General features: G+C 43.2%; 3 protein-coding genes across 5 annotated transcripts in view; 2 read left to right on the forward strand and 1 right to left on the reverse strand.

Moving 5' to 3' along the window:
• The window catches only part of LOC143433268 (protein gooseberry), a 17,566-nt gene extending 15,886 nt beyond the window's left edge, over nucleotides 1-1,680 (forward strand). The window contains exon 6 of the mRNA XM_076910553.1: nucleotides 1,382-1,680. Coding sequence (XP_076766668.1) covers nucleotides 1,382-1,643 — 262 coding nt within the window. The 3' untranslated portion in view covers nucleotides 1,644-1,680. The remainder of the gene's footprint in view (nucleotides 1-1,381) is intronic.
• Nucleotides 1,681-22,250: 20,570 nt separating this feature from the next.
• LOC143432923 (protein gooseberry-neuro) lies at nucleotides 22,251-41,576 on the forward strand. Its single transcript, XM_076909919.1, has 7 exons — nucleotides 22,251-22,328; nucleotides 25,014-25,327; nucleotides 25,756-25,758; nucleotides 29,888-29,999; nucleotides 39,997-40,193; nucleotides 40,562-40,979; nucleotides 41,344-41,576. Exons 1-7 carry the CDS (start codon nucleotides 22,277-22,279, stop codon nucleotides 41,574-41,576), a joined length of 1,329 nt encoding a protein of 442 aa, XP_076766034.1. The 5' UTR covers nucleotides 22,251-22,276.
• Nucleotides 41,577-43,762: 2,186 nt separating this feature from the next.
• On the reverse strand, nucleotides 43,763-57,458 carry Nplp1 (Neuropeptide-like precursor 1). 3 transcript variants are annotated; one of them, XM_076909788.1, is made up of 5 exons: nucleotides 57,254-57,458; nucleotides 47,453-47,913; nucleotides 46,505-47,211; nucleotides 45,634-45,790; nucleotides 43,763-44,195 (listed from the first exon to the last, which is right to left on the reverse strand). In XM_076909788.1, exons 1-5 carry the CDS (start codon nucleotides 57,326-57,328, stop codon nucleotides 43,988-43,990), a joined length of 1,608 nt encoding a protein of 535 aa, XP_076765903.1. In that variant the 5' UTR covers nucleotides 57,329-57,458; the 3' UTR covers nucleotides 43,763-43,987. The 3 variants fall into 3 exon arrangements, with proteins under 3 accessions (XP_076765903.1, XP_076765902.1, XP_076765904.1); XM_076909787.1 differs by having other exon boundaries at nucleotides 45,634-45,796; XM_076909789.1 differs by lacking the exon at nucleotides 45,634-45,790 and having other exon boundaries at nucleotides 44,003-44,195; nucleotides 57,254-57,452.
• Nucleotides 57,459-61,020: the final 3,562 nt, after the last annotated feature.

Genomic DNA, 61,020 nt, shown 5'->3' on the forward strand with positions numbered 1-61,020 from the left:
AAGATTTTATTCAGAGTGGTTGTAAAGAAATTTTGAATAAATTAGATGAACTGATTATTGTAATTTATTTCAGTAGGTGTCTTAAAATTTCTTGAACGACAGTGTGTGTGCATCTAGGTGCAAGACTTCGAAGTAAGAATATTCTTTGGCACGTTGGAGTTTGTGATCCCTGTGGCGAGCAAACTAAATGGCACTTTAAAAATGAAAGCTATAACACCAAAGAAATACGTACTATTATACTACATTATGAACGTCTAGCATTTCAGAGGGAATGCGTTACAGTTTCTATCGACGATCGAAAGCGTACCTCGAAACTAGCCCCTAGAACAAGTTCGTTCCTCGCGCCGTCTATCCCCTAATTTCTTAGATAGTAAGCGTCGATTATAAATTATTCATTCCGGCTGAACTTCGCCGGAATTCATTAACACTTCCATAGAAATGAACGTGATTTGTGGCCGTTCCCTCCTAGGGGAAAATAGATTCGTAGACCGGTCACGGGGACAGTCGATAAATCGTGGAGCTTCCGCCAGCGGGCCGTCGCTTCGAAGAAGGAATTAAGAGAAGACGAGAAAGGGCGAAAGGGGCGCGGCGGAGAAGGAGGACTAAAAAGAGCGAAACGAGAGAAACGCGAGGATAAGGGAGGCAGGATGGAGAGAGGAATTAAATGGTTCCAGCATCGGCACGCTTTAGGGTCCTTAACCGTGCTGCTGTGCCGAAACGGTCAAAAGGGCCGCTACTCCGTTTTGAAATCGGTTGTTGGCAGCCTCGACACGCCCTAAACGATTCGTACTCGTATATACGTGCGCGAGCGTGAACCGTTCCCCGTGGTATCGGTTTGCAAACGAGCAGCGAGGTTTGATTGCACAGCGGAACGAGGGAGAAGCGGCCGCGGCGGTTACTTTGAGACCAGTGAAACGAACAGAGAATTTCATCCGGTGGTTATGCGCCGTCGAGGCTGCGCCGCGTTAATACCCTCTGATATTCCTCCTGCTCGGCTACCACGGGACGCGTCGTCGACCTCCTTTAAATTCGATGGAAAATAAACATTCATTCGTGACGCGCTCCGTTCCTGATCTCTCGCGAACCTCGTCTCGCGATTCTTCGATACGCAACCGATCGCCTCGCTCGAACGACGCTTTTTAATCAGAGACGAAGCTAATTGGGAAATACTTGCGAAATAAAGTAGTTCCTTTCGAGGCGATTTATCGATGACATTTTATGTATTACACCTAACAGGTGTTCAGAGCTTGAAATTTGACTCTTGACTGAATATCTCTCGAAGGATTTTACGAGGAAACTCTAAACTGTAGCTGCACGCAGCAACGAACTTCGAACGTTGCAAAGGAAATATCCATCGCAACCGTTATTTTTTCTGTTCCAGATTGTTCAACGCCTCTCACTACGGTAGCAGCAATCTGGCGTCGAACTTGACTTCGACCAACTTGAACCTGGGCAGCCTGAGCGGCAGTGTCAGCCCCACAGCGTCGAACATGAGCGCGTGCATGGTCCAGGGTACGTCCTCGGGTGTCCCAGCCCCGACAGGCATAAACCATCACGTAACACCGCATAGCCCAAGCGAGGCGAAGAGCGGCTACCCCTATCTGGGCGGAATTGAGTCTCAGGTCTGTGGCAGAGTTCACTGAACCATTGGAGTAGGTATACGAGTAGTTCAGATAGAAAAGAGAGGAGGGTTAAGTCACTGGTACTTTTTTCGTTTGGAATTAATGGACGTAATGTCGCTGAAAGTGACGTACAGTAAAGCACGATAGACGGAAATGCTTTCATTTTGGGGAAGTTTGTATGAGAGAAAAGGCTATCTCTAAAGGGGTACTCGTCGATCACTTTTCTTACTTATTTTGGACATCGCGTCGTGCGTTTCAATAAAAATTTGTGCACCGTGCATTCGAAGAGATGGAGTACGAGATACGAGAAACGAGTGTACCCCTTAAGTTGTTCAAGTGATATAAATACTTCGTGTGTATATTATCTCATCGAGAGGTGTAAAAAAAAGAAAAAAAGATAGGCGAAATTCGAATTTCAATGCTCTCTTTTAAAATCGTAAATTATAATTTCAACGTTGTCCCTTTTGCAAATATGTATATAGCATGAAAACTTCTTTGTGTATCTATTGTAAGTTCGTATCGTTCTCTTTCCTGTAGAAATGAAGCGTATGTATAGTTGATTCTCAAGCTATCTTAATTCCATTTAGATATACTTGAAGTTATCGTTTCCTTCGATATAAGATATTGAAAATGTTAAACGAGGAGTGGTGATATTTTTAGAGGCACGTATTTATTCAATATTACACGAACGATCGATACTGATATATTACCTCGATTTTACAGAGAACGAAAAGTCGTCCTTATTATACTTTCTGTCGAAAAAAAGCTTGACAAGGAAGAGACAGAGTTATATCTTTAAAATTACCAAAATAAGAATTTCAAAAGAAATTTTAGATTAACATTAACAGCCACAGTATCCGCTAAGAATCACGTGCCTTCAATTGCTCTTGCAAAGTGTTAAAACATATGCTTAAAGTTTGTTGCTCCCAATAAAGTACACGTATGTTTACCATTTTGTACAGCTCGAATTGATCTTTCTGTTCAGAAAATTCATTGCAATAACAAATACAATAAATTCTAGAAAAAAAAACACGTTATTCTGAATAATATATCACAGTTGATTTAATTACCGCAATTCACTGTAAAGTTTAATTAAAACACAGACATCAAAAATATTTCGACGATCATAGAAGACACGACGTCTTTGACAGTTTCATTTGTCGCATTGTTCCATTATACTGTATGTACATACACGTATCGTAATATAGAAGTGCCTACTCAAACTGACGCTGTAAATAATTAACTTACGTCTGCATACTCGAATAGCATCCCGATTTTACGACTAATGAACCCGTGCCCATTCAGCGACACTAATCGAGTACTTTGCGCTAAAGTCACGTTAGCCGGCTCACGTGCATTGCCGCTCATAATTGCTCGAACTTAAAAAAAAAATCGATGGACATTACGTCTTCGACCCCTTCGAATTCGATTTGAGGCGTGTACAATGGAAGCGATATCGATTATTCTAATAAGACGTTAACCGCGCTGACAGTGGCACATAAAACGCTCACCTGTCGTCTACAAGAAAATTGAAGTATAAGATTTCTGTCGATGAATTAATTGTGAGTGGTATCCGCATAGTTTAGACTGTAAACATTAAGAACCTCATGGAAATCGATATCAAAAGAGGAGATATGGAGATATATTAAACTGTACCCAATAATTTCTGATATCAAGGAGGAGATACACACGCATATATATGTATACAGTTTGCCGTAATTATATAGCAATTAATCGAATCGCCATGAACGAAGTGCCTCCGTGTAATTTAACGCCTTGCAATTGCTGTTTTTCTAACGAACTAGGGAGCTACGCGATCTACGTTCATCGAGAAATTTATTTTGTGCATACTTAAATCGATTACGTTTAAACAAACACCAATTAAAATTCTCTGCGTGTCGCGAGTTATCCTTGCGATTGAATTAATCGATTGGCCAGTTGATTACGGTTCTTGTGTAGAAAGATAACTTTACTCGATGCACATGATATTCTTATCATTCATTAATTATAATTGCTGATGTATAATTCATTGTTACAGAATAAAAGAACATTTAAAAGAAGCCTAGCATTCATATATCTATTTATTGACAATAAAACCTGAAATATACCTTTATATTTCCTAGGATCCCCAACAATTCTCCAGACCGTCCTCAGCAATCTACCACGTATAATTAAAAATGTCTCCTTAAAATAATACTAATAACTCGTGAAAGTTTCTTCTTCTTTTGCAACTAAAATTTTGCATGCAAAATATATTCCAAGTGATCTAAGACTTCTTCCATTACAGAGATGGAATTGGATCATTATTAAAATATTACACACGGTTCGCTCGCGTTCTAAAGGAGTAATTTACTATTCACCACTTAACTCTCGCCGTTGCAATCATTCTTCCTCGTTAGGTTATTAATTCGTATCGACCAATACATTAACACGCTCGCTCGCGTATTGCGAGCGAAGCATTCCCGTTCACCAGGCACGTTTAGCATCGCGTGGGCAGGACCATTAAATTACATTAAAACGGGGCTGCTCTCAATTGGTTCCGATTCGAGCTGCTCGTGCAACCTGGCTCCGATCAAATCTCCGTGGAAGAGACACTGGCTTTCGGCAACGAGGAACTTCCCTCCGCAGAAGGCGAGCCGACAGTCGGGATGTTCGGCGACAACGAGCAATCAGCCTGCCGTATATCTGTTGCTGCTGTCGCCACGCATTTGTGGCCCATTGTGCCATCGAAGTAGGTGGTCGGCCTTCCCGCTTTTTGCCTCCTCTGCCACGAACCTATTGTAGCACAACTATTCGCTCCGTTCTTCTGATTTTCGACCCGAAACGATACGCCTGCGCGCGCGTTAATCCTATCGATGCTTCCTTTCCTTTGGGCCTCTTTTCTTTTCCTTTATCGGACGAACGAATTGTTTCTCAGCGTGACGGAGCTTCGCAAATAAAATTTCACGTACAAATTCGATTTAACAGCACGGTTCACGTCGATACTGGATAATGGAGCATTGCTTTACAATGAATATTAAATATTTAGAAATTTTCCTTTTTGTTTTTTATCAAATTTAAAACGATGCAAATATTCACGAATTGTATTTTTAAATGTATGTTGTATATGAAGATTGTAAAGGAAAATATCTGAATACAAGTTTAGACCTTGATGGTAAAAAAAAGAATTTCCATTTCACGATTCTCACGCTCGATTTGAGAGGAGCCGACTCGTGTTTCCTCCTGCCCTTGACCTACCGCATTTTAACCAACGTAGTCAAATATTCGGGAGCAACAGATTGACCAACAGAACGCTATTGCCAACAGGGGTGAGAACCGAGAGGCACAAAGAGGGCCGCCGGCTAACCAACCCTGTGACACAACCAGAGGGGATGAAACATGGGGCGGGAACCATTCAACGGCGAATCACGATTCAATGCGATACATAGGGATCTGGGAAAGCTCGAATTCGGATTCGTATACGTGCACCATAGCTTTCAATATTTTCTGATAAAATTGGACCACTTTGTCGCATATCCGTCAATGAATTTCATTACTAAAGAATCTAAAAAACTTTCATCTGTAATGTTACCAAAAATCTCATAATTAAATATTGTTGACGGATAATTGCAAGATGATTTTACTTTTCAATTATAACTAAAAAGATATTGATTCAATTTGCGTTTCTCGCGCGATCTTTCGCAATGACGCAGTTGCTCGACATCTTTTTGATCCGAGTTCTCAGAAAGATTATAATTTTTATAAAAAGTGTTATTTATTTCCCCACGGTGAATTTATAGTCGTAGTAACCAGGACAGATGTATCGGTAACGGCAAAGGTGATAGGTGTGACGACCTCCCAGGTTTAAGCCGCACCCTCACGACGGAATACTAGGGGCGGCGTCATCGCCAATCCCCTGTGTGCTCGATACCGTGCGTTCTACTATCTCGCTCCATTTTGTCGCAGTATGTCATACAAACTTCGCACATTGTACTACCTCAGATCAATCCCACAGATTTAAACCGTCCATTATCATCTTTACACTCCACAGAATTTTTTAACATAACATTTGCGTATTAATAAAAACGTCCTTAAATAATCATTCACATATTTATCTCTACGCTCACAAACGTGCGCCTCAGAATTTACTCTGAATTTAAATCGCCACACCTAGTGCCTCCCATTCTTTCCACCGCATGCACGGAAGTCATATTTATGGGAGTGTTGATTTGATACACCGTTCCATTAGTCCACGTAACAAAAGACGACGTCGAAGACCATCGTGCAACAATTTCCCCCTCGATCGAAGGAAATTTTTCCATAAAAATATCGATTATCCATCGATCAGAGGAGCATGCGTTTAAATTTTCAGATAGCACGCGGTATTGCGTGCGCGATCGTAGAGACGAGCATCAAACTCGTATGCGTTCAGTACAGATGCGCCACACGAGGAGAGTTGTGGACGCGAGCGTTGCTGGGCGACAGAGACGGAAAGGGTACAAATCACCATTTTTCCATAAAGATATCGATTATCCATCGATCGAAGAAGTATGCGTTTAAATTTTCAGATAGCACGCGGTATTGCGTGCGCGATCGCAGAGACGAGCATCAAACTCGTATGCGTTCAGTACAGATGCGCCACACGAGGAGAGTTGTGGACGCGAGTGTTGCGGGGCGACAGAGACGGAAAGGGTACAAATCACCATTTTTCCATAAAAATATCGATTATCCATCGATCAGAGAAGCATTCGTTTAAATTTTCAGATAGCACGCGGTATTGCGTGCGCGATCGTAGAGACGAGCATCAAACTCGTATGCGTTCAGTACAGATGCGCCACACGAGGAGAGTTGTGGACGCGAGTGTTGCGGGGCGACAGAGACGGAAAGGGTACAAATCACCGGCGGCTTAAGCGGAGAGTGGGACCAGGCATGAAACGGAGAGAGCGAAAAACACACAAAACCAGTTCACGCGGACACCATGGCTGCTCCCCCTAATGGAAACGCGGCTCCCTGGTGCAGTCCCGTGCTGGATCCGGCAGCCGACCAATAGGGTGGGCCGCGATACTTCGAACAATGGCACGTTCGAATAGATTAATCAAACTTAACCGAGCCAATGAAAGCCGTGCAAATCTCGCGTGGGGGATGCATAGTTTGCAGTGGTAACCGCGCGCTCGTTACAACGCGTCTGGGACAACCACGGGAGAGAGAGCGAGCCTCGAAGCGTCGCACGGGGGCCACGGGGACGAGGGCTATGGGAACGCGTGGTGTTGCGAATTTAACGACGCTTAACGATGTCGCATTGGCTGTTCGATCATTGAGTGCGTGCCTCCTCGCGGACCGCCAAGCCACGAGTTTTCCACCCGGGGATGAGGGAATAAAAAGGGGTACCGTTCGGGATAGGTGCGCACCGCGTGCATCTCGCTTGGCTGGCTGCCATTTTTCTACTGTGAGAAAACGTGCACCAAGAAAACTATCTCTTTTTTTTATTTACCGCGCTGCGTCTCCTCTGGGCTAAAAGTGCCAGCTACTCGATGAGCAGAGCAACATTTGCTACTGATAATTGGGAAACAGCGCCTTTCAGAGGCGTAGAACTTTGGGACGCAGAAATTGAGAAGCGCCATCGCGCTCTCCAGCACTTCTAAACGTAGAAATTCAGAATTTCCATGGCACTGTTCGATTGGATTTCTCGGAAAACCCATAGCACTCAAATGATTAAAAGTTGCAATAACCAATTTTTTCCTAACAACACTCTCAGCATCTACCAAGCATTTATCAGTAAACGCATTCACATTCGTTTAAAGAATGTCGCAACTTAAATAAAAACTATTGAAAGTGGGAACAGTCATGTGCATTCCACACGATTATTTCAAAAACCCTAGAATTTTGTATCCAGTTCGTCTAGCTAATAAAATTCTAAACTACAAGATGTATACGCCCACTGCTTTAAGATCGATGATCAACGTCACAATTATTCTTGCACCAATAGATTACAATGGGACCAAACAGTAGAGAGTCGAGCGACGGTGAAGAGCGGAAGAAAAATTGATCGGAGAAAATCACGAGCGCCGATTGATCGTGATCGGCATCCAGAGGCGGGCAGAACAACAGGGTAGGTCTACGGGGGTCCTGGTTAGGGCGGCCGGTACCTACATGCGCGGATCCATTGGCAAAAGATCCACAAACGCGGCGTGATGCGCGTCTAATCAGTGCGGCCTAGCCAGCTGCCGTGCGGGCAAAGCGGCATGGAACTCTGGTTCATTCATCAAGGCCCTGGTTACACAGGGTGCAACGCCGCCTGAAAAATCCCTTTCAGACGATTTCGGACGAAACGTCGGAAAACGCTGGACCACGTCTGTTAACCAACAGTAATGACACGGAGAAAGTTAAGTACATTCGATTCGCGTTCTTTGAACACGTGATACTTCGATTTCTATTGAAAGTTGCTCGAGCTTCTTCTATCAGGTTTCGCTGTGAAGCCTGTCTAACATTCTTGAACGATTCTATAAAAATCATTCCCTTTGTTTCTCATTATTTCTTAATCCCCAGTATTCGACATCTACTCTCGTCCCAATCATTTTCTATCCAGTGAATCCAACTCGTTTTCTATTTTCTTCAACCGTTCGCGATTAAACAGACTTGAATAAGATAGCGAGTAATTTGCTAAAGTTAAGCTAAAATAAGATAGTGATTCACATATGTATCGTAACTCGAATATTAATTAGCGAGGATACATGACGATTGAATTACCACGGTACGGTTACGCGCGTGGAAGCGAGATAAAAAAGCCGCGCGCCATCCCGACAGTCATCGTGGCCAATCTAATTTCACGTGAAGATTCGATCAGCGCCACGTAATTGAGCTAATCAAATTCTCCGCCGGCGGTAGTAGGCGAAAAGCGTAAAGGCGACGCCATAAGTAAGCATGTCATCGCGCGTTACGAACTTAATACTGTTCTGCCGAAAACACTTTCCGGGCCCCCTCGTCGCGTCGGCCATTTTGCCTCGCCTGTCGGAACGGAACTATCCGAACCCTTCGCAGCTTCTCCGTGATATTTCCGTCGAATCAATCTGTCACCCCTTCGACATCACGTTGAATTTTACATGAAAATTGAAAAATGAGATAAAGATGCACTCTGTGGGATTTCTAAGTCAGAAACACGTGTTAACATGTGAGAACCATCGATGAATATGAATAGAGTCGATGTAAATGGTGAATATACTGAAGAACATACATCTTTTAAACTTAGTCATTCAGAATTTTTTCTACATGTACGCTTTTGAGAGAGAAATTTATAGTTTCTTATTTTTATGAAAAGGATACCAAGTGGATTGTTACAAAGTGTGTAACATTCATATTAAAAATGATCGGAGAAATGAGCCTGGCGATTAATAAACTTATCTGACGACAACGACTCTTTGGCGAACGCGATTTTTAAGCACGCCAGCCTCGTCGTCCGCGCGCGAAAGAAAGAACGGGAAAAGGGAAGAAATGGCACTGAACTCGGAATCTCGGTTTCGCTGCAGCGGCGGGTACGTTTAGACTTGGCGCTGTACAAAATCGTAATATCCTGAGTGGCATTTACTGAGCCATGAAAAGCTTTATCTGTGGCTGGCTCACGAAACTTAATTAAACGGTGCGGTTACGTTCGCCAAAGGAATTCCTTTGATGCTACGATTCCCATTATCGAGCAATATCCGTTAACACTTACCGGCTTTATTACGTATACCAACGAAATCGCGAGATGGACTGGCCGAGACGTAATTGCGAGAAATGATCAATCTCTTTGGTAAATCCTGGGATCACCGTTCAACAGTTCTTTATCGAGCCCTGAAATCAACGGTGTCTTTGAAGTCTCGCGTTCAATTATTAGGCTTACGGCTTTCTTTATTTTTTGGAGCACTGCCATTGCCCGCAATGCGTTCTCATTTCCAAATACGGCTACCGAAACAAACATATTCTTCCCTATTCTCATTCACATGGGCAATGATTTAGACCAGATCGATGTGACTTATTTTAATTCCGTTTCTAAACTAATTTATGGTAATTATCTTGTATGTCTTTTTTTTGTTTTTCATAAAAATGTTCTTAACCATCCTGCCTGAAATTTTAATTTCTTTTTTATTTGATCAAAAAAGATACTTTATTACTTTACGTTTCATTGATTCATTACTAAAAATTCTGTATTCTTATAAAACTTCATAATTATCACAGTACATCTATTAAAACTCGTGTGGTCCACAAGAATTCCTGAGTGTTTATTTAAAACTATGGTAATCCTGTCGAAGAATTTACACAGCTCGACAGCTTTATCTCCGAGTATTTAAAAGTCACCCTTTGAGTCCTCGAACCTTCAACCCGATGGATCCTCTGGAAAATATTGTCGCGTCCTCGGATTTTCCACTGGCTTCTGCGGATTTCGACGCAGTCTGGTGGATAGACACGAAAATCCAGCCAGAAAAGAAACTTTGTAGAAAGATGCGAAAACATGAAGTGGGCGGGGCGAGCTTAAAGCACGCTGGACCAGCGCCTACGGGATTACAATCCTTCCCGAAAAGGACCTCCCTGCACGCGATCGCGCTTTTTCCGTCGGAAATTCACCGAGATTATCCGTGATTCCTGTCAAAATTCTATACATTGTGGTGACAGAGGTATGACATCGCACGAAAGTAATTTCACTTTCTACCCACTCTCTCGAGGTAAATAAAATAAATTCGAAACTGTTTCAGCTATGAAGCGGATTGTCGATTGTTTTTTTCAAAGTTTCAAATATTCTTTATAATCGCAATAAAAATCTATGACAGTCATCGTCAAGATCGTAAATCCTTACAATTATACTTTCAAAGGTACCAGAAACTTGCACATCCTGTCCTGAAAGTGTTGACTCGCTCATAATAAACACCTCGAGATCCAACGAAACCTTTCAGCGAGACGCAGATCTGAAATCTCGGTCTCGGTACAACCAGGAGCGCGTGAAAACGCAACAACCTGTAACGAAAGCGTGAAAGTCCTTCGACGTCGGTCGAGCAGCGGTTCAAAGGGCCCGTACCTCTTCCTTGTCGTCTCGTTTCAAACGTGGCTGCTCCGCTCGCATACAGAGCGGCGCTGGTGCGAAATATGATTTAACCGTGCGGGTCGAGGGGTTGAACGAGCGATTCGGCCGAGTCACGGAACACTTTTCAGCCCCTAACGAAGCTCGTCGAAAGCCGGAGGCAGTCGATCGGGCCCAGCCGCGGGACGAAATAGACGAGGTGTATACGCGCGGCACAGGGACAGAGAAGGAGGCAGGATGGTTGAATGCGCGAGGAAAAAATGCGTGGAAGGGTCCGTGGATAAACGCGGACACGGTTATATCGAGCGTTTGTTGCTTTAGTTAAGCTAGTTAAGGCGGTCCACCGAGATTAGTCTCGTTCGGTTATCGTGATGATATAGACGTGGACACGGGGATTCGACGTTCCTCGTTACGTTAGTCACCCAAATCAATCGGTTTGATTCGCTTGTTTCCGCTCTTTTACGGGTTAAATCTATCGCTCGGCGCCGGGGATGTCGTTCATCGACTGTCCATTTTAGCCGTATCGCTTCAACTCACCTGACTTCGTCTCAAACCTCTGTTTACGCGAGTCAAATTATTCATTAAATATGATTAAAGTATTCATTTTTCTATGATTACATCGTCATTTCTGGTAAACAGGAAGAATACGAGGTACTATATCCAGACGATGAAGCGGATATCGTTTCTTTAATTTTGTAAATCTATTACGAAGACGATAAGAGAGGTGAATCGAACTCACCCTCGAACCAAGCAGCGCATCGAAACAGGGCAAGCAGCGTCGTTCTCGACGAGGTTAATCGTTGGACTCGATTTTGTGGAGAAGCCGAGAGGATCCACCGCGTGGATTAGATGGTAAATAAACAACGGTTTAAAAAGTCAGCAGCCACGGAGCTAACGGTTAACGGGGTTAGTGTCAGCTTCGCGGCTTATCCAGCGGCTAAGACGAGGCTAAGTCTCGAGGCGAGAGAACGCATTATCTTACTGGGGGGTCCTCTGCTCGCCGACCAGCTTCGCGATGATCTCTTCTTCTTGGTTAAGCCGTAGCCAGGGGTCGTTCGTACAATCTACGGCTGTTCCGCAAACATCTTTTTCCCGTCTTGTCCGTCGTACTCGCTCGGATGTCACCTCTCCAGAGTTTCCGCGTCAACGGACGCTTTTACCCCCTTCTGGGGCTCGCGAAAATATTTCTTCCTCGCCTCGATTCTTATCTGGGAATGCGATTTCAGGATTTTCCGCTGGAGCGTTAGGGCGTCAAGTGTTGTGGATTGGTTAACGATAGCTTGCTTGGGTAGGATCTTAGAGTGAAGCGATATGAAAAGGGTTGATTTAAAAGTCTTATAGACAGACATCTATGAAGTTAAATCGAGAAGAAATGATTTTATGATTGTAATACTTTCTCTGATGTTCACTTTGTATCAGGCAAGTTAGTATAGTACTTTGCAAATTAATTAGCTACACGATTTATGATTTTTCATTAATATATAGATTACAAGTGCTTGCTTGATTATTGTTTGCGTGACGAAAGGGACCGCTGTAACGTTTACACAAAATAACACCTGTCGAACTGAAGTAGCCCTACTTAGACTCGAATACCAGTTCGATTCTTCAGCTGTTATTTTAGGATGAATTTGCGCTCTACGCGTGCTCGGTATGTTTATAAAGAAAACAGATCCTCGGGAATGAAGCTATTACACAGGTCAGTTACGGTCAGGTGTTTGAAGCATCCCAAGAAATCTAAATCCATCTCGATCCTCTACTTTCTCCTCCAATTCAATACTCTGAAACAATTTACAAATAATCCATAAAATCCCTCGCTGTAGAACCAATAAAATCATTAATTGACAGATCGATCTGTCCAACAAGAGTAGCAAACCTACAATACATCGAGACGTATCCATCATCGAAGGAATCCAACAGCGCGCTCACAAAGCCTCGTCTGAGGAAGTCATAGCCAAGAAACGATCGCTTCAATCCGCAAGAGAGCGTCCCGTGCTACTCCGATCCGCCTGCGCCAGGCATCGAACTCCCCGGAGTCCTCGTCGAGCCCGTCCGCGCGACGTTTCCGCGTCGCCCCCGGAACTTTCTCGCGGCTCGCTATAAAACCGTGTGTTCGATCATCCTTTCGCGTCGCAACGAGTGGCGAACTCCCAGAAGGTAGAGGCGGCGTCCGATCGTTTCAGGAGCGTTCCATCGATTTTCGTCGGCTCTATAGATTCGTAACGGGCGTCTCGTGCAGCTGGTGGGCCCAGGGAAATCGCTGGGGCGACACGACGGGGACGAGAGGGGGCGGACGAAAACGCACGAGAGGACAGGAGGACACGGGGGATAATCGGTAAATGGGAGGAAGTCGCGAGCGAACGACACCGGGCCGAGTCCAATCCACGCTCACCAAGCACGGGGACTGTGACGAAAGCCGCTGGGACTCGCCTCGTCCTCGAAGGTTTCCTTTTTGACTTTTTCCACGGTCCCGCGATCAAAGACCGCGACTTGGCTCGTGTACATAAAGGCCTTGGAGACCAGCGCTTTTTATTGCGAGGGATAAAAACTAGTGGGTGGCAAGGAAGCCACGCGGTGGACGCCTTTTCCTGGGTCGGGAAAGTCGAGACTCGACGCGATCCACTTAATCCGGTGCGAGCGATACGGATCGCGCTGCTGTTTGTTCGGGTTGAATGGAATGGAAGCGTGCTACGTTTCATAATGGACGTACCGGCTGCCTTTCTGTGATACGTTACTGTCCGCGGTGCTATGAATGTGAGATTTCGAGCGATATCAAATCGTTAAACGGCTTCCATTGTTTGAGAGAATTATGGAACCCGCCGGGTGGAACGTTTTATCGGTTAACGAGGGTTAACAGGATTGGTAGCGTGGCGCTGGTGGTATTTAAGGGATTATCTAGAAAACTGCGCGAGTTAGATATGGTCAGTGTACGCGATAATTAATTAGTGTGGCGAAGGAATAATGTTTGTCGTGGGGGTGAGAAATAGATCGATCGGTCACGCTCTACTATGTAGACATAAAACCGGGTACCTTTAAAGGAGTAAGAGGCTGCCCGCGTTGTGCAACGGATTAACTGCTTAATTGCTTAATACGCCACGAAGTAGTTATTACGAAATGACTATTAATTATATATATCGGACTGGTATCGAAGACTGAAGTCACGCGTCAAAGCATATACGCGTTACGATGAACGCGATCATTTGCGAATCCGTACCGTGCGATTGTGCACGTGAAATCAGAACGCGAGGCAGCGAAAGTACAGCGCTCGAGTGGTACCCTAAAGCGCATCGAAGTGCCCCGACAAAAATCCTCCGCTGTCAGACAGTCCGGCTGCTCGTTTCCAGGTAACGCGTCGAAGGCTAGACAACGCGTCCATTCGTGTCTCAGCTCGCACAACTCATCTCTAAACGCGTTTCTTCCCGACACATTAAAGTCACGAACGAACACGAAACGGAACGGAACGGAAGGGAACGGAACGGAACAGCTCTGGTCTGAACACCGCCGCAACCCTCCGCTGTGTTCTCCAGCGGATCACCGACGCGGAGGAGAGCGCGCGCGAAGGTGAAAGAGAGAGGCAGCGAGCAGACAGTTGGGGCCAAGACGAGGACGGGAGTAAGAGGAGGACGCGAGGAAAAGGAGGAAGATGGTAGAAGAAAGTTCTCGACGAGCCCGAGGCCTCGCAATTTTTCAGTGGGATTTATTAGAGCATCATTCTAAGGCTTTACGACCCACCTGGCCCGAGCGGTCGTCCCCTTCCACCTTGCCACTTCCATCGTGCTCCATCTTCCTCGACAACTCTCGTTTCGCGCTCGCAGACGGCCGATGGAGGAAGAGAGAGGAGGTGGAAGGGTTCACGGAGCGGAGGGCAGCTCAGCTAATTATTTTATTCTCACGCCGGACCGTCAGAGTGCGCGTGCCTTTCATTAAATTCCCTCGGACCGCGCGCCGCTCGCCCCTCGCCGACAACGATCGTTTAGTGGATTACTTCGTTTCGGTCCATACGACACCCTTTCCGTTGCACGCGGTCGGCTCGATTTCCGATCCTCAAACTCCACGCACGGAACCACTCTACTCCTGCCAGTCTCTCCAATTTATGCGAGAACAATTCTGCGAACGAGTTCCACGGTTTTTTCTATCAGAAGTATGTCAGTTCTAGAGAAGACTTCTCTTTAAAATTGTCAAACATTTTTGCATTAACAAGCCTAAGTTTTGAGCGAGATTCTATTTTAATAGTAATCAGCAGAATAAAAAATTCTTTTAGAGAGGGTATCGTTCCTATTTCTATCATTTGCATTTATTCGTGTTCCACGTTCGAACAGTCGTGTTACCGTCGACCATTCGGTTTTTAATGCCCAGCTAAAAGCCCCGGTTGAAAGAGCGGCTGTCAATACTAAAATTAATGCAACTTCGACGAATGATCACGATACGTCACCGACGACAAGAGCAATAATAAGGGGGTGCGATATTGCCCGACCGTCGCCGGATTTTCGAACGGCCGTTTCTGCCTGCCGCGAGTTATTTAAATAAAACCCTTTGTCGGCCGGCTCGAGTCCATTACCGAAGTACCTTTATAGCCACGCGTGTACGCCGATATGCCGGATTACCGTTTCCTTTTCTAACTCTTTTTACAACCTTTTGCGCCTCTCACTTTGCCCTCTGCTCGCGCGCGGACGCGTATACACAGGCATGTGTGCACGTACAAGGTGTCCCATTTAAATCGATCCTCACGGATATCCACGAAACTGTTTACAACATCGCAAAACGTTCCGAGGGTCGCATCGTTCGAGGTGAACAATTTTTTCGAGGTGAACGAGTGGAGAACAAGCCAAGGTCAAGCCTCTGTCTTTTTTTTTCTTGGCAGTGGGTACATTTTGTACAAAAATCATTAAATGAGGTTACAGCGTTCGTCATGCATCTGTTCGAGCGAGTGCTTATGAAAACAGGCGTTATTTAACCACCTATCGATTCATTTTTCGCTAATCTTTAAATGCCTACGAAAGATCGCAGTTGATAAAGCTGAAGGTATCGCCATAGTTCTATCGTAGACGTCACCGTTTGATACGTTTACGATCGAATAACGATCTATTAATTTCTCCTCGTAGTACTCGACGTCCACTCGCAAAGAATTTTAAATTTGCAGCGGAGCTATCGAGACAGCATTTCTCCTTGAAAGCATACCAAAACTGCGCATTAAATACAGCTCGCTGTTCTACATGAATTTCTATACTGACGATAAGAAACACTGAAGAATGCAACTTGTAGAAATGATGGACGTCCTATGAAGAAAATATTAATTCTTCCCAGTGTACAACTTCTTGCAGAATATTCTGAATAACGGGAGTTGTCAATTGGAATCGATAAATTCACATCGTTCAGGACCAGCACTTATTCATAATAGCCTACACCCAGAGCTGAATATTAACAAGAGTCGCGAAAGGAATTTTCTAAATTGAACCGCAGAGACGAAGATATATCGCTACACGGAATCTCCAAGAAATTTCAGACAACATCAGAGACACGAGAGAAAACAGTTCCGTGTAGTTAAAATTATTATCGCGTAAGTTACCCACAACTCGCTTTATGTAACTATGTAACCACGCGTTGGAGATAACGAACCATTTCTCTCTCAATAAAATTCCAAATATCACTTCCCTAGAGAATAACCTCTGATGTGAAGTAGAATCTCGCAGAACTAAAAGAATTTAGAAAGAATTCTTAGAAAGAATTCGCTGGTTTCGCAGGCTCAAGCCCAGTACGATTCGCGTTCCCATCATCTGGAGGAAAGTTAACTAAATATTAATCCCAAGGACCGCGAGTTCGCGGGTGGTTTCGCTGGTACGAGCGAGGAATCCATCCTGCAAATAGAAAATGCGTATGATGTCAAGGGTCGTCATATATCACGCTTCACGCTGGTCCAATACGTATTGAGCATCGCGTGTGTCAGTACAGGACATGGGCTACCGCGAGAGGAACAAGTCACTTTGAACACCGTTTCGACCTTCGCCATTACGGTCGCATGTCTGGTTACGTTATTGCAGAAGGTGTCGCGTAAACCATCCTCCTCGTTTTTACATCCCTTCCGATCGGGGTGAAAAGAAACTCGACTGTCATTCTGATAACTGATTAATTCCGTCACGAGTGCGAAGTAGGAAATAGAAACACGGGAACCGTAAGAAAATTGAAGAAGACGAAATAGATTTCGAACATAAGAGGCTGTTGCTGATCGATGGTGAGTTGCAAGCGGTGCGATATGAAAATGTTGCAGAAGTAAAGTGTTACGAGCGTGGCGTGGCTCGTTATACGCGAGCAGAGAGGTCCTGGCGGGCCTTATGGGCCTGGTAGCGTGGCTCGTGGGACCTTATGGGCCGCATGCCCCGCGCGCAAGGTCAGGGGGTCCTCTGTTCCAATTTTGTGCCCAATAAGACTAATTTCTTCAAAGGTGCCGGCCCAGGCTTGGCTACGGCCACCTTGCTAGCGAGAACTTATCGGTTAATTTTATGTAAATTATGTGACGCCACGGATTATGGCTTACGACCGGCCCTCCTCTAGAAATGCCTTTTCGAGAACAGAATTTATATAGCCAGCATCTGCGTACGAAATGCGTCGGGGAACGTTGCGTTGGGAATCGTTGCGTCCGATGACAAATGGGAACAGTTCGTTTCTGGTGGTCCCTGAAATTGGAAACGATCTAATATCAATTAACATGCGGGAGAAATGATTCTTATCGTTGGAAAATGTTGTGACTAGTATCTTAATGTTTCATCGGTATTTACTAGTGACGTGTATCTAATTGCGAAGAGACAGTGGTTGATATACTTGCCCCGTTTGAAGTATTCGTTGCATAATTTATTTAAATTGCTCTCGTTATGGATACAACATAATTCCGGCATTTATTATTTAATTAGACAACATTAATAAAAGCAGAACAGAACGAAACTTAATCTTCGTTTCTCGTTCTTTATCGCCCAATCAGTTTCGAATCGTTGCTCCGTGGTCGTTCAGTTTCGACAGCTCCCTACGAATCTTCCTATTCTGAAGCGACGCGAGCAATGAATAGACGTTTGTGGTTACGCGTTTTTAGGAAGAGTGGCTGCCAATAATTTACGAGAGCACGCGGACAATGCGCGAGGCAGCGGCAAACAGAGGATTCCGCATAATTTCTGACCGCGTCCCCGCGCTCTGGAAACATTGAGAAGCGGCTACACCTTCAGCGCCGGGTAAATACAGGGTGGTCGACGTTCTGACGGTGTCCCAGTTCCAAAGTTATGCAAAGGACTCATTCATCCGGTCAATAAGGCAATCAGGAAGATACTTCGGCCATTTGGAAGTCTAACGAGGCGACCACGGTTCGAGAAAACTGCGGTCGAAAACTGAGGATAGAACGCCGCCGCGGTATTTCGAGCGCTATTCAGACCGGCAACCCCCTCGTTCGGTTTTCAATTAGGAATGGAGTTCACGCTTTCTCCCGATCGTGTGTCTAGCGTGCATCTTAAACAGCGATGGTGCCACTTTTAACCGGACAAAGAGTGTCATAAAAATGGAATTTATAAAAAGAATATATACGAACTAAACGTGTATATTATTATGAAATATATAGAATGAAACGTAAATGAATCCACCGCGTGAAAACTAAATTGATTAGTTCGTGTAAAATATTATTTATAAGTATCGACAACTAGTTTGAATCTGAAAAACGCAATCTCGAAATAAACTGAAACAAAGTATCATTAGCTTGATAAAACTGGCCATTGCACAAGAGCAAATCGCGTCCAAAGCCGTCGAGCGACGCATCAATCATCTCGTCAGCCCCGCGAAACAAGAAGCATCCTTCCTAAATGATGCCCCGACTAATTTTTCACATAATTCGCCTTGCGTTGTTCGTGATAATCGTTCGTTGAATCAGCTTCTTTTTCACCATCGGTTGGTTTGACTTGGAACGGAGCGGAAAGAGGAGAAAAAGATGAAAAAAGGAATGGAAGCATCCTAGAAGGGTCGAACCGCTAAGTAGACCCTCTCTGTAAGGCCTCACGAATTTCTATTAAAAGCGGCAATTAGTCTAAGTCTCGATAAATCTTGATGAGTAATACGTCCGCATCAGTCAGCTTGTCAAAGACGCCTATGGCTGGGGCCACACCGATTTCCAACACACATTGTTTCCAGGACAGTTCCTCGCCGGACGAAAATATGAGAACGAAGAAACTTTTTTCGTCGTCCAGCGGGGAACTACTAAGCCGAATAGGCTCGTTGTCATGTTAAATCGGGTGAAAGACACGCGATGCGTCCGCGCCGCTGTTGGAACCTTTAATGCGCCCCTTTTTGTAAATCGACGACCGGGAATCGCCTTGAAACGGGCAATCGTCGCTTTCGAGGATCCCGGGAACATTCCAAATACGTATCCGTACTTGTACTTTGATCTGATTTTTGTAAAGCGTTAATTTTTTTCGACCTTTTCAACTTATCTTTCAATAGAATATCCGTGACCAAAATGATTAAAAGCCAGTTGATGTTGTAGCAGCGGTTTAAAGACTAATCTGAGTTACTACTTGCTTTCTACTGAAATATACGATGCATATGAAATTTCATAATTTTTGCTACTATCATACTAAGAGTAATAAGAATTTCTGTATATAACAAAGTGACATCACTTTCGAGGTAACATTATTCGTCACGATAAATGTTCAAGAACCCTTGTTGCAGTTCAATGACAAATTTCAAATGATATCCTCGTTGGAACCAATGGGTGACGCATAGGTGATCCACATACAGAAGAGGAACAACTATTTTACTGCTGCAGCCACCGACAACAAATCATCGAAAACCACCCCCGGTATCAACATCGCAATCCCTTAACCCTAAACTCGCAACAGAGAACGATCCAGCAACTAGACCTGGGAAAGAAGAAACAGTCCATAATCCAGATAAAATCAGGGTTGACGTCGAAAATGGTTTAACCGTCGGACACCTGCCCCATTTAACGCGGGGGGGAACAGTCCGTCTATTGTGAAATTATCGAAAGCGAGTGCTGCGCGTCCAAGCCGAGAAAGAGGTGTTGCGAAGTCTTGTTAGTTCCGTGCAGTTCCGAGGAAAGTAGACAAAACGGATCCCGATGTTTCCGTGTCGAAGGTGCTCTCCCATTGTCTAGGCAGTCGGCAAATCCGGCGTGAACTGCGGTCGAGTGCCGATAGTTCGAGCGGAAACGGAAGGATCCTGGCCTCTTATTCGTGGCTGCCGTGGAGAAAGTCGTGGCGATGGACAGGCGGCAAGGTCACGTGTGTCCGGTACCAAAGAGTGGACCACTCTGCACGCTATAACGCGGAGGAAATTGATTAGCCAACTTTGGTTGGCCCGATGCTCTCCTCTACGTGTTCTCTCTATTGTCCCCGCTGACAAGCTTCCGTGCACCCGTGACTAGTTCACTTCGAGACGCACCTTTTCACCTGAGAATACGTCTAGTCACTTTTAGGGGTGCCTCTTCCCAGTTGCTGTTTCTTCTTTGCTCTAGCCGATCTTAGACGATTCTGCTACGCTTCGAAGACGCTGTTTTCAACTGTATACTAAAACAGATAATTTATTATTTGAAATCGATTAGACGATGGATGTTTGTAATTTTATGTCAAATTTATTCTGCAAGCATTTACTTTAGGATTTATATTACTCGTTGATTAAAGTGGATTTTAATATATACATTCTTCTCGTTTCAAGATGTAACAAACTGTAAACAAAAGCTAGTTGAGATTTACTTCAATGATCTAATTCCATTTAAAAAAAGAAACTGGCAATGATGAGAGTTATAAGACAATTGCAAAACGACTGTCTCAAGACCATCGCACCGCACCTTCGGTTTTCAGACAAGCTGCATATTACTTACCTGCGAACTGCGCTACCATAAACGGCTTATGATCACGAATGATCACGATGGGCCCATAAATTCCCGAAAAGTTCCCCGTCAAAAGGCTGGTGCAATATTTTGCCAAGTTCGCGACTGTCCCTCGGTCGGAGTCGCGTTGCACCCAAGGTGGAGGACATTACGCGCATTCTCTCATTCCGCAGGACCTCCCGCTGCCCGTCCGTTTCGCTACTGTACGGAAAGATTTACAGGCATAGCGGCCGTTCTCGCCGGGCAGGCCTCCGTAAAAATTTATTACCGGTCCATCATGCGTTCATTATGATTTTACTCCCAGACAGTGGCGGCTGTAAATATTCCTCGTTCTCGAGCGAACGAAATTACATCCTCGCTGGGAATTCCTGAAATTGATGTCGAACGCGCGACCAGCTCCGAGTTGAATTTCCTTTAAGGATAAAGTTTTTGCCGGCAAACATGACTGCTGAAGAACAGCTTCATTTCTTGCGAACATCGTGCAAAAGCGTAGAACGGAGAGACAATTTTTACAATTCAGTTGTCGTCTGATTAAAAACCCCTTTTTGTGCAAAGTACTGAAGGGTGGTAGTTCGTTTCGTTTTTAATAAAAATCTAAGAATATTGTAGTAAGCAAGAGTGTTTTAAATGAAACATGTAACAATTCATTGTTGTCATTTCAGACAATTATTTATAGTACAACGAAGCTATGCCTTCTCTTTGATGCTCCATTTATGAAGCATCCCGAAACGACTCGAAACTACTCGTACATTCGACTAAACGTTCGTTCAACATAAATCAAACAAATGAATAAAATCAGAGGCACGTTACACACGTCTCCGCTTAAAAGTAGCTCTATATATACTATGCATGTACCCAAATCAGCAGCGTACTTTATTACGCCGACCGCTACCGCCTCACGCCCACCCCAACGCGAATTTCCATTCAGTCTCTCGCGGTGAACAAAACGCGGCGACGTCATGCGAACGCTGCTTGAGCTGTACACGACGGAAAAGGCGAAAACCCCGCTGACAGACCAACCAGTGAACGTCGATGCAAGTCGCAAGAGGCGTTTCTACACCAGAGAACGCCCACTGGAAAGCAGCCGCTTGCCAACCAACCGACAGGGCGTAGCCATCGGATGGGACCCCTCTGGATGCCCGTTAGTCCCAACGAGCCAGCAGTCCCCCTTTTTCCGGGCAGTCGGGTCGAAGAGAGAAAGAGAGAGCCACCCATTGCTGCGGGAGACAATTGAAGGGACACGAGGGGACTGGCGGCCCAACTGACACGTTATTGCGCTGGTACCCCTCGCAACGTAAGCCACGCGTGCTGCACGGTTGCTCCTTTTCTGGCCCCAGCGATTCCTCTGCCGCGGCGATCTCTCCCCTTTTGTCAAGCCGTGCCCAGTTTTCCCGTCCGTTTTCGTTCGACCCCCCCCCTCCCCCTTCCCTTAGCCCTCGATTTTTTCTCCCCCACGTCGACCGCTCGTTTCCTTTCATCCCGGCACGCGTGCTCTGCCCCCGTCGCGAGAGGCCAATGTGCCCCGACTGTCCTTCTCGGTTCACCATCGCCGCCGTTTGGTGCGAACAGTCGTCTCGCCTCGGGCGAACGGTGTCGGCCTCGTGCTCCTACCTGGCTGGTAGCCGCGCAGTTTCGCGCCTGGTGAAAACGGATCGTCGCATTGTCATCGATTCGAGGGATCGGTAACAAGTGGATGACGAGAGTAGACCGCGGAACGCTGGACCCCGGTGGATCGCGCGATCGACGGCCAGGATGGACGTCACCGGCGGCATGAGGCCCATCTTTGGAGGATATCCGTTTCAAGGTTAGTATAGAGGCTGATGGAACGTTGGACGGTGGGTGGAGTGTGCGCGATTCGGACTCGGTTCAGTGAAGGATTCAGAAATGGGGGCGGTTTTTGTTGTGTCCAGTTGAAGGGGATTCGGGTTAAATGTCGCGTGGTATTGTGTTTGTTAGTTGAGATGTTCTAACGAGTGACAAGAGTTTATTGCCAGAGAGATTTTTTATGTTTGAATGGAGTCTTATGCGTGCAGAAGTGGCACTGTTAGTTATAGAAAATGTGTCGATGAAGATGACAGATAAAGACTGCGAAATTTGAATTTGTATATTTCTACACTCAAATATTTGAATTTAATAGTCATTTTATTTGATGAAACTGGATAGGATATTTTAAAAGAAAGTTCTGCGTAAATTTACCCCGAGGTAAGATTGACGTTTCTTTCTTAGCATTATAAGGGATGGAAAAATTGTAAATTTAATAAAACACTCTTCGAGTTTGTTCGTTTGCCAATTAGACTTGTAATTAATGGTTATATAATACCAATCAGACACGATAAACGCTTGTTTGTCTGGATCTTTCTTCGTGTGCAACCCTATCGCGCACCCACCCCCACCCTGAACTTCATCTTCGCCCACTGAAAGTTGTCCCAACAGAATTGAACATACGAAGCTTAATTTTTAATTCAAATTACCCATTGACCGCCATTAATACGGTAATGAAAACGAGCATTATATCTAACAGTCAGATTATTTTTACATTTGTACTACTTAAAAATCGGACCATCCGCGTCGCAACTGAAAAGTTCCTACGATATTGTTAATTATTCTACCAGAAACTTCTCGTAATTTGCGACGAAGCTCTGTGTGCGAAGAATTTCCCAATAACACTCGTACACTTCATAACAACATTTTACCAACGAGTTATTTCACCGCTCGTACATCTGTGACTAGAATAAACTCGGCAGCGTCGTCTATTAGAAACCTATCCTTTGCACAATCTCTTACACAAGCCTCTTTCTAACTATCACTGTGTGACATAAGAGATGCAGACGAGAAGAACGACCCGTATGCCGTAATGAGACTGTGCTCTTTCTGTTCTCTATAATTGGATTATCCTAACGACGCACGACTTTTTAATCGTTTCGCTCTTTCGTTCTTATGTGTACCTACTATTATACTTGAATCTACCCTTTATTTTCTGCGCATCGTGGTTCCTACAACAGGATTCATTGTGTCCACAGTGTCATTAGCATAATTAGCTATTTGTAAATTTAAAAGAAGCAAGAGTCGAAGGAATCTGTGAAAATGTATTCACAAAGTATCGTGGATATCAAATAAAAACAAAATCTTGAGTTATTTGAATTATGGAAAAATAGAAGTACTTATGATTGAGATAGCAAGTGTTCTGCTTATGTACTCATCATCCCTTAACTAACTTGTTTACTTGAGAAACTGTAAGTGGAAAACATCGCGATAATAAAAACGAATATATTAACAAATGAATTTTCGAATCTAATGGACTTGCAAACTTTTCCAATCGTTTGTTGCCACCCTTCGATGAACATCCCTTGCGTACTTACTACATAATAAAATTTGTTCTCTTTTGTGAAGAACTTAGTATGCATTTCAGCATTTTATGACAAGTTTCTAAATATTATTGTTGATGCAAATTAATTAATTAATTTTCCGAGTCGCAGACCAGCGGCGAATCACGCGTTAACTTTGCAAGCTTTAATATCTCACGCTACTTCTTTAATTCTCGTAATGTATCTATTAACGGTCCATTGTAAACTACTATAGAGGGTACTTGACTGAGGGAATAATAATAGTAATAATAACATTAACTCCCATCGTTGGCCTACTGTTCCGATCTAACGACGCTATATAATTACAAGCTGCACGACGAAGCACAATAATGAAAATGATACGAGGCACGGAAGAGTGGCTAATTCAACTAACAATATCGGACATCGGTACCCTTTAGCCTTGGAAACAACCTCTCGCACGGTCTAACATCTTCAATTTTACGGTTGTTAAGCGGGCTTTTTTTGGTACTCCGCGTTATCTAATTCTAAGTTCGAGCGCGGTTCCAGCCGTTAATTTCAAGCCCAATCACTGCAATCGCGTCTCCGATTTTTCAATTCCCACCATCGAAATCGTGCTGCTCTCTCGCCGGTTTCCTTCTCGGCCGCGTTCTCCTTCTGCCTCTGACCACCGTGTAATTGAATATTCTTTCGACCCTGGAGGAAATCCACACGCGATCCGTGCAACCGCGTCGAAGATTCGGAACGAATTAATTCGTGTATCTATTAATCATCCCAGCAATAGAATTCATCGTTTCTTACCATAATGTTTCCCTTTGATCATTGGCTGCGGTCCTTTGCGTTTGAATAATTGCTGCCGCCTTCTGAAAATCCGTACTGTTCGTCTAGACGGACGGTATCGCGGTTGAGATCGGAGATAGATAAAATCGCGATTAATTTCACCATCAAACTAATTGAGAGATGTTTCGAGCAAGCAACGATATACCAACTGTCGATCGCTATACGAAGCAGACAACACTTCCAAAAGCCAGAATCCAATTTACACGAGCAGTCGAACAACTGCATCCAATTAGCACAAATTCCACTGCAAATTTTTAATCAAGCTCGTTAATAAAATTACGAATCGATTGAGAATACGCGAAGGATAATGAAATTTATTTGAACAGGACAGGGACGCATGAACCAACTCGGAGGCGTCTTCATCAACGGCCGGCCTCTTCCGAATCACATTCGATTGAAGATCGTCGAAATGGCAGCAGCTGGGGTCCGTCCGTGCGTTATTTCGAGGCAGCTTCGCGTTTCTCACGGCTGCGTCTCCAAGATTTTGAATCGTTACCAAGAGACAGGCTCCATCAGGCCGGGCGTGATCGGCGGCAGCAAACCGAGGGTGGCTACGCCCGAGATCGAGGCGAGGATCGAAGAGATGAAGAGGGACAACCCTGGAATATTCTCCTGGGAGATTCGAGAGAAACTGGTGAAGGTAGGGAACAAGTAGCATTTTCTAAATTAAGACGCTTAGCGTCGATTATCATTGGACGCCATAAAAACGATCTTCCATTACAAAGTCGAAGAAGATCGCCTATATTGTAATTACCATTAACACCTTGTCATTCGATAACGTATTTAGTAGCCATTAATTGATACGTTCTATGTATTTTTTTCTCTGTCTATTTCGTCTACTTCTAAGCTGCCAATCATAAAAAATGATCAATAACAGAATTCATACTCCACTTCTTCTTACTGGGAATTCACGAAATATTTCCAGTCGTCAATGAAAATTCTTTCGCTTAAGCAACGACCGGTTAATAAGAAATTTCACGCGTCTGCTTGCACAAGAGAAATGGTCCAACCGAAGCATAAAATGCTCCCCGTCTTGGATCGATCGTGTATACGTGTAGACACGAGCAGCAGGTTTGCGGTTTCGGTTTTCCATGAAGGGAAACGTTAAAAGGCGTCGTCGGCCGACCTCTCGATCGGGGGTGGAACTTTTCCGCAGCGGGTCCCCCTATCTCTCGAAGAATCGCGAGTGAGTGGGGCTTTTTAATCTTGTGCACGAGGCGTGCACGAGGTGGGCACGGGTGTACGTGAGCGCCCCGAGGCGACTCGCGTGTCCTTTAATACATTACTGCCCGCCGCCTACACCCACGCCTCATTGGCGTAACGCTCCCTCGTTCGTGCCGCGATTTTCGAGTATGCAAAACGACGTTCCCGAGAATAACCTCTTCCGTGTGCGCCGCTTTATCTCGACACCTTGAAGAATCGCAAAAATCGCAACCGCCACGAACACGCCGGGCGTACCGCGGCGCTGCGCTGCGCCGCTGCAACGCGCCGGAAGATAATAATTTTCTACGTGGCTAGTCGATAGAGAGAGGACGATCGGAAGAAGAAATAGTAATGCGACGTGTAACGAGATAATAGAACGGCGTGAACGGTATCGAGGAATCTCTCGAGTCGTGTCTCTGTACCAGAGGTCCAGGGTCGTTTGTCGAGGATAAAAACTGTAGCGAAACTGACCCATGAATTCTTTATGGTACATTGCTACTGGCGTCGACTGGAAACGTTGGATAAAACGCATGTATGTGTATTTTGGAAATCTTCTATAATTTTCTCTTCTACTTTTTCTTCGTTTAAACATTTTAAAGAAAATGGGTGGAAACAAGGAATACCTGTTCTTCTTACCATATGTGTATTTTTAACTTTTCGATATAATAAAAAACGGTAATTAAGTGAAAAGTATAGACAAGTAGTCGCTTATATGAGTATATTTGGTTCACTCATATTCTCCAGAGAATCCAAAAACTGTACTCACAGCTACCCACGACTCGGGGGTAACAAGACTTCTAAGACCACCGAAGCATCTGATCGAGATACACTCGTAGCGGTAGCGGTTGCTTCGCGAGAGCAAGAAAAAGGAACCCCTCAGCGGATCTTCCGCGCGACGAAGACGCGTCCCGTCGTTTTATCAGAGAAGGTTCTCAAACCTCCTCGAACAATTCTCACCCCCTCAGTGTCGTTCTAACGAAATCAAGCAACCGCGAAACCACGTGGCGTACATTCGACGCGATTCCCGACGAAGAGGCGAATCCTACCAAGCTGGAAGAGGTGAACGTCGAAACGCGGAGTAGGACTGACCACGAGCGAACCGAAGGGGGCCTAAAGAAGGGCCAGGAACGGGGTACGCGTACGTATAGGCGAGCAGAGAGGCACGGGGCGAAGACGAAGGAGGAAAAACGATTTCGAGAACGTGTATATACGCCGTTGCACAGTCGTGGAAGCAGGCGGTCGTGGCCGGCATTAATACGGCATTTAATGTTGGGAGGAGGCGTTCCTGGGCCCGAGGACCCGGGGCGGCATCCGTCCTTCTCTGTTCACCTCACCAAGCCGTACCCGTGCTGTTCCCCGTCAGAGAGTGTCCATCTCTCTCGTGCTGTCATCGCCCCGGATCTAAAGCTCCGACCGCCACCAACGGCATAAGGATCGTTATTGTTTCTGAGATCGCCGATCCGAAAGATAGCCATCGACACCGACGACCCCCTTTTTCGCCTTTTTTCTCCTTCTTTTCCTTCACCCACCACACCACCGACCCCCCCGCGCAGACACGCTCTATCCACCGGGCTGCCTTTTATCTCTTGTCACGACTCTTTCGCCTCTTTCACGATCTTCGTTGAACGCGAAGACACGGTTCCTTCACCTTCGCCCTTGGACACTCTAACTTCTTCCCTCTTCCCCCTTGTCCCCTCTCCTCCTCTCTTCCTCCGCGTACACCACCACGGCTGGCTTCTTCTTTCCATCCTCTCTTCCTTCCTTCCGTTCCTCCCTGCCTGCAACCCGTCCGTCGTCTCGCCTCCCAGCGAGACCGATTTCTCGGTTTTCTTCGCGCGATCTCCACCGCCACGAGCGATCCACGGATTATCAGCCGATCGAAATTCTTATCAACGAGATAAGGACGATCGATAAGCGGGAATACGGCCCCGGAGATTTTCGCGGATTTTTAGACTGCCGCTGGGTGTGGCGCGGGATACACCGATGCCGCTCGATCGTGTATGAGGCCGATCACGGTAGTCGGCTAAGATCCTCAGTCTCGGGGTAACGAACGGATGCCATTGTGGGATCGGTGGGCAGCCGTTTCCCGTTAGCGATCGCTGGTTCCACCGATCGGTTGGACGCTGTTGTTGTTAATTGATCGTGATCCGGCTCGACTCGCGTCCGAGTTCCCCGCCAGGATTTATTGACGATTATGATCCATAAAACGTCGAGTGCGATTTTAATATCGACTCGCTCGAAACGGAGGCAGTTTCACTTTGTATTCATGACTGCGATTAAGGATGCCGGAGTCTCATTAACTTCTGCTATCTAATGGTGCATTGCGAAATCGTGATTGTACCGCGAGCAATTATATGCTTGGGGCGTACGTCTGTACGTGGTTGCGAACTGTGGAGGTGGAGCGAGGTACTGGTCGCGGTTTGCATTCGGCAATTTTGTACTTGGAAGTTTATAGAATCGCTCGATAATTTGCTACTTGGTCCGGCTAATGCGTGTTCCGGATACAAGGTGCTTTCAGTTTTTCTCGACTTTTTTTATGACCAATGAGAACGTGGTTGCATTGACCTTGTAGTGACAAAAAAATCGCAGTGGAACAGTGTGTTTCTACATTTCCATGTTTCTTTGTGCTTGGAAAAACAGCAGTAGAAGTCGGAAATATAATAAAATAAGCATCTAATAGTAACAACATTTATAGATAAATACTAATTTACGGCTGATTCGATGAGTCAGGAATGGCCATGAACCATAGTTACATGAAAAAACGTGAAAGATATGGAATGCGGTTTTGGAAGATCGTAAACAAGTAATTCAAAAACTCAATGGCCATTTTATGTCACGTGCCGGCAGATTTTGTCCAGAGAAATGGCACAACAACCGGATCGCTTCATATTGCTGTCATCGTGCTTTTTTCAAAAAACAATTTAATTATTCCTCGTCCACTATACTTGCCTCCTTGTTTCTTCTCTTCAAGCTGTATATTGAATTAAACGAATGATAATTTGTCACACAATCTAAAGATGGCATAATTTTGCTTACTGATGGATCTTAGAAACGTCTGCATAGCACTCGTATCAAAATGGCGATGAAACGTGTCCTAATCGCAGCAATTAACGGATGATACGTATTAGAGAGATTGTAGCCGAAGATAATTGTGCTTGTAATTATTATAAAGTACCAATATGTGTTTTCATTTTAAAATGGCCTGAAATTTGTAATCATATAACTTGCAACGAACAACTTTTATATTTTTCATTCCTAATTATACTCTTCGTATCCTCATCGAGTATTACATTGAACAATCTTTCCATCTATCTGTTGCTTCTTCTAATCGTGAAAATCATAATTGCAGAAGTTAATTAATTGGTGATCACTGATCGCAGATGGTTGAACATTTCCAGCCGGTCGTTCGTATAATTCTATTATCCTTTATGGCGAAATCTTTCGAGTGTTTCAATCGGAAAAAGCCACACGACCTATCCAACCATTCCGACGAAGAATTCAAGCGTAATAAATACTTGCATATAACGGTGCAGACCGTAATGTGTAATAACGTTAAATCTCAGCGGCGCAGAATGTATATTTTGCTTTGGAAATGATCGCGCGAAATTGCAGTGCAGTAGGCTGCATTTGCAACTCGTAAATGCCCGGGGAAAATGCAATCCACGCCTGCGCCGGCAGCAGAATTGCATTGTCTTCGCAGCTTATTAATGAGAATGAGAGTAATTCGCCATTACGTGTATCTCTAATAAAAGTCGATCCGAGTGCCGATTGAAAGAACACTTGCACTAAAACTCACTTAAATTGCGAAATAAATACCAACAAATTGGTATGCAGAGATTCCAAATGAAGAAGAGGGACAACTTATTCGAAAAATCACTCTGCCAACTTTCTAATTTTATTACAGCTCGCGTAAGAAAACAAACGAGCAAGCTAAAAATTATCCTACCACCTAAGTAGATCCTCCAACTTAAACAACGTTGATGTTTCATTTGAACAGGAGGGTTTCTCGGATCCGCCAAGCGTCAGCTCGATCAGCAGATTACTTCGCGGTGGACGACCTGGCGACGATGGGAAGAAGGACTACACCATCGATGGTATATTGGGCGGTGGTAAGTACACACCACATAGTTTCGCATATTACTACTAATTAAGAGGTAATACCTATAGAACCACAAACAAAAAGTACAAAAACATAATTCGAAGGGAATGAAAAATCCCTCAGACCATTGCTCAATCAGATCGATAATCTCATCCACCGTGCTACTCTTCGCGGTCGTTTCGCTAAAGACAAAAGAAACACGTCGAGAGGATAGGTCGAGGGAACCTCGCAACCCCCGGCGCTCGAGGAATCCCACAGAAACGTCGAACCAAAACTCGACTATTAGGATGCCGCGTCACGGAACAATTCCCTCGGCGTGCAGTCGCATTAAACTGAAAAGCGAAACGTCACCGTTCACGGGGCTCCGTCGAAAGATACAGCGTCATACGGCGTCACACATCGCCGAGGCGTTAATTACTCTCTCCTCGAGTGAAAAATGCCGGCAGGGCGTAGAGGAAGATTAAGAGGAATAAGACAAAAAGGAGCCGGTAGTAGCGATACGAGGCGATATCGTAAGCGAAAGGGGAAAAGAAACAAGAGCCAGGCCGATCCATCGTCGGAGGGCATCAAGAGCTTTTAACCTCTTGTATCCACGAACGAAGTTTGACGTACGCGAGCCTGTGTACGGGACTTTAAGTCCGATCCTGCGTCGTCGGTGAGGCCAAGTTAGTCCGAATGAGCCTGGAAGCCTTCAGGATTTAATCTTCGGTGGGCGTGAGCAGGATTAGCCAGGTTGCCCACACGTCCGACAAACGGATTACAGGAGTGTCAATATCTTACGGGGCACGCATTATCCCTCTTCTTGTTCTTCTTCTTCTTCTTCTTCTTCTTCTTCTTCTTCTTCTTCTCCTCCTCCTCCTCCTTCTCTTCTTTCTTCTTCTTCTTCTTCTCCTTCTTCTTCTTCCTACAAATTTTTTGTTCGTCTCGTCATCTTCCTCATTTGCCTTCGCGACCCATGGACACCCATTTTCGTGACTTCCTTCTCGAAGGTTTACGCGATTACTTTTTTCAAAGAAGAAATAGAAACAGAAAGAATGAGACGCGTTAGTATCTTGGAAAAGCAAACTATAATCGCATCCTTAATTTGGTAATAGTTAATATTTAAACGAGAAAATTGAGATGATCAGGGATCACATACCTCGAAGCGAATTTCCCAATAGTTCTGTCAATTTCGCGTTTATACAATGCAAAACTGTTTTAGCAACATGCGAAGGCGTAATTTTTAGCGAAAAGTGGATACATAAAAAAATGGCAAATATTGTATAATACATGGCACACGAATAGAAACGATTCGAAGATTGAAATTCCTTTCGGCTATTTCTTTCTCGCCAAGCCGATGCAACGAGATACCTTCGCGAGCATCGAGAAGCCAGGCACGAACAAGGGCGACAACGAGTCACTGCCCGTTGACACGAGGCGGGAATTTGTTTTCGTGAGTGATACAGGTAGACAAGAAGGAATTAGCGGTACAGGTGTTCCGAAGTCTTAAAAGTCGAACAGTCAGTCGTGTTGGCCGTGCGAGAACCCGGCCAGAAAGAAGGGGAGGAGGGCGGAGGGTTGCGGCCCAGCCGAGGGAGAGGGATGGGGCCTCATAAATAAAAATAGTCTGCGCGAGCGAGCGAGGGAGGAAACGCGAAGGAGACGGAAGGTATCGAGAGGAAGAAACGCGTGTATAAGCGCGTTTATTTTTAGAGAGAAAACGAGAGAGAAACGGGTGGAAGAGAAAGGGTGGAAGCGGGACGGGTAGACTGTTCGATCGTGGATCTTGGAGAATGTGAGGAAAGAGGCGAGGAGGCGAAGGGGCCGTGAGGCCCTGCGAGAGTCCCGCGGAGATCAAACGGGCCGCCTGCCACACGTCGACAGTGGTGCTCATTCGTGGACCCCCGTCACACCTTCCGCGCACGGCTATTGATCAACAACTTCCGACCGTTTTTCTTCTCTCTGTTCACGTTTCCTCCGCTGCAATAAGTGAATAATGATGGTTTTGTTATTGAAATTGTACGCCAGTGCTCGAAGATACTCGAATACTCCGAATTAATTATATGCAACGTACTATGATTCTATTTTGCATTATTATAAAAATTTTGGTGGACTATTGCGTCGTACTGCAACTGTTTTGCGAGGGACAGAGCATGCAGAAGTAAAACTAGAGTTTGTAAAGCTTTATCACATTTAAATAATCATCCCCTAACGTAGATCTCGAGCTGTAACACGTAAAAAATAATTGTCTAAATGCAAATGTAGCGAAGCACGCATATCCGCATTATCGGATCGTTGATAATTTGACGTGATTTAGCTGTTAACTAGTCTGCAGTTATCTAGACACGAGTATCGACAAAGTAGTTGCGAGTAATTCGAAAGCGCGTTAATGAAACGGCAACGTGGATGATATCGGGTGGTGAATATTAATAAAATGCGAAACAGGACAGGTGTAAAATCGTCGAGGGCTGTTCTTGGTGCATTCTCGAGGAAGTGTAGCCGACCGCTTTTGAAACTGAACCCCTCAATTAGAGATATCCATCGCCATCGACCGTGCCCAAGCATTCATCGATCCAGTAAATGACCGTCGTTAATGTATAATACCTTTTAATTAAAACTTAATCCATCAAACTTTTTCTGCGGCCCGTGGTCTTACGAAGAATACTTGTAATTATCACTTTCCGTTGTCGCCCAAGTTTAACGATTATTACCTTCAAATTACATGGCTTGCCTTTAAACGGAGGCCTGATAGATACCAATTAGATTCTGTTGATTTGTAACGGCCCGACATAATGTGGTAAACATTTTTCCAAACCGTTTATCTAATTCACTAAAGACCAAGATTTAAACTAATTATCCTCGAAAGTTCAACCCCTAAAGGCTAACTCGTATACGATTAAAGATAAAGAAGAAGTTGTTCGACTAAAACTGAATGTTCCTTAATATCTTATAAAAAGATGTTGAAGTTAACTAAACAATTTTAAAGACACGTCAGTCATGTTCGTTTAAAAAAAAAAAATATAGTTACAATACGTGTAACAAAGAGACCGAATTTTCTACTACAAAAACAAAGATATTCATAGATAAATACATACTTTCTTCGTTGGATAGCAGAAAAGCAGAATTTGTTTCATTGGCTACGCGGAATCCTTTCGAAGGCAATCCTCTGGAAGCGCTGTCTCGACACTGGCCACCCTCGATGGTACCGCTAAAACTACTTAAGTAGTGCGATTCGCCATTCGCTTCGATTAACCTGCGAACATAGATCAATCGAGTATCAGTTACATTCAATTAAAGAAACACAAAGTTAAATTCTTCGAGCTATCGAAGCGACCAAAGGAAGCAATACAACGCAACCATGCCATAGAAAACACATTCTTCTCTTAACGATTACCAAATAAAACTGAAGAAAACGTGAGAAACGCGTAGAATACGTCGAATAAACCGCATCCTCGGCGTGTCGCGAGTTGTCCACGGAAAGAAAGCAGCTACACACGCGCGACGACGAAGAAAGAGAGGAACCGCGATATAGGGAGCACCTCTGAGCGGATATACTCGTACAGCACGGGCACGAAAGTGTCGGTTGAGTATAGGTGTCGGCAGGCGAGCAGGAATGACACGTAGCCTGTGGCTTTCTCATTCCTTCTTATTCAGTTCCTTTGCCGGAGACCGCCGACGAGGGATTAGCCTAATGGGTCCTGCGCACCCCTCCCGCCCTCGCGCTCTCTCGCTCACCCTCACGGGCCTTCCACCCCTCTCGTCTCCACCGTCGTACGTATACACGTTCATTCTGATCCTTTACACCACCTTCGACCTCCTACGTAATCGGATCCAGTCGACCACGACCAGCAACGCCGCTAAGTGATTCACAATCAGGCTTATTGATTGTATCGATGATCGACGCGCCGCTGAGAATCTCGGACGCTGATTTAACCGATCCACGCCTCCGCTGGCACTCGCGGAATGTCGTCGTTCCGAACGAAATTTCGAGGTTCCGTGGGAGTTGACCTCGTGGAGGAGATGAAACGAGACGGAAACCAATAATGAAAGATTATACTCTCCATAGTGGTACGAAGTTTTTATGATTAGAATCATGATGTACCCATGTCACGCTGGAAATGACTATTTTGACGAAGAATGCATTGGTTACTGGACGATATGATACATCGAGAATCTTGGAAAGTTGTCTGTAGAATTACTAACTCGTAATTAATTGGCAATCGATGCAACGTTCTTGGTTACCGAATACCATCTACAGACTTCTCATAAATATTATTTTTTGTAAAGAGATTGCATCGTGATGCAACGAGAGATTCGAGGAAATGAATGCAGACGAAGAGGGGCCACGGGTACGAGAGTATGTCAGAAAGGGGAAAGAACCAGTGTCAAAGGAAAGGAGCAGCCTGTCCGGCGTGATATCAAGCCGTGCATCTAATATGTTACGGTGCAAGCTGTTACAGTCCTTGTCACGCGTGCGTATAATCCCTTCGAGATCGTGAACACACTGACCGATCCAAGTAATGGTTCAACGTTTGATTATCATCTGTGAACCGGTGCCTCGTGAAAACATTAATGCGAGAGCCGCGGAGGTTTAAGACAGCCGAACGAGAAGTAGCGGAGATCGCGTCGAACTGATCAACGCGATGCCGTAAGAGTTACGAACCCGACGAACGCCTTCGAATTACTTTATACTGTATTCCTTGGGTCTAGAAAAATTGATAACCAGTAATTCCTTTGGTAATTCCTCGCGATTCCGCTGCAAAAATTGCCCAACCGTTGCCCAATGGTGAAAGACAATGATAATGATAAATTGTCGGTAGTGTACGAACCGTGCGAGCGCTCTTGCCATTGATTAAGAGGCGTACTTTCTAAGAATTAGCAATCTGCGAGATTTACAAATACAACCGCGCATTATTCCACGGAGGGAACCGACAATTTCTTATATAACGCTTTTGTAAAAGCTGAAATTATTACATCAAATGATAGCTTCGTGGCGGAAGAAATACAGAGAACCGGACCCGTTGGATCACAAACACACCCCCTGCGATATTTCACCGGTCGAGAAAAATGAAGGCGCACGAGGAAACCCTCGGAATCGCCATTACGTTTAATTCTATTGCCCCTCGCGCGGCCAGAAGGGAAAAAAGGAGCGGCGGCCCCCTTCGTGATGCGTGGATTTCGACTGAAAATTCCTTCGCGTGCAATTTCCACCGTAGACCGGACCACCGTGCTCGCGGCTAATGATCCTTGGGCGGTGACTCCTTTACAATTCCGACGAGTATCTACGCGCGCCCTGATTTCTACTTTGAGAGCCGCGCGTCGTAGAGCTCGGTCAGGTACACGGGCCAGAAGTCGTTCGTGTTGACAACCTTCTCTCATCGACATCCTCTTCCCTCCGTTGCAAGAACGCTGACAACAAGATAAATTACAGTCCCCTTATAGTGGGCCCCTGGTTCTACCAACGTTTCGAACGTCCAATGCGATACGTTTCCGGTTCCGTTCACAGCGCTCGTTCTAAACGATTATTCACTTCTCGAACGAACGCTCACGAGTGTTTTCTTTAGCGAAAACTAGACGAGAATTACTGTAATCGTAATAATTGATTCACTGTGCGATCGATCGATGAATTGGAGCTCGGAAAATGAAAATCAACGTCGACGACACGATGCGCAGCGTTAAAGAAGGAGCACGGATCGTGGGGTGCGTTGACAGGGGAATAAAATGCGCTCTCGGATGTCAACCGCTTCGCGGTTCATTGTTGGCATTTTGAAGACATTCGTTACCATTTAGGGGACCTCACGCACACTCCGAGCGGACCCCCTAGGACCGCTTGCGAGGAGAGAAAGGTGGGACAGGGAGGGCCCGGCTAGATTTATAACCTACGAAGGTGCGGCACCTTTTCCGCCGTTCAAGCCGCGATTAGACACGCGGAAAGCAAAAGGGAGGCGCAGGAAAGCGGCGATTGTCCCCGCGACACAACGGATGCAGAACAGGAACCGGGGCGTTGTTTGCCTACGCGCGATATCCTCTACCCCCGTCCTTTTTGCGGAGGGACGCGCCACGATCGTCCATCACGATTTCCTCGATCGCCACTGTGATTCGCTGGTACAGCGACAACAACCCTCGTGTGCCATTGTACCCTAAGATCGAATAGGACGCTGCTCCTCGATTCATTCGTCGAAATACGATATCTACAGATTTCTACGTACACGTCCTCCATCTTGCTTTCAAATTCCAAAAGGTCGTTTCTATACCACCGCAAGTAGATATATGTATGGTAAAAATTACAGGTAACCCTTCTATAACACCTGGTGGATAGATTCCTATAAAGTATAGTGTCGTGCGAAATCGTGTTATACGAAACCTAGGAACAGTACAGAAATGGGGGTTACGTTACGAAAAATCGCTAGAAACAAACACTTTTCTAATTCCATATAAACAAACACTTAGCCAATCTAATTATCATAAACTGATAATGAACACCCGTCACATATTCGTACACCGAGCTTAATTATATGCATACGTGACGCTGCTGGTGAAATGGTTGAGGTAATTTAGTTTTTAAACGTGTTAAACAAAAATCATCCAATTTTCGCAATTTTCGAAAAATCGTTGGAAACAAACACTTTTTTAATTCCATATAAACAAACAAACACTTAGCCAATCTAATTATCATAAATTGATAATGAACACCCGTCACATATTCGTACACTGAGCTTAATTATATGCATATGTGACGCTGCTGGTGAAATGGTTGAGGTAATTTAGTTTTTAAATGTGTTAAACAAAAATCATCCAATTTTCTTATAGCGTTAGAGCAAAATCGTGTTATACGAGGGTACCTGCAATTGATCTTATCGTGTCAAAGCGAAAGTGTATTGCGGGATACCGTGCTGTCAAAGAGCTACCTATACTATTCTTCACTTAGTTCAAAAATTCCCAAGAAGTAAGCCTCTGCCCCAAAAACTCTTACCGATATCGATCACAAATTTCCAAGATTCGCGTACGAAATCGTAACCATCGAATTACCGCAGTGACGCGTCGAACCGAACGATTTTACCATCAACGATGCGACTTCTACGAGCGTACCCAGTGACGAGTATCTAGTCATTTACAAATGTCCCAGGACATTCGTCGTGTACACCGTACAGATTCGTTAGACGGCGCAAGAGTCCCGTTCATATGTAAACGTAGAGGGCTCCAGCTCGGCGGGGATGCTGACCAGCACATTTCAGGATGACGTTGCTTCGGCAGAGATATTTGCTCTCGACTCCGCGGGCCCTCACTAATTGATTACACGCATCTTTTCACGCGTTCTATTCAACCGGCCGCCTCCCTTTTCATCTCCGTGAGGGCCGATATTGATTGTGCCTATCAACGAATAAACCCGGCGGACAACCGGACGTCCCGTCTGAAGCGGGTAATTCCACTGTCCGGGCATTTGTCGTGCGTCAACGGACACCGTGTATCGGCTTCTGATCGTGTCGCCCGTGTGTCGATGAATTTCCATCGCTGGGAAAAGTTACGAGACACCGCGATTGTTCGCCTCGCACGGTTCTCCGTTCGATTTGAAGCGGACGCGCGTCGAGTCGCGCTCGACTGCGTTCTCCTGTCGCTTTGCAGGCTATTTACTTAAACGTATTTTACATTATTGGTAAAATCATAAGAAACGAAGTCACTTCTGAAGTTGTATCGTCCGTACAAAACCGAGAAAATGATCGTTCTGCAGTCTTTCATTTTTTTAAAGTCCTTCTCTTGTTTTACCCTCTTTCGTCCATTTGAATAGGAGTCTAGTTTGGTCTGTTGCAAAGATTTCTTGTTAGAGATTCGTACGTTTACATTAATTGGAAAAGGTGCAAGGTTCTCTGTTAGATTTTTTAGTGGGACGCGTATGGAGATCGGCGCTGGTATTCGAAAACGGTGTCCTTCGATTTGATTCGAAAGCTACCGGTCGGACGACGAGTAGATTTTCCCGCGTCAGACACGAACGAAGCGGAGGATCCTCGCTGATCCCTTTGGCGGCACCTTTGCCGGCCCGTCCGCATTCTCCTATGACAAACGGAAGAATGGAAGAATGCTTCGGAGACAAGTTGCATTTACAATAAAGCCAACGGACACCCGGTTTAAATTCCTGTCACCTCGTGGCGAGACACCGCGGGCCATTCGGCCAGCCCTGAAAAAAATGTTCGTCAATATTTCACGACGACCCATTAAGGCTACCTCGATCCTCGAAAAAAAGCAACGTCTCTTACCGCTGCGACGCTTCTTCGACGTAATGCTGATAAAAGTTCTCTCGCTTATTGGATCGTTTTTCTGTAGTAACAGCTTAATAATTGTCATTCGTGCAATTTTTACGCGCTATCGAGCAGAGATCGTACGGACGCTTGCTTAAGTTATTCAGTGTCTACGCTGTGAATTCTAAGATAAAATTATTATCTCGAGGAACACAAAAAAAAGTAAAAACTTGCGAAGTGTTTCGTGTAAATGATTCTGACACGACGAGAGAGGTTGCAAGCGTTTCACGAGAGAAGGGATCGAGTCTTGACAAATGTCACGCAGCCCCCTAAAACTGGAGGCACTTTAGAAGTCCGCCGCGGCTACGAGGCTTCGACAGGAAAATTGCGCGCTCCTGTCCCACGCTTTGTCGCTACCCGGCACAAAGTGAAAACCGCAGGGAAAGAGGGTGGACGTTATTCATCGTGGATGAACGATTTGGGACAGGTACCACTGTCCAAACGGCAAAACACCAGTCGTTGTCGTTCCCAGAAATACAAGTCTCGTCGTGGCTTTACGTCCTCCACTTAAAAAATTGATCGAAATTAACTAAACACAGGGGATGCGGTATTCTCGAGATAATATATGCGTAGCACAAGTTTCCTTGCGATAACGAAATTAATTAGAAAACAAATTCTAAGTAAACATTACGGTAACGCAACACTGAAAGTTCAATTTCAATTTCTGACGCGTTTTCCCCCTCATTTGCAAACTCTCCATCCCTTAAAATGAAGAGGCGAGTGCTCACACTCACAGATACCACTTCAAAACCGAGTCGAATCGCGATAATTCCAGCGATTCCCGGATGGATCATCGAACAGCTTTAACGCCATTTAATTCCAGTTCGCGAGGCTGATCCACAAACAGACGTTTCATAGAAAGAGTAAATCCCTAGCGAAAAGAGGCGAACAGTTCTCTGTCATAACAAACCCCTGGCGAAAAGAGCACGCGAGACGCGTCAATCATCGGAAGTTCGATCGAGCGTGGCAGAAGAGATCCTCGATTCCAGTTTCCCTGCCGATTCGAATACGTCCGAGGAGACTGGAAAAGAGCGTCGATCTCGAGGAATTGATCCTCGACTACAATGGGCCTTACCTCTAGACGCTCGATTGGACGGTAATGGTGGACAACCGATGGGACAATGCAGAGTTGGTCGACTTAGGGGCGAACTGTTCGTCGAATGATCGCGGTGGTCATCCTTATTGGCTTACTTTCGAAGGAATTCCATATTGTTGTGTCTTTACTGGGCATTGAAAGGATCGACGCACGAGCTGTCGGCGTTCGTCGACCAGCGAACACGAAGAAAACGTTCGAGGGTAGCTCGAGAGCGCGTGGAGTACAATATGCAGTAAGAGGATATAAGAATCGACGGATACTTAGCTTCGAGTCGTAGAATGGAGGCATTCAATGGAGAAAGGGAAGACATTTGTTGCGAGTGTCTTCTCGGTTCTATTTGTTTGCGTTCAAAGGAAAATGTTGCGTAGGGTGGTTTTAAGAAAAGACGAATCTTTACGATAGCATAGTAATTGACAGGTTAATACGAACTCTCTGAGTTTCTTTCGAAAGAATTTCTAAAAAAGAATTAACGTAACTCGATTTGAACGATCGCTAGGGATAAAGCCTCGTGAGTCGTTTGCTCGATCTATTAACCGCCGCGAAATGATATCAATTAATAATGGCGAACGCGCGTAGCAACTCGAAACGAATCCGCGTAACGCAAGGCAAACACGATAACACCATGATCTAATAAGCAGGACGGTGCGGGGATGAGTCTGATACAGAGAGCGAGCCTGGCATTCCACTGAAACGAAAGCAACGGAGAAGCAGGACGACGTTCACCGGAGAACAGCTGGAACAATTGGAGACCGCGTTCCAACGCGCGCAATATCCGGACGTTTACGCAAGGGAGGAACTGGCTCAGAGGACTGGTCTCACCGAGGCGAGGATTCAAGTGAGTTGCCCATTTCATTCTTCGACGATGAAAATTCGTTGCGACAAACTCAAAATTAACTCCTCTACCACGAAACACGTATGTGTACCTTCGATGAAAAACCACGGAATTCAACTAATTCTCCTAATCTAAATCTATAATAATTGTACTTACTTATCCGCGTGGTATCGAACAAATAAATTCTAATTGCAACTCATTGATATCAAATACGAGGAAGTTAATGTCTCTGCTCGTTACTCGTTACGAAAGCACTAAAATAATCGATCGTTGAAGCGACCATAGTTCTCATTGATTACTAGATTCGAAATAAGATGGATCACTAGAAATATTCCACCGCTTAAATCAAGAGGATGCGCTGTTAATTTCAGGTGTGGTTCAGCAACCGCAGAGCACGGCTCCGTAAGCACGCTGGTAGCATAGCGCACTCGGTAGCGGGCTTGCCATTAACCCCTTGTCAATACGCGAGCCACGAGCTGGCTCAGATACCGCAGGTGCCCCAAATGCCACCAGGCATAGCGCAAGTGCCAACCACGTTGCACCATAGCCCGACCGCGTTGCAACCAGCGAATCCAGCGGTCCATCAGGGTGCCGCGGGTGTGCAAATGTCGCCGGCCACCACCGTCGCCCAGGTGCCCTCCACGATCAGCACAGCCCTTCAAGGTCACGCTGCGTCGATCTCCGGGCATTTGAGCACTTTGCAGGGGCACGCGATGCAGCTGGGGCAAGTGGCAGCGATCCAACCACCCGCAGCCCACGGAGCACCTACCACGATCTCTCACAATCCAGGTGAGTCGCGTTGCTCGTCGATATTTTATCTCTTTGACTCCTCGATAGCAAACGATTCAGTGAATGTCGCGAATTTCGCTTTCGAAGGCTTCTCAAGTTATTCTTTAAGAACGAGAGCAATCGCTACGTGTGGTAAATGTTTCTCTAGCACTAGAACGCGTTCTACCGTCTCTTTTGTTTAATGAACGTGCCTAATATACGTAATCGCTGTCGTGTATACAATATTACGAGATGGTAATTGAAACGATCGCTGGATGTTCGCGAAACGCGAATTACCGTTTGCGAATCGAAGAAGCAATAGTTGAGGGAGCATCTCGCTCCCGCCAAGATCGATAACGACGCAACGACGATGAACAAATTTCAGGGAACGCCGATTGGACCAGGGCGCAGCTCGGCTGGGGACAGTTCAATCACTTCCAAAGTGAATACACGTCCAGTCATTCGAATCATCAACATTCCTCGCACGCGAGTCATACTGGTACACCGTCTTCTGGTACCGGGAATTCCGCATCGCCGGCGGAATGGTACGATCAGGGTTACGATTATTCCCAACACGCTCAACTCAACTATCATCGAAGCGTGGGCGGCATATTTTAATGGCCGATGATTGCACGGGCATTAGTAAAAGTCGGTTTAAGGTTGTCGATAGGCGTTCCGTGCCGCGCGATGGATTCGACTCGCGCGGAACCGTTCTGTTTCCTGGATTTTTTTTTTTTTTGTTTTCTTCTCTCTTTACGAGATCGTTCGTTTCATTCCCGTCCCGACACCGTTGCGCGTGTCCAAATGGCTGCATTAGGCGACGAAACAATTTGAACGATTGGATCGTGCACCGATTCGCGCAGCCAGTTTGCTCGGCTAGTTTCTCAATCACATCCTACGGGAGCCGCGAGATGTTTTGAACCTTGTTTGATTGTACATTTTGTAAATTACGCTAATCGTGAGTGGAATATTACGTTTACGTTGTCGGGATCGCTGTGAAACGGCGGAGACAGTGCGCGCTAAGAAAGACGCGCGAGTTCCTGAAAAGGGAAGGAGAAAATTATTTATTACATTTATTCGAGGCAGTAATCTTTTGCTATTCGACGTGGGTTCGATTTACGCTCGGGTAAATCGGTCAGAAGGTATTACGCGAAAAGTATTGTAAATTAAAAATGCGCGGATGTACGGTTTATTAGTTGAGCAAGGAAGAAAACTAAAATCGAAGAATTCCACCGATATATCGCATACACTTTTGTAAATAGACCAACCTGTACATACCTCTCATATTTTTAATATTATAAATAACACTAATATGTAAATGATATTTTTTACGAACGTTCAAAGAAAATATTTTATTAATTCTTACCTGCTGCTTTGTGTTCTCTGCGTTGCCACTACCTTTTTCAAAGTGTTCGCGGGATCTCTTCTTAACAAATAACTGAAACGCAAATCAAGACGGCAAGTTATTTCACAATTAAAAGGAAGGTAAGTTTCAATTACATTACGAATAAATGGATAGTCGTCGACGTATGCTCGCAATTAATTCTTTTATACGTACATTTCTTATATAATAATTAAATCTCGAATTGCGTTTAATAATTGTAACAGAAACAAAGGTTTCCAACGCGATCGAATTATCGAAACATATCGAGAAGCGCCATTAAATTGATCATACGACGAACAAGATTTCTCGTTTAATCGTTTATTATTATCGCTTTATTGTCATCTCGTTTACTGATTATTGTCTAGAGAAACACAGAAATACATTCCGACGAAATCGAAGACGATCGAACAGTGGTACATGCCATTCGCGGCCCGTAACAAGTCGATGGTACCGATTGACTAGAATTATCGTGGTTACTTCCGGCCGAACATTTAATTACATTTAACATACACGTGTTACACAATGATCTATCAATTAATACCGAGACATGTATCATGGACAAACCGAAAGCTGAGTTTCGCGTTATTACTATCGAGCTTGCAAATTCTGAGCACTAACAACTAGATCCACTTACACCGACTACTGCTACGACGCCGAAGATCGCGTCACGGCTTCCACCATTTTAATCCTATAATGATTAGAAACTGCGGCTTGGAGATGTCGAGTGAAAGCTTTGAAAAATTTATCAATTTCGCGAATAATCGCCGCGGATTGTCGGATAATCCTTTCTCAGGAATAAGTTTCTCTGCTACAACGCGAATACGTCTGCAAGGTAAGTAATACTAATTGTCGCTACGATTGTTCGAGAAGAACGAAAACAGTCTGGTTGGTTGTCGCGTTGAATGTAAATCTAGCAAATATTTCGCAGATAATACAATATGGTATCGAGAGTATCCACGCATGCAAAGGTTTCCTTTGCGCCGTAAAAGAAATGTGTGTAGCTGTTTCACGAATCACATCAGACACGCGTTCGACGATGCGTTCTCACTACGATTATTTTCGCTGATTATTGTCCAGTTGCGTTGATTTCCGTGGAAAATACTTCCCGTGAAATTCTTTTAATACTAGTAGACGTTACAGTTTGTTAAAGTTAAAGTAGTAGAAAGTTGTATATACACGCATACATTGTATATCGATACAAAGCGTAAATAATTCACGTTACAAAATCCTCAGTCACTGACGACAAAAATTTAGTAACGCAGACCAGCGAAATTTAACAACTATATCGTTAGTCGCAGCCTAGAGGTTCGTAATTGTTATAGCGCATAGTATTTGAACGTTTTCTCCGATTTATGTCAATTTTTTCTATGCATACTTCGACGAATTTGTTAAGAAGAAACGCATACATCCAATACGTTCATTTATATTATAATCATAACTTGAAAATACTTTTACCTGGTGCTGATAATGTAGAGTTACAAGCGCAAAGTTTCGTATCAGCTGACGATAAATACCGTATACCTCTACTTAAATTCAATTTCTCAACGTAACATATTATAATTACAATTAAATCCTAGAGGTTTAGAAAGCAGACACTATCGATATTACCAATATCCCCTGAATAGCGAATGCTTGAACCAACGTTTTACAATGAATTGGACAGCAGCGAGCTAGGTAGTTTCTGGTGGAAGTAATTATCCGTGGTCGGTAAAAGAAGAAACCTTTTGAAGCCGTGTCGACAATCTCCGTGCAAGGCTTGAACGTAGCTTGTCCTTGGATTATAGTCAGGCCTTAGCGACCTTGTCGACGAGCTGGTGGAGTAGTCGGTCGAGGGCCCATTTGCGGAATTCTTCCTAAAAGACGATTTAATGTCGTGTCAGATCTCGAAGATGGAAGGTTCCCTAGTTGCAATGCAAGTTACTAATCTTCTATACAGCACATAGAGTTCGAATGATCTACGGATACATATGGTGATCGTGATCACGCTACAGCGGCGCCTAAACATTGATATACTGCTAAACACGGTACCATATTTGAGACACAGGCCGAAACATCGTAACAGCCTATCGTTGTGTTTGCATAACAACTGACGGTGTCTAATAATTAGCCGTTGTGCACAAAATATTAAAGACACAAGCATACGAAACATAGAGATTGTCAGTTTTCCACGAAACGGAGGTCTCGACAAGTGGTGGGCTTCGACTGTGTGACGTGTATCTACTATTTAACACTTAACTACTTAGCACCAGAGACATTACAATGTTTTATAAAGGATCACAGAGGAAGTTATAATTAGTATACGAATAAAAATGATATATCTGTAGAGAATAAAACATTGTTCGTCTCTGTAACAATAGATACAAACTAAACTAATATGGTAATCATTATATAGTACATATAGTTGGATAATAATTTGTCAAAATTGTTGTCCACTCAAACTGAACATTTATAATACACTTAATTCACATAAAATATCTTCCAAAACCTTGTCAAGGTAACAACCGTACATCGAGTAAGAAACAATGTTGACAAAAGCGAGAAGATTACTTACACTATGGCCATTCGAGAGAATTGAGAAAATACTAGAATGCTAAAATGGTTTAAATGAGAATGAGAGTTCCTTCCTTCCTTCCTCCCTTCAACAATAGCTCGCGAATATATCACGATTCTATTATCTCCAACTAATTAAAGTACAAACAAAGGTACAACAATTTTTCGAGCAGACAACTCTTCGAAACGAATCAACATATAAATAACGCTAACACCGAGCTAACATCGAACAGCCCTGAAGCTCTAAAACTATCTATCAACTAGTTCTCTAAATACGTGAACCATTTAAAGGTGTCTACCATGTCGACGTTCTAAATCGCTCGCTGTATCGCATCCCAAATCCAAAATACCGGCCAATGCACGACATCGATGCACCTACGCGGCGGAGCTGACTACCGTGAACGATCCACGCGGAAGAAGAAGAAGTAGAAGAAGAAGAAGAAGAAGAAGAAGAAATATAGCGGAGGATGGCGTATTGGTGAACGTTTGACGTAAAAATCGCAGGACAGACGTTCCAATCCCACCCTCCAATTACAGGAACTGTCTCCTCCTCCACGATGGTATTTCGTTGATCGTTCTCTCGTTCCGTTTCTCTGACATTGCTTCCGGTTACGGGCGTACGTGCGAGCACAATGAGAGGGTGATGACGGACAGTACGAAAAGAGAGAGAGGGAGAGACAGATAGTAACACCGAGAGACAGAGGAGAGACAATTAAGAAGTCGAGAACCTAGTGGTCTGACCTGCCGTCCAGGTACCGAGGCGATCGCGAAAATCGCGCGACCCTCAGAGATGGTAGCCAACCGAGGCGAGCCAGAGCTCCGATGTGTCTTTTACTCGCACGAAACGTTTCCGGGTAGCCGTACTGGCCTACCTCCGGCTGCGTCTCCGGTGCAGAACCTGTTTCTGACATTCAGAGATACCGCTCGATTTACGCTCGATCTCTGACTCGCGCGTACAACCGCGCTGCTGACACGTCCGTACCCGGGGACATGGGCTCTACTTTTATCGAACGCGCGAGCAGAAGGGCCGTGTGTGACGTTATCGTATCGTTGCCTCGTGCTCGGGAAGGTTGGTTAATCCGTCGCGTGGATGATAATAACGGTGCCTTCCCTCGCGAAAGGAAACTGCTATTTAACGATTGCGATCTGCGATCTAGAAACTATCTCTATTTCAATTAGATATTGGTGAGCAATTCTTCTTCGACTCTTACGTTGGAACCAGATTAGAGGGTGGATATGTGTCAGCGTGTACTTTCGAAAAGAATTTCTGTTCCAAATAGAGGTTCTACTTGCAAGTTCTTGGCGATTGTTCTTAAAAATGATTCGTTATAGAGTTTCTTTAACTTTGAGATCGGAAAATATGTATAATCGTAACACGGTACTCGAATATCTAATTTCTTCGTCACCGAATTTACTCGTCGATCGTAATCTCGATGATATCCTAAATTCCTAAATACATTCTATATCCCCATTGTTTCAACGATACCAATCTGAAATTACTTTAAATAAAGAAAAAAATAATGACAATACCGAAACAACTCGCGATACAAATCGTTCTCTTCCCGACAAAACTTGTTCTAATCCTACATAATCGAACGAAAATACAACTTACCCATGAACCTCTTTTCCGTGCTGGGGTACCGTCCACTAAGCGCCTCGATTATCTCGTCGTAGTCGAGTACATTCGCGTTCTGTATCACAGGCAGGGGATACTCGTCGGAGAACCCGATCTGTCTCTTGAATCTCCTAATATTCGTCTCGATCTCTGACCAGGGCTCGTTCAATTTCTCTTCGTCGGCCTCGTAATCGTCGTCTTCCTGATTCTGTTCCAGATTGCCCAATTCCTGGAGGTCCAGCAGGTCGCTCCTCGCTTTCAGCTCGTCCGCCAACGACCTTCCCTGGCGAGAAAGGGTCCTCAGGATTATGGTTCCGGGCATCGTGCTACCTCGCTTCAACGACATCGGCCAAGCCGAATTTTTAGCCAGAGACGCGACGCTCCTTTGCTGGCGGTTAGGGAAATCGTCTGCTCTGGCCAGAGCGCCCACGTATCGTTTCCCGTAGGGCAATCCGTACTCTCTGGCCACCGACGCCACGTTCCTCTTCCCGCTTTGAGGTAGAGCGTACGTCCTGGCCAACGCGGCGACGTTTCTCTTCCCGTGCAGGACACGCTCTTTGTTGCTCCTGTTTTGATCGTAATCGCGAACCAAGGACGCGATGTTCCGCCTGCCTGGTGGCAGAGCGAAGTCTCGCGCCAGGGTGCCAACGTTCCGCTTCTCCATTAAGAAGTCTTGCTCTTGACCGCTTCGACTCGATTGATCGCTGCGTTTGGGAGAATCAGATTCCATTTGTATTTCAAATGTTAGTTTACAATTTTTGTAGAAGAAACGATACAATTTCATCTCGATTTTGCCTGCAGAATTAACTCACAAGAATTGAAATTCCCAATCAATCTACGCATTCGACATTATTAAATTAAAGCCTCTGAATACACAAGATAGCAGATTAGATCAGATTAGAAGCAGTGAAATACAAAGAGAAGAATATAGGAGAGATGGCGTACCTCGAAACTACAGCCCTCTTCTCCTCGTCGTCCTCGTTCTCCATCATACGTTCCTGAATGCTGATCGGCAGATCGTCGTTCTTCGCCAGCGTCGCGAGACTTCTTTTCTGAGATTCACGGAATTCCCTTGCGTTCGTGTCGCCGCCCTCGTCGAGCATGCGTCCGAAGAATTCCGGCAATTTCTGCACTCTTCCGTTCAGAATGATGCTGAGGTCGCTGCGTACCACTGGGTCCTTTAATAGTTGCGAGTAAACACGGCCAGGCACGCAAATCTCCGTGTCGTCGGTTTCTCCGGTGAGGGCTCTCAGATGCGCCATGTCGTTACGACTCTTCACGTCCTGCGTCACCCTCGCCGATCTCGAATAAGCGGCCAAGTTCGAACTAACTTCCGGGTAACGCAGCAGCGCTAGGAAGACAGGCTTGGGCAGGCATTGGGTGCTGTCCTCATCCTGGCATGTCACCTGCAAAATAAAGTATCGTTGTTAGCACGATGAAGGACAGTTGTTGATTTTTTTTCGTTTATCACATTCTCTGTCGCATCCTAAGTAATGACGTCGTGCCCTACAATGAAATCAATGTGATTTTGTATGTCGCTAACTCTGAGTTCTTCTGTTGTATAAGAAATTAATTTGAATAAATGTGAAAGTCCAAGAAATTAATCCTTGTCTCGTAATTTTTAAGAAATACATGCGAGGGAAAGATATAAAAAGAAATATAAAAATTGCAAACTGTGTGTTATTAAAAAAAAGAAAATGTTTCTAACTTTTTTTATTACAGTCGATAGAAATTTATTGGTACTTAAGGAATTATTCTGCACGTATTATCAATAGTGCGTTGGAATCGATTCTCTTAGGTATTGAAACGTAAAGTAAAGTAATGATTTTTACTTATTGGTAATTCTAGTACGAGAATTGCCTCATTCACGATTATACTCTTATTACCTTCGTTTCTTTAATATCGACCGTAAACATTTATAGTTACCGCCTCGACGCAAATGTGGTACCAAAATTGATTTTATAGTAATTGACATTAAAAGTGCATCCATGTAAAAGTATATGAGTCATTGAACGAAAGTAAAAATTGTACAATACAATTATTGAATAAACACATAAGATAATATTACAAAATTTACATGACAAATATTTACAATCGACGTAAATATTTGAAACAATACGCATTTACCAGGGCTTAACAGCATAATTCGTTGAACAATGCTTCATTATTGAAATTAAGCTCTCTTTACACTCACAAATTAATCATCTTTAAACTTGCATCCTCCGTTTATTCCTACCGATGCCAATCTTTAATTAAACTGCCTCAGTTCCCTCCGCATCGACGGATTGGATGTTTCGAAGCATCAAAGCCTTTAATTAATTCAATTTAGTCCGTTTCGATTGAAGGATATCGATATATTCCAACGCCAGCTACACGTTAAGTCAGAAGCAAACAATCGTTGCGGTCCACGCGATCAAACCAATTACTAAGAACACGTCTTCGTGCCGATTTGTAACCATTTACAGAATTTTAATCCGAACGATCCTGATGAAATCGTCAACGTTTCTATCACAATATAATTTAATACGGTAAAACAACAATCGGATGGACGTGTACATTTTAAACAAAGCCAGTCGAGCGTGAAACTGCATAATAAGATACGCGTCCCATCGATGGAAGCTTATTTTGCGGTTCGCATCGCACGAGCGATCAATCTCGAGCAACAAAATTCATACGATCCCTTGGTGGATGCAAATTATCCGCTGTGCATAAAACTGTAATACTCTATTTATAGCTGCACTCGTTCAACGCTCCACTGAAAACTAATTAAACAGCAGTATTAGAAATATTTGAGAAACGATGTGGATGGAAATATTCAAATTATTTTTTATATCTCTCATTATACTTGAATGTTCGGAACAAATTTTTCAAAAAGGAGAAAATATTTACCGCGGGCGTATAAAAATGGTAAAAAAAAATGTGACGAAAGGACGAAGTTATTAAATAGTAATTGAAGATGGTATCGAAGAATATTGCAACGAAATATTATAATACGAATTAAATTAAATTTAATTATTGCTGTAGCGGAATCGTCGACATCTGTGCAGCAAATAATCATCGCAGTCGTAATCAAACTAGAACTATATTCCATCGGAAACATTACCGTGTGCGTTTGGCTACGTATGTGTAGTTATATATCTGATGGAATTATAACACAGATTCCGTACAGCTGCGCGCGTGTTTCGTAAAATGAAAATAATTCGTCGCGCACAAGTCGTTGGAAAGAAATCATTTCAACGGTTTCCGTGCAAAATGTGCATTGAAAATGTAAAGAAAAAAATCGATCGTACATGCGAGCACGACGTTTAACCCGCGATTTCTAAACAGTTTCACCCACGATTTTAAAAATAGCTGCCGAATGATGGATTTCAAGGTTTACGATTCTGAAAATAGCTACTGAACGATAGCTTTCAAGGCACAACAACGCAGCTATTCTGCACATGTCACACGTCGCACGATGCTATTGAAATGTTGATCTTCTGTATGCGACATTGAACGTAATTAACCCGAACAGAGCATCGAATTGGCCGCGATTCAAAATCAATTTCGCCCCACACACGTGAAATTCTGATGCGAGTGCGAATACGACGCGAGAAATCGTTTTGAATATTATATTTTTTTCTAGCGAATTGATATACGGGAGGTCATCGGAGAACCATATCAAATATTAAATCGAGGGTAGTCAACGTCCAACACTTTATAAAAAAATTTAGAAATTATTGTAATCCCAATATTATCCAAAAAAGTTCAACAATTCTCACGGATGTCACAGGATATAAGAAATAAAATTGTTTCGACGAAAAGCGATTTCGTTTCTTTGATTGAAAGAGATTATATATACGCAGCCACTGCATAATTGAATTCTCTATCGTAATTAAAGGAACATCATCGACGATGCTGGCTGAAGCAACTTGGAATATTGTCGCCGATAATCAAGGGCTTGTCTCATTAAATCCACCCCAACGCGTCAGTTTTCTTCATCCGCGTTCAACAAACGCCACCCTCGGCCACGTAGATTGCATTCCTAAAGCGGTGCTCGCGTTCAGAAGGTGAACGAAGACGTCAACGAATCGCTCCGTCGCTTTATCATGTTCCTTCCTTCTGTTTCTCTTATTGCAAAAATTTACCCAGCCGTCGCGCTTAATCTTTGCTATTGGCACGTCCATAAATCTCGTCCAACAGCGAATGAAATGGAAACCCGCGATCAGGCATCTTTCAGCGCACAATTTTTCTCACAAACGAGCGAACCCACGCTACGTATCGGCTATATTGGTCAAGGAAGTTTCAGAAACGATTTCCGGGAACCGGAACAAAACGAGAATCGAGATTTCATGTCGGCGAGATACGCGCATGTTAATAACACGAGTCCACGGGTAGTGGTACCGCGTGACGAAAATTCGATGTGGTTACGCGTGGGGTATGTCTTGCCATTTATGACCACCTGTAGCCAAATGCCACCATACACACTGAATAACTTTAATATCAAATTCTTCGCAAATATTCCGCGCGCTTCCGCGTTTTAAAAATACTCAACGTGGTCATTTTTAAATAATTACTGTATGTTACACTTGTACTTCTAACAGCAACAAATATATACTCTTAAATAATGCGCTATATTTCCATTTCTGTATGAAGTTTAATTAAGTTAAATGTAGAATTGGAATTACTAAGTGATTTAATTAAAAACATAAATAAGAGAGTCAAAGAAATTCGATTACAGAAGAAGAATTTTAAAGGGAAGGAAATATAGGTTATTATTTTCAACGAACATCTTCATTCGTTCCGTAAAATTGATCGAGAAGTCAATAAAGATTTAGCGACGACGAATTTCCCGTACTAAGCTTACCGACAGAGGAACCGGAAATCGCTTGGAACCGCAACGACAACTGACAAAGCGTTTTCCAATTCGCCGCAAGTAGACACGGTACATTCTTCCGTAGAAGAATCCAAGGATACATTTCGCATTCCCCACGCGCGCTTTTTTCTCCTCCTTTACACGCAATTACCTTCGTTCTACGTGTATCTGTCCGTCCATTTCGTTGAAACGCGACGTTTTTACGTGTACACGGTAACGTGTCGCGCGTCCTCCTCAAGGAATACATCGAGGAATAAATACGGCTATCGTAAATCGATTTAATGCCCCTACGGGGGATACGCAACCCGCCTATCGACGTTGCAATATTGCGAATGAGATCAAATTCGACGCGAAGAAAATAAGATTTTGTCGATTACGTGTTCTCTCACTTTATATATAGACATATTCGCTTCTTTTTTATCTCGTCAAGTATCGATGTTCGTTAACCGATAAAGATTCGTTACCCATTTTACGAAAAATCGATATTAATCAGAAATTAACCGTGCAAAAATGTCGAAGATCGTCCTGGATTTTTCTCCAATAATAGTGCCCCCTCGATTTTGCCATTATTACACGCGTGGATAATAAACTGGAGCCTGGTTCAACGTTCATTTGATGAATTCGTCATATTATATTTTATCGTACATATATAAAATCAATCGTGATGCTCGCATTTCTCTCGTACGAAGTTTAAACGATCGTTTAATTGAAGAGAAAATGGCACAGAAAGGCGAGCGTATAATTTTCAACGTTTCACATTTATGTTTATCTGTCTTTATCATCGTCAACGCATGAGATATTGCAAATATATCGTAAAAATGCAGCAAAGTAAATTAACAACGCTTAATAATGGCATACGATTTGAAGATACCAGTGACTTTTATTTTAATTATTAGAAACATAAGCATAGCAAATTAGAGAAGGGAGAACACAATTTTCTTGAAAATTGTCGAAAAGAGAAGTATCTTCATTAAGTAGACAGCTTTTAAATTCTGTAGTATTACAACGCACAGTTGACAACACGAGAACACATACTGAAACGATTTAATATCTTTTGTAGCAAATTGCGAGCTTATAATCTCTCTCTCCCTCTCTTCTTCTCTCCCTATTAAATTGAGTTTCCCTTAATATCTAATAAACCTCGCAGAGAAATTTTTCCGTCGCCCGTTAATTTCTGTTACTTTTTTTATTAACTTTTCTATCGGAGATTTATAAAGCGGATACGCAGAAAGGGTAGATGTTTTATTAGAAAAAAAAGATACAATCCCCAGAATGTCCAGCGGATTTTAATTTTACAGGTATGAACACGATGCACAGTGTACGCCACTAACACGCCTGGAATTCGTTAGATACTATCAGGCTGGAATTTCAGTTACCGAACGAGTGCTCGAATAAATTTCACTTTTAACACGTTACGCGCAATTTCATTTCGCTCAATTCATTTATCCTGTACCGACTCGTTACGCGACGAACCGTTCACCTATTAGCGGTTTCCGCTGTTTACGTTACCATTTTCGATCGCGGCTATTAAACGACGCGATAATTAACTGCCCGCTCAATTATATAGAAAATTATTCGTCAAACTACATTTTACATAAAATATATATAAACACGATGAATGTTCCATTCATGCAACGTTTCAATCGTCTCATTGCTAATTAATATAGGAAATTCTGATTCAAATCCTAGCAAATGTTGGACTATAGAAAAAAAATCTCGTTCCTGCTGATATCAAAAAATGTAGAAACCCAACAGCTCTGATTACGGCCAAGTCATTCAATATAAATACAACCCCTGTCTCGATCATCAAATGAAAGGATCGCTCGCCACCCACGAAGAGCAACCAACTTTCTAAACGCGTCACATTTCTCAGGTTATCGCGTGTAACCTGTCAGCGAGGCCTCCGAGGGGCGAACAAAAAAATGAATCGGCTGAAAAGGAAGAAACGAAGGGATCGGTCATGGACGACGACGTAGGAAGGGGCGCGCGCGTTCAATGGCTGCTCGCTCGTGTGAAAATTGTTCAGAGCGCCGGGTTTCGCGCGTAGTTCGCCAAAAGACGTGACATTTCCTCATCGTCTGGTCCCGGGAACGCGACAGGCAGCTCCGCGAACGCGGACGCGACGAAAATCCCTGTAATTCGGATCTTTTCGCGGCACGGAAGTCACGAGGCTCGCTCCCGAGGGAAGGAAGTCATAAATCGTCAGATACGCGGAACGTGTGTACGGATACTTCGTCGAAATTCCCACCACCGTTTTGAATTAGTTGAGAATAAAACTTGCGCTACATCGCGCGAGGATGTCGAGGGTGGTCGAGGGTGCCTGTTGAGCGAAAAGAGATTAGCGGAGTTCGTTCCTTTCCAGGAATTCAGGATTGATCGCGAATAACTTGGGAATGGTTAACGAGAGCGAAAAGCGTTTCGAATAAATGATGAACGATTTTGAAAATCGTAGTAAAGTTTCACGGTTGAGATAACTATTTCAATCGCGTCAAATTATGCTTCGTCTTTGTAAAATATTATTCAAACAGAAGTCAGGTATTATTCAATGTTCGGGGAAACTGTCTCTTCTATTCTTCCTCCGAAATGTACCTCCATGACACTTTACAAGTATCGTATTATAAATAATAATAAGTGTGAATGTTATAATTAGGATGAACACTTTTACTGTATTTTTAATCAGGAAGATGAAATGTAATTTGTTGTGGAAAAGTAAATTGGAATCGAAACGTGAAACTTTTCGACGACTAAGTGTATACATTTTGTCTGAAGAAACAGATGAATCTGAATCAGAAATATATTTATCGATTAATATTGATGTTCGTATAGAACACGCGTGCTTCAACGCACGATAACAACAAAGTATAATGATTAAATTATTAGTCGATTCAATCGAACACGACGAACACAAACCAACACGACAGTCTGTTTAGTAAAGTGTTACGAGCACCATCTTTGTAAAACTATGTTTTCGAATGTACATTTGGCTCTCTTGTGGTTCACTTTCATCGTACTTTCCCGAGGCGGAAATTACTGATCTCCGATAGAGGCGAGCAGAACGTCTAAGAAGACGCTCTTCATCGCAAATCATACGTGAGTTCGCACTTCGATAAATTTCACACTCCTTAGTATTTCGTTCACGACCGTGAAATACCGATACGTTAGATGCATTATCGCAAAACCTCACGCGATAACGTTTACGAATTTATAGAAACGCGGTTAAATCCGTGAACACTGTCGAAACTTTCGAGCGAGCGGAATTGATAACAAACGAAGTGCATCTCTTCCTTCTACGTTCAACCCCTACAGACAAAGCGATAGTTGAATCACAAAATTTCGAAAGTATTGCTGTAATTTCAACATAATTCTTCGAAAGAATTGGAAACAAACATCAAATTAATAAAGTATTTCTTAATTCAACCCCTAGCATGTAAAATAAAATCTCATCTAGTTTTAAACATTCTTCGACATTGAACAAAGACAGCAATAATTAACTTACAATTAATTGCTGTGTTTACGATAAAACTGGAGCTGTTAAACTTTAATCAACTATCACAAAATTAATTCGAACGTACTACTATTAATATTCAATTTCGTTGACAATAGAACTCCGCTCCAACTTCATTACTAGCATCGCGTATAATTACTGCTTACTCATTTTTTTCTCCAGAAAAGTCGTTCTTTATTATGCTCTACGATTTTCATTGTTTTTCGAGTTAATTAGAACCAGGCTCGCTGGAACCTGTCCCGGAGACCGCGTCAAATTCAATAAATCGTCGTATCTATTTGCAAAAAGACAACGTTTCGGTTCGTGTGCGAGGTGCGTTTGCAAACGACGAAATATAAATGGAGTTCGGCAGGTGTCGTTCGCAGATTCGAGTGGCTAAAAGAGACAATGAGCAACCGCTCTCGAAAACTAATTAAATTTCCTGGAAGGGGTAACAAGTTTCTTTGGTGGCAATTGGTGACCCCGTTGAACGAGCAAACAAAGTGAAAGTATCGATAGCAATTTACTTAACTATACTTCTAGTTAACTGTGCAACGAATACTTTTCGTTTGTTCCATAACAGATACGAGGAAGAGAATTAAGTCCACCGTTTAAACTTAATTGCCAATTAACTATCGCGAGTAAGTTGCATCAAATTATATAAAATTCCTATTCTTATAAAAAAAATTGTAATAATAATAATGATAAAAGTGCATTTAGATTTATAAAGCAGGAAGATTATAGTTTGTGTCGTAATGGAGTGAGAAATAAAATGGTTCAGCCTGATGGCTATAAAAACTTTCGAGATGGCTGAATTGGAAAGATGACTACTCTCTACGCTATCGAATTTGCAGTGTAATAGCGGAAAACTCGCGACATCAACCGAGTCGTAGCGATCTTGGAGAAGTTTTAGTTTTCCACGACGGTAAATAAAACTTGACGATGAATGGAGCTAGAAACAGCCTCGAGTAAAAAACAATGGAGGCTGTTTTTGTATCGACCGCGCGGCGTATAAAAAATTCCGGTTACTTTTGCCATTTTTAAAAAGGCATCCTCTGTAAAGGTGTACATGTGTATGTAAAATGGATACAACGCACCACTTTTCTACTTAATTCAAAGTGACCCGTGTCTTCATCGATCTTAGCTAACATAAGTAGTTGCAGCTCGTTTAATGAAAATTAAAACTACAATAAACTACAATAAATTGAAACAAATAGCGAGATGAAACTAATTATACAAAATAAAAAAGGATTAAAATACAATTGACAAATAATGATAGTAAACGTAGAAGAAATAGAAAATAAAAAATATTAAATTTATATATCAGGAAATCTTTAGTAATTAAAACAATTGTTTAATGAGTAAAATGTTCCTGATCATATTAAATTAATTCAAGCAATCATATTTTTTTAATTTAGACTATTAAAATGAAACTGAAAGAAAAGAAAAAGGGTACGTGTTAAACGCATTATGCGAAATTAACGATTGACTTATAAATACAAAATTACCCATAAATTATTAAACGTCTCGTCGAACGCCTGAAAGTTTAACATCTGGAACTGTGAAATTTCATTCCCAGGGAAGGAACGTCAAACGTAAAGAAATAAATCTGTCATTCGTCGACCATGAGATTTAATTATTACCAGAATGCGTGGTTCAATGTCTGGCTCGCATTTCACGCTTTAATCCATTTTATCAAGTGATTCCCCTTAGCCCGAAAATCAGAACGCTTTTTAGGAATGTTAATAACCGAGCGATCAAATTCAAGCTAAAGTTTTGTAATTTTTAATTAGCCCAATGCCCTTTCGAGAATTATTCTCGCTCGCGTAGTTGGTAATTAAACGCAAACTTCGCTTTGATATCTCGTCAATATAAACCTATGTAAATATATAAAATATAAAATAAATATAATTTCTCTATACTTCTTTTTACTATTATTTACCTTCAATATATATATAATTGTAATTGTAATCAGATATGTATTCTTCTCCCTTAAACAACTTATTAAAACAAATTATAATATAGCTGTAATCAACTAAAGAAGCACATCTAAAAATTCTATACAATCTGAAGAGAAATAATTCCGTTTAAGATAAAAGTGACCGAGAAAATTTGCATCGAAATATAATTCGCTCGAAATATACCACACTCGAATTATCGTCGACTAAAGTCAACAAGGAGCGAACGAATGTCGCTAATAAAACTAGCGTCAACCTCCCTGACAAATACTCTCGACGGAATCCCGACAACGAAACGCGATACACTACGATCCTTCCTCGTGCAGGAACTTCTCTCGCGAACGACACCAGAACGACGCGCATGAAAAGAAAAGTTGCCGCGTGAACAAACTACGAAACAAGGTCAGGCATTCGGGTAGAACGGGAGAGTGGAAGTGTCGCAAACTTACCAGAGGCAGCCGGATCTCGTTGACAACGGTGATCAAGAGCAGAAGGCTGACGAGGTCGTTTCTTGTCAGGCCCATCTCGTAAACGTATCTCACGGCCGTCCTACCAGCGCAGTTCTCCAAACCTGAGTACCGACCGAGTACGCGTCCGCTTCCTTATATAGCGTACACTTCACCCGCGCAGGCGTTTCCATCCCCCATAGAGCACACCTACACCGGACGTTATACTTGCACTCCACACCGTTCCACCGTTCAAAGTTTCGGTTCGTGGGCCACGTAATATGCGTAGATCTCGTGTAGATCCCGTCCCCCCCTCCTCCTGCGACAGGACCACTCCAGAACGGAAGGACGAGGGAAAAAGGAGAAAAAGAGAACCACGCGACAGAGGAAGAGGGAGATACGATTTTTGAGCAGGACTCGGTTAATATGCCGTGGATTATTGCGTGTACACGATGGAACGGGATGACTCGATTGCTCGTTTTCCCTGTAGAAACTTTATTGGCGCTTTCGACTTACTTTTTCTTCTTTCTTTTTTGCCGTTTTATTTTTATTTTTCCGTTATTTTTTTCTTCTTTTTTTTTTTATAGATGTTCTGTCGGTGGAAGGGAACTCATCGATTCCTCCGTTGAGGAAGCAGACATTGTAGCGAGCCGCATTGTCGGTGACACCTGATAATTGAATCGGGGACAAAGACCCCTCCGTGACTTTATTTGAGGCGGTGCGGTTTTCCGAGGGAAAATGCGAAAGCTGTCGGTAACTTTTTTTGTGATTCTATTTTCGACTCGGCTTCAGCTCGAAAGTGTCTGGAATTAGCTCGCACGCTTCTATAAAAAGCGAATGGGAATACGGTTGGAAATGGAGTTCAATAACACGTTTGCATAATTAATGGATACGTGGCTTGCTTGTATGCGTGTATCCCTGCGAACTGGGAATCGAATTTTCTTAAACGTGCGCGTAAGGAATAAATAATATAAGTTAGATAAGTACCTTCGTTTCACTTAAATATATAACCAATTGATGTTTAATAAAGATTCTTAAAAATATATATAAATATAAATATACATATATACCAACCTTGTTTAAAGCTAGTAGAAAACTCCTATTCAAATGGAAATGTCAGGACCATCATCGATATGTCTACGTAAAAGACAAAATTAATGTGATAAAAGCATGCTGAGCATTTAGATTCATTCATTACTTTCTAAAATAGGTGAAGGAAGCTATTCATAAACATATTGTCGCAAACTCCAAAACTCCATGGACCACTACAGTGATTAAATATTGCATAAAGTTATTTTAAAAATAATTACGAAAATGTACCTTTTTATATTCCTCTTTTTTATTCTTCCCCTTTTTCATCTGTTCTAAGACGATGTGTTAAAAACGTTGGCCTTACTAAACACTTTGATACGAAATGAGTTTCTTCATTACCAGTTTTCAAACATTTTCTATTCATTTAACGACACTCTCTTTGTAAGTATAGCCATAATAAATGAAGTACTTAAACTCGCTTATCACTTTCCTATACTCGTTTAATGGCCGTTTGATAAAATAATCATTTAATAATAAACGTCAAAGCTCGATATTAACATGGTAATATAAGCACGGTAAGCATACCAGCTATACGTATAGCTGATACCATTGAAACTTACCTAATTAATTGACTCCGGGGCTAACATTTTTAAAAACAAAAGAGGAATTATAATAAAAATCACTATATTCTCTATACATCGATTTGAAAAGTAAATGGAACAAATCGAGAATTCATTCTTTATCTAAATAGCATACTTGTATTCTACTTTATATACTTTATAAAAAAAGGAAAATGTGAATAACAAATACCTATATATTCGTTGGATATCTTGTATCGATTACACGAGCTATAAGAACGAGGATATGGCGCACATCTCTGACGTCGAGGAGGGCATCGGATTTTGATACAACTTTCTTTGGGAATATACAGTTTCAGATATAATTGAAAGTGTATCTCTGATCTCCATCCAATAACCGTAATTTCTAAAATAAGTCTCGTGTGCGATTTATTTTTACGTCATGATGAATGGACAGCAGTACCTGAAAAAAAAAGGAATCTTGTTAGTACAAACGAATAAATGTATTGAGAAACGTGGGACAATACAAATATGGTTACACATTTCAAATTCTTTAATATTGATTTTTCAGCGAGGATAATTGTACATAACGCGTGGGATACTGATTGAGGAAACGGTAGGAATTTCGACGAAGTGAGATCACGTTTAAAGCTTCCTTTTTGAGAAAAAAAAATTTGGAAATCTATCGCATGCACGTGATAAAAGTTTGACACAACTATACGCAAACAATCACGTTGCACTCGAAAAGAACTCCTACCGTTGGTGGACACGTACTCGACGGATTGCCAATATCGATTTTTCTAAAAACGAAACCTTGAACGGAATTTGGTTGCTCGTGAATTTTACAATCCCTCCCAGAATTATTCTCAGCGATCTTTCATTTATAATTATATATGAAACGATTCAAACTCTGACAAATTGTTTCCTTGAATGTAAAACCCAGGAGAAACAGGAGTATTTAAATTCTTTGATACAAACATTAAAAATAATTTATTTTCTGTAAATAAATCGAAGTCAATCTCAAAAACTTGATATTTATTGCAAAATTTCATTCAAAATTCAAATATAGGGTGATTCACTACTCGCGTGACTTTTTACAGCTGATACTACACCTCAAAAGCAACAAAAAAGCTCATATAAACCTAGGTCTGATTTGCAAAAATGGCAGAGAAAATTGGGATTTTTACTTTTTTCAGAGGAACAGCAGTTTCACTCATATTATTGATTGCATCTTCCAAACCGTAAATCCTACGAGAAAATGACAAACAATACTGAAAATAGCAATAAATTTGCTATTATAATAGTCCCTATTTTACCCTGAAACTCGAAAACAATTGGAGTAATAAAAGTTTTAATTGATCTCAGGAGGCAAAATTTGTAAATTACGAAAACTTTGATCTTTTATTTAAGTAATTATTTCTAGATGTGGAGGGCAGCAAATTTCACAAAAACTTCTTTATTCACTGAACTTTCTGAATCAGTTTTTTTATTCCGCAGCACGTAAGCAAAGAAATTTTGTATGAAATGGTGAAAACTGTAGGTGAACTGTACATGCGTTCATAGCACTCAAAGGGTTAATTTCATTTTTAACCCTAAACGCGGCTTTCCACAGAAAATTTGAAACGACCACTTTTATTACCAATTTTAATTTTACGAGCAATTTTATTAAATAGAAATAGAGGGTGCTGCAACTCCGCAGTGTCCGTATGTGAGCCATTCCTGTCACTCAACAGACCCAATACTCTCTCCACGTCGGCCCAACCCAGACATTTCCTTACTCCTGTAGGGCTCTCTTGAGTGACAGGTATGGTTTCTTAAATGTAATACTTCTGGCCATGGCCATTCCCCTCGCTTGCCAAAGCCGGTGAAAAAACCATCTTTTTCTGTCGAATTATGGACTTCTCAGTTCCAGCTTTGAGCTATTTCGCTCCAGTATGCATGCCTACAAGAAGCTACTTCAAACACTCCACTGCTTATCCCTGTAGGGTTTCAAGCAAAATTCTCTGCCATTTTTGCAAATCAGACCTAGGTCTATGTGAACTTTTTTGTTGCTTTTGAGGTCTAGTATTAACTGTAAAAATTTCTCACGCGAGTAGTGAATCACCATGTATATTACACATCTATTGCCATCCTCACTTCGTTTCCGCTTCTCTTTCCTCT

The sequence above is a fragment of the Xylocopa sonorina genome, chromosome 2 (assembly GCF_050948175.1).
Source record: "Xylocopa sonorina isolate GNS202 chromosome 2, iyXylSono1_principal, whole genome shotgun sequence".
In the NCBI taxonomy this organism is placed as follows: domain Eukaryota; kingdom Metazoa; phylum Arthropoda; class Insecta; order Hymenoptera; family Apidae; genus Xylocopa; species Xylocopa sonorina.

Bases quoted from the DNA above. Each gene is read 5' to 3' on its own strand.
- LOC143432923 (XM_076909919.1), top strand. From the start codon at position 22,277: ATGGACGTCACCGGCGGCATGAGGCCCATCTTTGGAGGATATCCGTTT. The intron at 30,000-39,996 runs GTAAGTACACAC...TCTAATAAGCAG, and splicing joins CGATGGTATATTGGGCGGTG to GACGGTGCGGGGATGAGTCT. The intron at 40,980-41,343 runs GTGAGTCGCGTT...AACAAATTTCAG, and splicing joins CACGATCTCTCACAATCCAG to GGAACGCCGATTGGACCAGG.
- Nplp1 (XM_076909787.1), bottom strand. From the start codon at position 57,328: ATGGGCCTGACAAGAAACGACCTCGTCAGCCTTCTGCTCTTGATCACC. The intron at 45,797-46,504 runs GTAAGTTGTATT...TCTGAATGTCAG, and splicing joins CACGGAAAAGAGGTTCATGG to AAACAGGTTCTGCACCGGAG. The intron at 44,196-45,633 runs GTCAGACCACTA...ATCGTCTTTTAG, and splicing joins CCTCGGTACCTGGACGGCAG to GAAGAATTCCGCAAATGGGC.